The sequence below is a fragment of the Malus sylvestris genome, chromosome 7, assembly GCF_916048215.2.
Source record: "Malus sylvestris chromosome 7, drMalSylv7.2, whole genome shotgun sequence".
NCBI lineage: Eukaryota > Viridiplantae > Streptophyta > Magnoliopsida > Rosales > Rosaceae > Malus > Malus sylvestris.
Genome location: NC_062266.1, coordinates 11760109 through 11832197, shown reverse-complemented (window position 1 = coordinate 11832197; position 72089 = coordinate 11760109). Strand labels below are relative to the sequence as shown.

Below are 72089 nucleotides of genomic sequence, written 5' to 3'. Positions count from 1 at the left end.
CTTAATTATTGTTGCAGAGAGAATTCATATCAAGATTAACTACATTATTTGATTCGAATGGAATCCAAAAGCAGCATTAACAAGAAAGGTAAAAAGTTTAAGGAGAAATTAGGTTCTAGTCCTCATTTTATTACTCTATTGATTAAAACCTTATTTCTTTTTAATTTTTTATCGAGATTATTGGGTATTAATAACATTATTAATTATTTCAATAATAAAATATTTTTTGTTTTTAAATATATTCTGTGACAGCCCGTCCCGAAAAATTATGATTTTTATAATTGTATTACGTGGAATTTCGAAAAGGCCCTTTGAGGCATATGTCTTGATTTGTGTTAATCGCTTGTCATGACATGTAAGACTTGATTTCTTGGCATATTCTTGCAGTACTCGTCGCTACAGACGCGTGGGCGTAAGCGGTTCGTGATTTGGAGCTATAGCGAAGAAGTTATTAAAGTTTGAAATTTGATCAATTTATTAATTTCAGAAAATATGGATTCTTCCTTTATAAAATCTGGTGTGCTATTTGGATGGCCTAGATTTAAAGAAGAAGAAATGGATGGTGCGGATGGAAAGGAAAGAAGGAAAAAGAAGAGGAAGAAGAAGAGGTTGGGCAAGCTGCCCAACCAGAGGGAGAGATGCAGTAGCTCCGGGAGAGAAAGGAGGGAGCTAGCCGAATTGGGAGGAGAGAGAGAGAGAGAGATTGACCAATCGGAACAGGGAAGGGAGGAAAGGAGAGAGGGTGAGAAGCGGAGGAACGGAGGAGAAACGGGTTGAGGGAACTCGCAACCCGTGTTCAACCCGGTCGACACCCGTGTGCAATTTCAACGATTTTCACCCATTTTTCCGTCGAATTGCTGCAAGAAATTACTTAGGAACTTCTCCACGACCTTCCCTCTATCCATTTCATCTCAAATTTGGAGAGATTTGGTCTTGAAAATGGAGGAACCCGCGAGGAAGGGTGCAACGGTCTTAGTTTCGAATCACCCAATCCCGAAGCAATTTCTTTCAATTGCCACCACCCATGGCATCCTCTTGAGGCCTAGAACAAATCCCAAGAAATGGTTGGGATGGCGAAGTTGATTTGAGGACGGATTGAGCACACCCAAAACCTAGGGTTTTCGACGGGTTTTGTTGAAATTGGAGGCCTTTCCGACCGAATTGGCCTTGGCCACAGGTATGAAAGTTTCTCTACTCATTGATATCTTCATTTCTGTAAATTTTGGTAATTTTTTTAAATAGTTGAATTTTCCGGCGAGCCGGGGCGGCCGACCGCCACCCACGGCGGCGCATGCGGCGGCGCATGGCCAGTGGACCATCAATGTTATTTTTAGGCTATGTTTGATATCCTGAATTCAGTTTTGATAGTGGTTTGTCGTTGGTTGATCATTTGGACTTAAATTCGATACGATTCATGGTTAGGCCAAAAGGTGAATCGAAGATCCAACCGTCGGATCTTCACCAAACTTTGATATGTAGTAGTACATAATATTTGAAGAATGTGGGAACTTACGGATCGGGAATTCTATGGACGAATCTTCCCGAATTGGATTTGTAAGTTCATAAAATAAAAGGTTAACCGCCACTTAGTCTTGGAAATTGGCGGATATCCAACCGTCGGATCGTAACGAAATTTTAGTATATTGTTCTAGAAGTTTAATGTGTATGTTGGGGAGTGACGGATCGGAAATCTGAGTTGTGGATCTTTCAAATTGAGTTATGTGGGGTTATGACCCTACCGTCGAACTTAGTCGACGGTTGACCCTTGATCAAAGGGTCTCGCATTATTCTTGAATGCCCTTGTGGCTATGTGTTATGTGAATTTCATATTCTATGGATAAGAGTTCTGAGACGTGGTTTGATAACTGTTTTAGGAGCCGAGCGTTCGGGACGCCTTGGTTTTGATGTTAGGGAGTCGTAGCGCGGACCCTAGGTGAGTGGGCATTTGTTTTCTATATATATCTATATACTATTGATTTTCCCAGAAATCGAGTTAAATGAAATGCGTTATGAAATGAGTTTTGAAATGCCATACATAGAAATTATATGAATTATATGATTTGGTATATGATGCATATATGTGAAATGGTGCTGTGGACACACAGGTGAGTTTTTATATTATTCAGACGATTTATTTATGTGAATGGCATTGAAAGCTCATAACCTGCACCCTAGGTGATAGTGCTTATATTATTCACCACACCGCACGCTCGCCTTGGATCCAAGTAGGTGGATGTCGTACAGACCATTAGAGGTGGTTCCGACATGCCAGTCGTACAGACCATTAGAGGGGTTCCGACTGGTGGGTGACCTTAGATTATGCGCGCAGATGATTGATGAGAGAAGCACTAGAGCGTATTATTTCACCATCTTAGTCGTACAGACTACTATACGTAATTCCGACTTATGTGCAGTGTAGTGCCGTACAGGTCACAGTTGGTGACTTCGGCAGGGCCGTACAGGTCACAGTTGGTGACTCCGGCTGGATGGGATATTGAGCTATAGAATCAGCCGTACATGACCACTATAGGGTCTCCGGTTGATTTGTTATTTCACCTGATTTATATTGATGCATTCATAGTATATTTTGGCATATGGCATGACATGGCATATTCTTTCTGAAAAGCGTTGAAGGATTGTGATTTGAGCTTTTGATGATATATATATGTTTATATACGATTATATATTATTTTCTGGGAAAGTATACAGGTTTTTAAGAGAGGGGTTATAAATGTTGAATAAATGAGATGTTTTGAAAAGCTTTATTTTTGCCCACTCACGTTTTCTGTTTTGCGCCCCTCCAGGTTCTATTAGCAAAGTTCTTTATCGACGAGGATTCGTGGCATGTCCCTGTTAAGGTGGCTACTTTTGTGGGTACGGTTTCTACCTATATTGTTGTACTTGAATATGCTCTGACATCACGTGTGATTTGGGTTCATACCCATGCACAGTGCACTCTGTTATTAGGCACCTTTAGGTTTAAAATTATTCGCATTTTTCCTTATCACCACTTTATGGTTTCGTCACCTTCCAGGTGGCGGCCAACACAGCTCGATTCGGGGTCCTAGTGGACATTCCGGATCGGGGTGTGTCATATTCCTTGAGTGTTAAAAATGTTACAATTAGTATATTTATATAATCAATCAATGATAGAAAAATTAACATATGGTATATTTATGTTTTATTGCAAAACTTTGTATCATATATTTATATTTTTAGTTTGTTCCCACTTTTAATTTGCAACCTTTTTTTTAAATTTGTAGTATTTTCACTTTAGTTTTAATTTGTACCTATGTATTAATTTCATTTTGCGCCCATATTTTTTAAAATTTCATTTGTACTCATAATTTTTTAATCTTTTATTTGTACCCTAATTTATTTATAATGCACCTATTCTTCTTTATTAATGTACCACTTTGTTACATGTGAAATGTACCAATTTTTTTTTTTTGTAAAATGAACCAATTTTTTAACACTATGGATACATTCTTTTGCCATTTATTATTTCTTATTGTTACATAGTTTTTATCCATTTATTTAATCAAAATGTTTGAATTTTTTTATTGTAGCCGTTTCTAATAATATTATAATAAGAAATTTTAAATTTATAGGATTATAATTCTCATAATATATCAAACAATTAATGTCAAAATTATAAAATTATAAATATTAATAGTAATATAATGAGGTGTACAAAGTCAAGGGACTTTGATCAAACTTTGAATACCATTAAGGTTTTAGTCAAAAAGTGTTAGGGACTAGGGACCGCATCCAAAGTATCCCAAAAATTAATAGCAAAAGTCACATTTCAGCAGCAATTAATAGCAAAAATCAAACTTTAGTAGCAGAGACCAAAATAATTCAGTGAAAAGGAAACAATCCCAAACAAATAGAAAGAACTTGAGAAACAATTCCGAACAAATCTTTGGAAAGCAACCCCATCCCTCCCTCACCCTCTCTCTCTCTCTCTCCAATTCCAACGTATCCCTACATCTATCTCTCTCTATAATAGACGTGCAGTTTCATTAATCTTTGTTGCCGAAGCATGCAAGATGGTGAAAAGGCTATTTATCTAAGAAAAAAAGGGCACATTGTCCATCATAGAAAGCAAGCGTGGAGGGAGAAGAAAATTAATCATATTCCAGAAACCAAATATTCACGGAATCTTAGAAACAGTCACAGCAGCTGACCCCATAAAAAGTTGCTCTTTTGAAATTTACAATCAAAGAAACAAACCATCATCAGTTGTACCGTAACAAAGCAAGAGCACAAAAGGAAGTGATTGAGTTTAATAAACCCTAGTTTAGTTACACAAAAGCACGAAACATAAACGAATCCGAAACTACTGATTGCCAAAAATATCCCAATAAAAAATTAAGATAAAAAACCAATCTCCCTATAGACACCACAAAAAATGAAAACTAAGTTTACCCAAACGAAAACGGTTTCATGAATCTCACATCTCTCATTTTTTTCAGATGAGATACACACTGAATGCAAAACCATGGTAGAACATGTGCTCGAATCCAATATATTGACAGTCAAATAAACCTCTAAATTTCAACACAGCTTCAAAAATTAGACAAATATAGATTCCAATTTCATCACCGAGACATTATTTAAGTTGCACTGAATTGTACGCGAATGATATATTATAACTTAATGGAGATAGTATAATTGAACGATTCCCTTACCATTTCATCAACTAATATGCATTGCAAATCATCAAACTGATCATCAGATCCAATCAATTTGGGCCTCCAAATTCTGCATATCCGGACTCTAATCTTCTTGTTCGACTAAAAAGGTTCCAAACTGCAGATCGAAACTATACTCATTGGCCACTGACATCACTGGTAAGTAGAAAATTTAGCTTACAAAAAACAAATTGCTTTTGTTAACATTCTTAAGCTGGCATTAATTGCTTCTTAATGCAGGAAAAGTGCTTTTGCTTTTTAAGCATAATGGGCAAACTTAATGTTGATCTACGTAGTGTTTTTAGTTATGGTAAATTACATAAAAGTACCTTAACTATTGGATCATTAACAGTTTCATACCTCATCTTTAAAACGTTTCAATGTCATACATTATCTTCGAATTTGTTGCAGTCAGTTGTCTATCTATACCTCTATTAAATGATGACGTGACATGATACGGAGCCCACTTTCTATTAAAAATTAATAAAATATTAATTAAATATTAAAAAATTAAAAAAAACCAGATCCCATCACCCCACCCCTCCTCGAAACCCCATCCCCTTCATCATCTTCTCCATCCGTCGTCCCCTGCAACTCCTTCTTCGGTTCTTCCCCATCCACCCGTGTCTACCCCCAACCTTCCTTCAACACCCCGTCGCACCCCAGCTGCATCATCAGCGCCGTGTCCGCCGGCGTCGCCACTCCTCCCGCCGCAAACTGCACCACGGAAGCCTCCCCAGCTGCTTCGTCTGCATCACCAGATCGTACAGCGCCACGATCTTCTTCTACGAAATCCACCACCACAAAAAACCCAGACCCCGGAGGAACAAAACCCACCTTCCCATTGCAGCCATTGTTGTCGACAATGGTAAGCCTCGAATCGAAGATCCCCGTCTCGGACCTGACTTCCCACGACGAAGTTCTCATTGTTTTTGACAATGGTAAGCCTCGAGATTACCTTAGATTGAACCCTCATCTCGTGTAGATAGTATCTTGGGTGAGTGTTGCTGCAAATGGAAGCGACTAACGGCGTTCTCCTCCCCTCTTTGTCGACGGCGTCTGGGTGCGTCTGGGTCGGTCCATTTCTGGAAGAGGGGTGGGCGGCAGAGAAGGAGGAGGCAGGTCTGGGGAGGGGGGGGGGGGGAGATGTTGGCGTGGGTGGGGAAGGGGTCGGGGGTTGCAGGAAGGGGAAGGGATTTGGGTTTTGGGTTTTGGGTTTTGGATTTGGGTCGGGGAAAAAGGGTGTTTGGGGATTTTTTTTTTTTAAGGGTAAATTATTATTTTAATAATTTTTTAATAGAAAGTGGCCATGCTTTAAGCCACGTCAGCTTTTAACAAAGGAATTAACAGACAACTAACGGAAGGTATGACATTGTAACAAATTCAAAGATAAGGTATGATATTGAAACTTTTTAAAAATGAGATATGAAACTGTTAATGACCCAATAACTAAAGCAGTTTTATGTAATTTACCCTTTTAGTTAATAGAAATGAAAGTTTAAATTGGTTAGTTAAACTAATGACTAATTGTTTGATTGCATAGCCAGTTCGGGTGGAGAACGTGATTAATTTATATGTAGCCTAATTTGTTTTGCTGCATTTTTATAAGAATATACATTACTGGTAATTAGTTTAATTTCTTTATGGTCACTTATGTTGCATTTAGGATTAATTTCGGCTAGAGGGACCATGTTACTTATGATATGATAAGGGATAATGATTATCTGCTCTTCACTTCCGGTGTCCTTTCCGTGCCCTCCTGTTTGTGTGATCACGGTTAAGTCACGTCAACATTTTATACTACTATTCATTTTTGTCTTATTATATCTATAAAAAAAACAATATAAAATATTGATGTGGCTTAACCGTGACCACACAAAACAGGAGAACACGGAAAGAGTACCGGAAGTGGAGGGCAGACAATCCTTATCCTATGATAAGATGGTTAATGTGTTAATTAACATTTGTCAATAGTACTTGACACATGATTTTATGTAATAAGTACGCATAAACTATCATGTAATTTTTTATTGGATAAGTTACATTTTATCTTCTGAAATTTGCATGCAATTACAATCTCATCGAATATTTTTAAAACATTTCAATTTCATATATTTATTATCATTTCATTTCAATATCATATTTCCGTTAAATCATCTGTTAAGTAATGACGTGAAAAATAAAATAAAAATAAATTATAAAAAATAAGTACAAAAATAAATACAAAGGGGCCCACTCGTCTTCTCCGGCAAATCTTAAAGGGGGTGTGCTATCCATACACCCCAAATTACTTCTCACACATCCTTGTTAATTTTTGTCCGTTGAATTTCTTCAATTAATCCAATCCGACGGTCAAAAATTAGAAGATATGTGAGAAGTAAAATTGAGTATCTGGATATCACACCCCCCCCCCCCCCACATCTTAAAACAAGCATAGCAGCCGGGTACCACTCCTTCCACAATTTCTACGCCGCCGTCGAGGGTGGGCATCTGGAAACCCAAAAAAAAAAAAGATGTGCCGTTAAAACTTTTACCCAAAACTCCTGTGCAGATCGCCGGTTCTCGGGTCGAACTGGCGAGTTTAGCGTGCAGAGCGTTCGCGACGGAGGTGGAGTCGCCAACACCGCCAGAAGATGACGTGCAGAGCATTCGCTGGGATTCATCTTCCCACTTTTGGCCTTGTCGCAGTCGCCGCGACGTTTATTTCGACAGCCCGCTGGAGATTTCGGGGGGAAGGTTGCTGAGCCCAGCCGAAATCCATGCCGAGGTGGCAAGGTTCGCGAATTCAGAGATTCCGAGGAGCCACCAGTCGACGTAGGAGTCATAGGCGGAGATTCCACACCGAATATGATTTCTTGTCCTTGTGCAACAAATCTTCTCTAACAAATCTCGGGGTTCGAATTCGAAAAACAGGTTTTCCCAGCAGATTTGGATCTTCCTTCCATGAGAAGGGGAAAGCAAAACCTTCGGTACTGGTTTATGCAAGCAAAGGACCTTGCTTCTTTCTTCAATGTCAGGCAACAATTGACTATTGTTGGAATTTCTACCACTGTAATCTTACCTACTTAGTTTTCTGTAACATCATATCTTATCTTGCATATTAATCTAATTACACCAGATCCAACCAAACCCACCATGAAAACTTGTAAATAATTCAAATTTTCTCTAAAAACCCATTCTTTTGAATCACAATGCAAAATTGGAACTGATTAATCGAAGCAGAAATGCTGAAATATGAAAAATCTGCAAATTTACAGTACCAGCAAGGACCAAACGTCTCTTGGGCGGAGGAACGTCACTCGGGCTCTCAGTCGATGAACACCGTGCAGATGGATGCCTTGCTCGGTCGAGCCGTGTGGTCGGTTTTGGGTATTTTCTCAGGAATCGTGTGAAAATTTTCCAGGAAAATCTTCAACATGACGAATTTTAAAGGCAATGGAAAATAGAAGTTTTGTCCTCTTTGTGTTGGACGGTAGAGTGTTTAGAGAGTCGGAAAAAACCGGTTCCACACGCCCCCTCGACGGTGGCGAAGAACTTGATGAAGGAGGTGGCATCGGGCTGCTTGTTTTAAGATTTGGGGAAGAGTGGTGGGCCCCTTTTACTTTGTTTTAGGGATTTGGATCCTCTCCCGAGCCAAGGAGAGGATTCTCCTGACCAAGCATTGTGGGCTGTTGGATTTTCATCTAACGGCTATAATTAGAACTTTAAAAGGATTTCATGTTTGTAGCCATTAGATAAAAATCTAACGGCCCACAATACTTGGTCAGGAGGATCCTTTCCTTGGGCTCAGGAGAGGACGCAAATCCTTGTTTTAGTTTATTTTTGTATTTAAATTGATTTTTTTGTAATTTTATTTTTGCCTTGTCATCAGAATATATGGGCCATGTATTTGACACGTCATTACTTAAACATGTTACTTAACAGATTTTTTATATTAAAATGAAATAATAATAAATGTATAAAATCAAAATACTTTAAAGATAATGTACGAAGTTTCAATTGCACTTAAAGCCGAGAAGATAAAATGTAATTTATCCTATTTTATTTTTCTTACAATATTCTTCTCCATCAGTAGTTAATTAGAATATCCAAGGAAATTTAATTCACTGGCAAAAACCTAATGTGAGGTATTTATATATGCAGATAACACTTTGGGGTTCACTACTCATCCACCGGCGTACCTTAGCCCACAAGCATCAGGGAAGAACCTTCTGATTGGAGCCAACTTCGCTTCAGCTGCATCCGGTTACGATGAAAAAGAAAAAGCAGCAACCTTAAAAGTAAAATTCTTGTCTTATTTATAACAACACTCTAGATTCTGGGGAGGGGCTTTTGACACAATATCTTAGGTGCAGAGATAAACACTCTTATATATGTTAATGTCGTAATCTTTTTCAACAAATTACCTTTGTAAGGTATCAAAACAAGAACTTTTCTGCAGCAAATAAAATTCTTTCCTTTGCCATGGTAGTTTTGTTTAGATTAATCAATGTTATACCGAGATGCATTTCTTAGCTCAAATTTATATACTGCTGGAAAGTCAGTTTGTTATCCCACAGTAACGCGCAAGCATTACTATCTAGTTACTATAGTCTAAAGTTGTGAAGTCACTTGGTTGAAATATGTTTTACAAGACTTAAGTGTCAAACATAAACATCCAGTTAAGTTATATTCCGATAATCAAGCGACACTTCACATCGCTTCGAATTCGGTCTTTCTCGAAAGAACCAAGCACATGGAAATTGATTGCCACCTCGTACGAGAGAAGTTTCAAAGTGGGATGATTTGGACATCTCACATTTCAACCATGAAACAACCAACTGACACCTTCACAAAGTCACTGAGTTTATACCAGTTCACAACTTTGCTTTGCAAGTTAGGAATAATCAACATCCATTCCAACTTGAGGTGGAGTGTTGAGTAATGCAAAGCCTATCATCAATCCCTTGATTTAAGGAGTCCATCTCCTTGGTTACCGTACAGTCATCTCAGCTTACTTTCCATTCACATAGGAGTCTAATTCATGTAATTATTTGTATTGGCCTTAATTTTAAGATTTTGATTGATCCATGTATCTGTATAAGTCTCTTGTACCTATTAGTCTTTTTCTTAATGAAAACCATTCACAAAGAATAAAAGGTTTTACAAGATTAGATTGTTGGGGTCAAGTCAAGACTTGTTTCTTCTATGGTGCTGCTCATTTTTCTAACTTTTGATTTCACGTTGTTGGCCCTAAAAACTACCAAGCCTATGTGGTGCGCAGGTCGAGTAACTAACGAGCTAACTATGTCATTCGGTTATGTGCAGGGCGTGCCAACTTGGTGCCCGAGCTTGGCCGGGGAGTAGTTGCGTGGCATTGGGTGTGCTGCTGACTTCTTGATCTTGCGACTGCGGCTGAGGAAGGAACTCGTCTCGGCCTTCAGGTTCTATAGTCTGAAGACAAGGCTGCTAGTTCTGCGAAGTTCACAAATTGTCGGCGCCGGATTCGGTCATAGTGATTATATTCGTAAGAGTATAAGCACGACGAATCGACACCAGACTATATGGGCACAAGTACTCAAAGCAGATGTACGTCTTAATCGTAAATGTGGTTCGGTTGTCAGAATATCGAACTCTAAATCCTACTTGTGAGTATTCAATCATAAAACAACTCGGCGTTCAATGTGCCGAGCCTAATAATATGTAACACCTCACTTCGTCGAGAAGCCTAATGAGATGACCTCTGCCAACAAGAACTCAAAAATCCTTCTTGGCCGAGATTTGGATAGGTAATCAGTCGGCCTTGACGCAGTGTTGTTTATCCAAACTGAACGTGCTCCGCGGTCGGTTGATTCTACGGTAACAGTGATGTTTATCCAAACTGAAGGTGTGCCTCCACAGTGTTGTTTATCCAAACTGAAGATGTGTAGGCGGGAAAAGGAAAATCAAAATCTCAAGGTTATTAAAAGGTTTCGCGTAGAGCGAGAGTTTGCGCATGGCAGTTTGTGTGCTGAATTGGAGGGGGCTCAAATGATGCAGCGCACCTTGTATTTATAGTATTCATATTTTTTGTTTGGCAATGACTGATAATATTGTAGAGTCCAACATCAACTCAAACTTGCGGAGAAAAAATTGAATCGTGTTAGAGGCCTATCCTTCAGATTGATATTCGTGGCTTTTCAAACAAAGCAAAAACCTATCTAGGCTTCTAAGTTTATCACATCAGAACTCCCATCAATGCCTTGCTTTATCCCATTAAGACTCCCAATGCAACTATAAAGCTTTCTTTTTCTATGACATCTGTTCAGGTGCAACCACACATGCAATGTGAATTGCAATATGTCACTGTAATCTAACTCTTGCACGGCATTAGTCAAACACTTATTCAATCTTATCCATACCCCCTTGTTCTCTTATCTGACAAACATTTAATTTTGATGAAAATTGTTGTTTAACCAGACATAAAAGTTAACGAATATTCCTTTCGGACGACACTCTTCATCATCATTACTACTTCAAAACCATCTGATCAAATACCTTACCACAGGAGTCTTGAAGTTGGAGATATCGCCCCATTTATCTTGTACAAGAAAGTATCAAGATAATTCACCATCAAAGGATTATATCATGATTAAAACCACAATATATCCTTCAATAGTAATTGTCTTAAATATTATGCCATCCAACGGTTAAGAGCTATATTCATTAACGGCTTCGATCATTCGGGCCGATTGTGTAATTTTGGGTCCAAACGTTGCCCCCCAGTTTCCTTAAGCTTCGGCTCATAAGCCGAATGGTTAAGGAAATTAAGTCTCTCCAGCCAATCAGAAGTACTTTGACCGTCATCCCTTGCCACTGTTCACTTGATTCTTAGTAACTTGCCGATGGAACATGGTCACAGCTCCTTTTGACCAAAGAACAACCCATGGTCGAAGATAAGTGATAAATAATCATAAATCAAGGTCGAGAAGAATTGGGATTGGGGTCGAGGGTAAAATGGGCCGAGGTCGAGAAGAATACATTGCGGTCGAGGTCGAGAAAAGTCTTTCCAGGCAGTTCGGCCTGCCTATATATATATGTTAAACCCCAAACCAGCAATCATGACTTATTCGGCCAAATTTCCATTGTGAGGATTCCAGCCAACATCCCAAAAAAGTCACCACGGCTCACTAGCCTCTTCTTGATTAAGGGTGTGTTTACGTACCAGTAATGTCAAGCCCCGATTCCAACATCCGTCTAGGATCGACATGTGTCGACACCAATACCCGTATATATCATATACCCCGCCTCCAGGATATTACAAAGCACAACTCGAGAATCGAATCACATAGTAGTTTTTCGTATACTTTATGGCTGCATCTAACCTCCTCATTATACTGCCTACGTACCCTCATTAGGGATCAAGCCATCCGTAGTTCGTCATTTCACTACACTCAAATATTCATCAATTAAATCGCTATGTCTCAACACTATATCACAATGCATAACATGCAATATTACAAGGGACAAACGACGGAGCATAATCATATTCACTGGTCATAAAGTTCAATGAGTCTAATCATAATTACCATAACCATAACCAACATCATTCCATAATCACATCCATCAATAATGCCAACCATCACATCATCAATAACACATACAACACGTCGAAATGCGGGCTAGAGCGCCACAGTTCGGCCGAAGACTACATCTCTGAAAAAGGGAATTTTGGACCACCCAATGGAACCAAGGCACCAAAGGGGATTCGGAACCATCACTCAACGGAATCCAATTAGGATACGATTCCGGACCATCACTTAACGGAATTATGGAGTAGAAGGGATTCCGGACCGTCACTCAATGGAATCCAATCATGATACGATTTTGGACCATCACTTAACGGAATCGCGAAGTATAAGGGATTCCGGACCATCACTCAACGGAATCCAATCAGAACTCAGTTCCGGACTACTCAACAGAACTGAACAGAAGTCCAGGAATCATAACAACGGCTCGAAAGAACAAGACATGATTCAAGTTACTCAATTCACAAAGACTCAACGAAACGAAACAATATCGAGCAATAAATCCCCACCACAATGGGTTATCGGTCCATTACTAGACCTCACATCTCCCAAGCAATTCAATATGCATTTCAATCACATGTCACAACCATTTCCAATACACAAGTCAAATCACATTTCACTACATCATACCAATCACTATGCTTCCAACATTATATCTCAATCCATAACTTGTAACATATCAAGGAATTACGAAGCACAATATTAATATTTAATCACGTTAATCAATCAGTGAGATAGCATATCATTTCACGAATTTAATTAAAGAACTCTACATAATTCCATACTTGGGTTATGGATAATAATATGGTAATTCTAATTTGTATTCACAAGATCCATCATGGGTAATTCCCATTCACACGAATCTAGAATTCTAAGATAACCTTATGGAAATGAGCAAGAACAAGGATTCTGGACTACTTAACGGAATCAAAGTATCAAACGATTTCTCATAATTTACCCAGACCTGTCGCATGTGAAATAAGTGTCTACATCATGGAAATGGTGCTATCAAACCAACACACAACTTACCTCCTACCTCCACACTTATGATTTACAACATGAGCACATACACCATCCATTTCTGAATTTCCCATCTAGGTACCAAAGCATTGTTTCAAATTATTACTACAAGCATCCATCACCTCGATCAACTCTTATTCTCAAGTATATGCAATTACTAAATGCATCACTTCCGACTCTAGTCTTAATTAGATTACTTGGAACTACCAATTCACACTATGAGATCCAAGTCCTATTTTGGTTAACTTGAATTAACATGGTCAAAATAAATGTAACATTTGAATGAAAACAGTTAGAGAAAATAAGTGAAGATGCTACTTACAAATATAGATGAACCTGTATATAAAAGTCTTGGCAGTTGGTGCATATATATATATATCTGGGGATATAAGTAAGTTCCTTTGAATATGCATACATATATATATATGTATACGGTAGATAAGGAAACAAATTCATCCCTTCATTAATTTATACATACATATAAGGATTCGTTCAACTTTAGACATAAGCAGAAAGGTCTGATAATGCTAAACCAATGAGATGGAATCAATATGCTCATCAACAATGGCTATTCACTGTCATCACAAGGATAAAATCTGGACCACGTCTGACTAAATGTATACTAACAACTCGAGCAAAATTGTACCAAATATGAAGAGAAACAATTTCACATTATGGGGCAATATAATTGTCGATTCCCCATCATCAACATTACATTAATGCATTCACTAACTTTAAAGCAACAAATGCAACATGATAAATGGGTAATTTTCAAATAAGACTATACATACATAATGTTAACCATCAGCATTTCATAAATCAGATGTCACACACTGGGAAATTCGACTTTTTCCAAAAATTCTCAAATTTTATAGGAATAAAAATCTCAACAAGTAGAGTAAACTTTATACCTGTGGCCAAGTCCAATTTGGCCGGGAAGGCCCTCAGATTGGCTCCTCGCATCCGTCGAAAACCCTAAGGTGGGTGTTCTTCAATTCGGCTTCCTTGGTGTTCCAACGCCCCTACAACTGATTGGGTGTTGTTCTTGGGTCCAAGAGAAGTTGATCAAGGGTGATAGTGAATGGTGATACTCATCGGAATGACGAATCGCCATCGAGAACCCCCAGGTTTTCCGGTGGAGTTCTACCTAAATTTGGCCTTAAAAACCCTTCAATTTGAGCAAATAAGGTAGATGAGAGGTTGTGGAATAAGTTGCAGGTGGTAGAGGGTTGAGAATGACCTGAAAAAATGGTGGAGATTGGCCGATGATAGGAGCATATTTATGCGACTTAGTATGTTTGTTTTCGTGCATTTATGTTCTTAGTTCTTAGTTATGTTAGTAGTTTAAGCCATTTTCGTGTGTTTATAGGTTCTATGGGCCAAGGATGCAAGAAGATGCATTTTGGAGCATTTTGGAGCATTTTTGGGCCAAGATTGGATGGTGCAAACATGGAGACATGAGGATGGACGAATTTGATGATTCAAAGGGCTAGAAATCTGCATGTGTGTGTGCAAAGTGTTGGCCTACAACTTCAAACATCATAGCTGCCATGTGATGGTAGAAAATGTGTTTATTGCTAGCTAAATGGATGAAGAACATGTATGTGCAAGTATAAACACCACATGGGCAGCAAAAAGGAAAGAAAACAGCAACACACACACCACATGGGCAGCAAGGAATCAGAAATTAAAGCATGGAAGAGTGGGAAGTGATGAGGACAACACAAACACACACACACACATGCACACTCACGGCAAGAAGAATGGAATCAGCAAAGGGGAGTGAATGGACAGCAGAAAAAGCAAAGAAATTGGACCACTATGAAGTGGATTTCTTGTTGGTCTCCCACTTATAGCTTTGGGTGGCTTTGGCATGATTATTTCTAGGTGGAAAGAGCACAAAGACAGCTCACACACATGCAAAACAAAGCTGGCAGCATCCTTCCCTTCCCTTGCCGTGAGATTCTTGTGTCCATTACCTTGCAATTCTTTTCATTTCCAACCTCTATATAAGCACCATTCAGCCTTCAAGGAAGACACACAGAAATTCATACACATTTACATTAGTTCCAAGGCTTGCAAAGAAGGAGTAGTGCTTGGAGTTGTGCTAGCCATTCCATTGGAGTTGTTGGAGCATTCTAGGTGTATTCTACTTTGTTTTTCTATGTTTAATATCAATTGTTTTTGTTTAATTGCAAGTATGAGAAACTAAACCCCCTTAGTTGGGGGGTGATTCGAAACCATGTACATGCTTGCAATATGATTTGATTACATTCAGTTGTTATTTCATAAGTTGCGGATTCAATTCGTTCATCTACTTGATTGATAACTTATTTGTGTATGTTGATTGAGAGTGCACGCTTAGTTTTCATGCATGAATATGATGCTAGATTATGAGGGAGTTTCACCTAATAGTTACAATCTTATAATCACAAGTAGTGAAGGTCGCTTGAAAACGATCGCGTTGAATGAATTCTTGGCACTAGTTTCATGCTCATCATAGTAACGAATGTCTCGTCAACACTTATAGTTCTCATTATGCTTCATGATTCTTGATTGTATCTTTATTGTGCTCATCACGTAAGGAACCTTTGAGGAATGCTTTGAATTGTTGTATGCGCTTTTCCATCCAATTCATTAACTTAAGGAGAACTTGAAGGTTAATTTAAGCGTATCTAATTAACTTGGGGTGTTGAGTTTCATAATTTATTGAAAGAACAACTGAAAATCATTTTGTTTGCAAGTGTGTCATGTGTGGAGAAGAACCTCCTAACTAGCCTTTTATCCATCCTTTTCATCCAAAAATGTTTTACAATCTGTTTTGTTTTAAAGTTTCTGTTTTGTTTTCAAATTTCGTCCAAAACAAATCCCCCTTTATTTTGAAGTCTTAGATTAGTTAGAAAGTGTTTTGATTTGTGTTTCTAAGTGTTTTGATTCAAGTTTTCATCCAACTTCGTCCAAGTTCTTGTTAGGTTCTCAAAACTGCCCAGAAAGTGGTTTTTAGGCAGTTTTGAGTCATTAGGTTGCTGTTTTGAGTTTTATGTTTGTTTAAGTATTTTAAAGTATAGTTTTGCATTCTTTGAGTCTAGTTTAGTGTTTTAAATTTTTTTTTTATGTTTTTAAGTCAGTTTTCAAGTGTTTAGCAATCCCTCCTAATCCCCGGCCTAGAACGATCCCTACTTACATACTTTACTACATTTGATAAAAAGAGGGTTTAATTTTGTGTGTTCACTTATTTTTCACATCAAATTTTGGCGCCGTTGCCGGGGATTAGCAACTTTGCTAATCTCTTGGATTGTTTTCTTTCGAATTATTGTATTTTGTTTAAGTTTCTGTTTAAGTTGCTGATTTGTTTTGTTTTCTTTGTTTTTAGGTACTAGTTTATGACCCGTAGCTCACAACCTGTTCGTGAGCATATCTCCGACTTTGACTGTGATTTTGAGAGGACTTTGAAAAGGAAAAAGAAATTGCAAGAGTCTAATCCTCCTAGTCCCGAGCCTGAATTAGAAGAGCAAGAATTTGAGGTTGAAGAGAAGGCCACGGCACAAGTGGGTGGAGAAGAGCAAGGTATAGCCATGGACAACCGTACACTCAAGGAGCTTGCCGCCTCGGGTTTGGATAATGCCGCACCATTGTGTATCCAATATCCCATGGCTGCTCAAGGTAAAACCGAAGAGTTCGAATTAAAGTCAAGTTTGCTCCACCACATTCCAAAGTTCCATGGGCTGTCCATGGAGGATCCGAACAAACATTTGAAAGAATTTGAAGTGGTGTGCTCAAGTATGACTCCGGTTACCGTTGACGGAAGTATTTTAAAGATGAAGGCTTTTCCATTCTCTTTAATGGACAAAGCCAAGGATTGGTTATACGAGTTGGCTCCCGGTACAGTTACATCTTGGGAGAGTATGAAGAGGGCGTTTCTGGAGAAGTTTTTCCCAACTTCTCGCATCATTCTTCTTCGTAAAAAAATAAGTGGAATTCAGCAAAGCCAAGGTGAATCTTTCCCATCTTATTATGAACGATTTAAATCACTTGTTGCTTCTTGTCCACAGCATCAGATGAAGGAGGAGCTACTTCTTCAATACTTTTACGAAGGTCTTTTACCACTTGAACGGCAAATGTTGGATGCTTCCGCAGGATGAGCTCTAGTGGATAAGACACCTAGGGATGCCAAAACTCTCATTGCGAATCGAGCACTCAATGCACAACAATATGAAGGTGTTGGGCAAAGAGACACCCCACGGCCACATCATGTCAATGAGGTAAGTTCTATTTCTGAGTTACAATCCCAAATGGCTAACCTTACGTCTATGTTATCGCAGTTGGTTGAAGGCCCCAAAACGTAAGGAACTACAATCTGTGGTGTATGCTCCATTCAAGGACACCAATCTGATCAATGCCCTCAATTAATTGAGAATGGAGGATGGGAATCGGCCAATGCTGTGGGTTATGGGAATCAAAACCAACCAAGGAATGATCCTTTCTCCAATACATACAACCCGGGATGGCGTGACCACCCCAATTTCAGATGGAGAGATGCACCACAATATGGCCAACAAAGTGGATTCCGACAACCCCCGGGTTTCTTTCCAAGGCCAATGGAACCACAACCACCTCCTCAGGCACAATCTTCCCAAACTAACCCAGGTACGTCTATGAATGATGATAAAACATATCAGTTACTAACCACCATGGCGCAGGGAATGCAGAACCAAGCAAAGGAGGTTAATGAGCTGAAGAAGCAAATGGGCCAAATGGCCGAATTTTTGGGGTAATTCCGTGAAAATGGTAAGTTACCAAGCATTACGGTGGTCAATCCAAAGGGTGGCTTCGAATCTGTAAAGGCTATCACATTACGAAGTGGAAAAGAGGTGAGAAACAAGGAAGATAAGAAGATACAACTCGAAGAAGATGAGAACACCTACCCCACGGCAAGGGTACCATCACCCATGCCGCAGCCATCTAAGACATCCCATCCGTCCACCTCAGGTAAGAATGTTCCAAATGTTGTGATTTCGAACACTAATCTGCCCAATGTCCCATTTCCTAGCAGATTTTTGCAATCAAAGAACGAAGAGGAGGAAAAAGATGTTCTAGAGACATTTAGAAAGGTGCATGTCAACATTCCCCTCCTTGATGCCATAAAGAAAATCCCGAAGTATGCCAAGTGTTTAAAGAAGCTTTGTACAACAAAGAAACGTGTCCGGGAGAAAGAGGTGGTACATGTAAGTGAGAATGTCTCCGCCATCTTGCAACATAAACTACCCCCCAAATGCAAAGACCCGGGAAGTTTTACAATTCCATGTGTCATTGGTAATACCCGTTTCAAATCTGCCATGCTAGATTTAGGAGCATCTATTAATGTTATGTCATATTCTGTTTATGCATCTATGAATCTAGGAGCACTTAAACATGATGGTGTAATCATACAATTGGCCGATAGATCTAACGCTTATCCAAAGGGAGTTTTGGAAGACGTTTTAGTGCAGGTTGATCATTTAGTCTTCCCAGCGGATTTCTATGTCCTCGAAATGGATGAATCGGACCATGCCCCTTCATTGCCCATCCTCCTTGGAAGGCCATTCATGAAAACAGCTCAAACGAAGATTGACGTGGCCAAAGGATTAGTCACTATGGCATTTGGTGGCGACATGATTAGTTTTAAAATTTCTGAATCCATTGAGACTCCTAATATTGTTCATTCTTGTTGTGCCATTGGTAAAATTGAAAAGATAAGACCGGACCATTCAGCACCAAGCACGAAGGATGCATCAAGAACCATGCAAGACGAGGGAATTGGAGTGGAGTACAAGGACCATACGGCCACTGCCCTCAAAATGCTCAAAGTGGCCGAAAGCACCATGGGGAAGAATGTTCACATTGCTGCCACTTCATCACATCACATAGGTAAGCCACCTAATCCAAATCCAATGCCATTTAAAGTTGATAGGTGGTTCCCTTCTTTGGTGCAGGTACCCAAGCAAATCCCCGATGGTGGGCGTATGAACATGAACCTTAGGCAACACAACGCACCCATCAACAAACATCACTATCCATTTCCGTTCAAGGATGTAATCTACGAGAACTTTGTGGAGCATGTTGTGGAGGATATCCTACTGCATGCCGTGGGTTCCAAGGAGAAGTGAAGGTGTTCATCGTCCGGCTGGAAGACGTTAAAGCAAGCGCTTTAAGGGAGGCAACCCATTTATTCTGCTTGATTGTCAATTTTATTACTTGTTTAATTATTTTTGGTTATGATTTTCTATTTTGAAATATTAACAAATATGCAAGGGATTTTTGACATTAAACTTCATGAAATGAACAGGAATCTGGGAAATAAAGAAACATAGCATAATACAAGAGGGAGCCTTCACAAAGGCTGCTTGGGAGAGGTCGCAGTAGTCGGCAGAGTTGCAGTAGTCGGCGGAGCCACGGAAGGAGGAGGTATCAGAGGTTGATCAGTTGGAGCTTCACTACGCGGTGCCGCCCCAGAAGACGAAGGCAGATGCGGTTGGAACAAACCCACAAACCTCCGGTGATCAAGTAAAATCTGACCATCATTTTCCTGCAGCTGGTCAATTTTCCTCTTCATGTTTATGGCATAACTGTGTGCAAGCTTATGCAATTGTTTATTTTCATGCTTGAGTCCTCTAATCTCCTCTTTGAGACTCTGTATTTCAGCCACCAACGATTCAACGTGACGGGTTCGAGCAAATAGGCGTTGGGCCATGTTGGACACAGAACCCGCACACTGCACGCTAAGAGCCAGAGACTCCTTAACCGCCAATTCATCAGACCGTCTAGCGAGCAGTCTGTTATCTCTGGGGGTGACAAGGTTCCGGGCCACCACCGCAGCGGTCATGTCATTTTTCATCATCGAATCCCTAACGGTAAGAGGACCAGTAGGGGATATGAAGGACGGGCGCCATATGTTGTCTGGAGAAGGCGGGGCTGCACCTTCACCAAGGTTCAAATCAAAACGACGATCAGAAGGGCCAGACATTTTTAAGAGGTTTTGGAGAAAGAAGAGATCGGACAGATTAAGATTTCGGAAGTGCAAGAAGGGAGTGTTTACAGGAGGGAGCTCAAGTGTGTTGTGGAACAAAATTAATGCCTCTATAAAAAGAAGAAATCAAAGAGGCACTCCTCAGAAATCGAAGAAGCGTCCTCTCGCAAATCGAAGAGTCGAGGCTCATTTCTCAAAAGCCGGATTCTTTTCTCAAAAGAGGCGTTTCATTTCTCAAAAAATGGGCTTGCTCAGAAACCACGAGCCGAACCCCGGATTTCAAAAGATCAATTTGTCCAGACGTGTCGTCACTCGTCACATGCAACTTGCAGCTTTGCGGAAATTACGGGCAGCTTTGTCAGAAAACGCGTAATTTGTACTATTCATCCATCCACCGGCTGCCGACAATGAGTGAGAGAATAGTTCCGGTTGTGAAGAAAAGCCCTATAAGTATCTACCTTCGCCTTCCACAGCAAAGGCACACCCTCTCAGCACTTCTTCATCTCTATGAAATGGCTTTCCAACAAACCCTCTCGAGTCACTCTGTATTTCTCATCCCCTGGGATACCCTTGCAAACAACCCATCCAGAGCACAAGTATTTCATATCATACAGGTTGAAAGCACGAGTATCTCATATCATGCTTTCTCCCTGTCCTTTCTCCAGCCAGCACTTGCTCTCGAGTACTCATCATCTTGTGCTTTCTCTTTGTTTCTCACTTATAAGGGAAGTGAAGATGATACCTCGAAGCATGTGGAGACAACGTGTTGATTCATCCTCAACTAGGGACAAGGAGAAAGAAAGCAAGAGGTGGGCACTTGGAAAGATTGAAGAAAGAAACAGACCAACACCTTTCCCTCGTGCCTGCCCGTCGTGCAGAAGAAACAAGCAGAGAAGAATGCAGCTTGCACAATCATCCCAGCGGAAGGAGTCTGAGATGAAGAACTAGAGAAGCTGCCACATCTGCTTGGAGAACAAATAAGGAATTGCAACATCGCCAAAGAGAAAAGCTTCGTCGTACAATTCCAATCCAGTTCAAGATCAAAGCTGTGGAAAGTCAACAAGATCAACTATCTCCAAAACCAGATTTGCGTTCTTAAACTCTACTCTGTCTGGTTTTTACTTTGCCATATTTGTCATGTTTTTTTTATCGTTTATTATTTGCTTGTTTTTGGTGTGAGTATATGCTTGAAACATTGAGGACAATGTTTGATTTAAGTGTGGGGGGGGGGTAACTAGTGTTTTACATGAAATTCGTAGAAAATTATCACCCATTACTTCTAGTATTGTTCCTTGTTGTTTTAAGTATTTTTAAGCTGTTTTGGAGTGTTTCAGTGTGTTTTGACATAAAAATCCGAAAATTCATAAAAATTTGAAAAATTGTTTTTGGAAATCCAAAAAAGAGTTGTTTTTGTGCGCTTATTTGTGTCTTAGGGTACCTTCCAACACAATAATGAGGATTTGGTTTTTAATTGCATGACTGTTAAAGAAAGTTATAAACATGGATGGAAGTTTGATATGCTCTTGATTTATGCTTGGTTATAGTTATAGTTTACGAATTCACATGTAATCACGAAGAAAAAAAAATCAGTTTTTGTAACATGCTTGAAGGCAGGAACTCAAACTAACACTACAACCCTGAGAGACTTGAGCCTAATACGTTCTTTGGAGAGTTATTAATCTGTGCATTTTTGTTGTCTAAAGTCGTTGCATGATCTCATCATTCTTTGCTTGGTTGCTACTTAGAAGGCGTTTCATCATTTAGTTCCAAATACTAGAACTTATGCCCGTTCCATTCAAAGCATGACATTGATTTGCATAACACATATTCAAGATGAAAGTTGTGTAGTGAACTAGAGCCAAAAAGCCTATCTCGTGCATATTTGTTTAAGTTTAACTCCGTTGAGCCTTGTTTAGCCTATTTTCTTTATTAACCCACATTACCCTTACCTAGCCTAGATTAGGACTATCCATACCCTTGTTTTTAAAGCGTAATGAAGCATGACTTCAAATGAATTCCTTTTGATTGTCCTTATGCAGAAAACAAGTGTGGGGGAATAAGATTTTTGTGTGTTGAGTGCCAAAAGAAAGTAATAAGGCACGGGTTAGAAAAAGAAAAAGTGTTGAAAAGAAAAGAAAAAGAGTTTGAAATAAGTGAGGAAAGGCTCACAAGTGTTGTTTGTTGTAGAAAGGGTCCAAAAGTTGAAATCGGCCCTAAAAAGTTGAATGAATAACCCCATTGTGTTTAAAGTTAGTTGCTGCATTCAAAGGGAATTCTAAGCATCAATTTCATTACTTTGCTTATTATGCTTTAAAAACGTTTGTTTCCTTACCTTTCATTGTTAGCCAATCACCCCTAACCCCGTTACAACCCTTAACTTCAATCTTGAGTGTTATGTGTTTCAATATGTGGAGTTTGGGATTGGTATGAGCATATGGTGTCACTGGTTCTCGCATCTAAGTAGTAGCATTCCAGTCATGAGATCATATCTATACATGCTTAATAACTCCAGAAATTGCTTTCTTTGCTATAAACATATGTGAGTGTTCGTTTTCATGTTTACATCAATCTTCTCACATACATCTAGTGTAGGGTAAGTAGTCAGAAAATCAGAGTGAAAATAAGAGTGTATCTTGTAAGGAATTGAGCAAATTCTCTAAGGCATGTTACTACATTCAAAACATCGTTTTAATTGGTTATATGTGAACTAGTATGTGGTGACTATGATTAAGTATGTGCTCAAGGGTAGGGAAGGCAAAAATCTGTGGTTATGATGATCTTTTGCATGTCATGTTGCATTGAAAATCCCTAAGGTAAATGTTGGAAGGTTTAGGTTTTGTTTTGTTCTTATGTTTTGTTTCTTTGTTTTGCTCGAGGACTAGCAAAAGCTAAGTGTGGGGGAATTTGATAGGAGCATATTTATGCGACTTAGTATGTTTGTTTTCGTGCATTTATGTTCTTAGTTCTTAGTTATGTTAGTAGTTTAAGCCATTTTCGTGTGTTTATAGGTTCTATGGGCCAAGGATGCAAGAAGATGCATTTTGGAGCATTTTTGGGCCAAGATTGGATGGTGCAAACATGGAGACATGAGGATGGACGAATTTGATGATTCAAAGGGCTAGAAATCTGCATGTGTGTGTGCAAAGTGTTGGCCTACAACTTCAAACATCATAGCTGCCATGTGATGGCAGAAAATGTGTTTATTGCTAGCTAAATGGATGAAGAACATGTATGTGCAAGTATAAACACCACATGGGCAACAAGAAGGAAAGAAAACAGCAACACACACACCACATGGGCAGCAAGGAATCAGAAATTAAAGCATGGAAGAGTGGGAAGTGATGAGGACAACACAAACACACACACACATGCACACTCACGGCAAGAAGAATGGAATCAGCAAAGGGGAGTGAATGGACAGCAGAAAAAGCAAAGAAATTGGACCACTATGAAGTGGATTTCTTGTTGGTCTCCCACTTATAGCTTTGGGTGGCTTTGGCATGATTATTTCTAGGTGGAAAGAGCACAAAGACAGCTCACACACATGCAAAACAAAGCTGGCAGCATCCTTCCCTTCCCTTGCCGTGAGATTCTTGTGTCCATTACCTTGCAATTCTTTTCATTTCCAACCTCTATATAAGCACCATTCAGCCTTCAAGGAAGACACACAAAAATTCATACACATTTACATTAGTTCCAAGGCTTGCAAAGAAGGAGGAGTGCTTGGAGTTGTGCTAGCCATTCCATTGGAGTTGTTGGAGCATTCTAGGTGTATTCTACTTTGTTTTTCTATGTTTAATATCAATTGTTTTTGTTTAATTGCAAGTATGAGAAACTAAACCCCCTTATTTGGGGGGTGATTCGAAACCATGTACATGCTTGCAATATGATTTGATTACATTCAGTTGTTATTTCATAAGTTGCGGATTCAATTCGTTCATCTACTTGATTGATAACTTATTTGTGTATGTTGATTGAGAGTGCACGCTTAGTTTTCATGCATGAATATGATGCTAGATTATGAGGGAGTTTCACCTAATAGTTACAATCTTATAATCACAAGTAGTGAAGGTCGCTTGAAAACGATCGCGTTGAATGAATTCTTGGCACTAGTTTCATGCTCATCATAGTAACGAATGCCTCGTCAACACTTATAGTTCTCATTATGCTTCATGATTCTTGATTGTATCTTTATTGTGCTCATCACGTAAGGAACCTTTGAGGAATGCTTTGAATTGTTGTATGCGCTTTTCCATCCAATTCATTAACTTAAGGAGAACTTGAAGGTTAATTTAAGCGTATCTAATTAACTTGGGGTGTTGAGTTTCATAATTTATTGAAAGAACAACTGAAAATCATTTTGTTTGCAAGTGTGTCATGTGTGGAGAAGAACCTCCTAACTAGCCTTTTATCCATCCTTTTCATCCAAAAACGTTTTACAATCTGTTTTGTTTTAAAGTTTCTGTTTTGTTTTCAAATTTCGTCCAAAACAAATCCCCCTTTATTTTGAAGTCTTAGATTAGTTAGAAAGTGTTTTGATTTGTGTTTCTAAGTGTTTTGATTCAAGTTTTCATCCAACTTCGTCCAAGTTCTTGTTAGGTTCTCAAAACTGCCCAGAAAGTGGTTTTTAGGCAGTTTTGAGTCATTAGGTTGCTGTTTTGAGTTTTATGTTTGTTTAAGTATTTTAAAGTATAGTTTTGCATTCTTTGAGTCTAGTTTAGTGTTTTAAATTTTGTTTTTATGTTTTTAAGTCAGTTTTCAAGTGTTTAGCAATCCCTCCTAATCCCCGGCCTAGAACGATCCCTACTTACATACTTTACTACATTTGATAAAAAGAGGGTTTAATTTTGTGTGTTAACTTATTTTTCACATCAGCCGAAATTCAATCGGGTTGAAGTCGGGGTTTGTGGGTGCACGGGATGACGAAAATGGAATGGGAAAAATCCCCCTTTTTTTTATTCTTCCCTTATTGGTCCTTTTTCCCCTTCTAAAAATCTGATTTGGTCGTCTTTTAAACTAACTTAACCTTTAACCCACATGTGGGAATTAAATAATTCCCACAATCTATAGTTCACAACTTCAAACGTCCATAACTTTACCGTTATAACTCGGACTCGCAAACGGTTGTGTTCGTGGGTTCAAGATCTATTTAAAAACACTAGTTAAAACTTGAAAAAGTCAACGAAAGATAAAGATTGATTTTGAAAATTCAAACCCGATAACTATTCAATTTAATTCCCAAAATTTACGGAATTAAAATTAAGTAATAAAAATAACGTAAACGTGAAATACGAACTTAAATTACGAGATACATAATGAATAGTGAAATTCCGGGGACGGGATTTCACACGTAATCGGAATGAAAATAAGGAATCCGATTCTGATTACGAATAACTCTTGTGTTTACTACAATTTAGAAAAATCAACGGTGTGTGGGACCCACACGAAAAATGGAATTCAATTCTTGAAATTGGAGGAATTGGACTCCCTCCATGGGTGAGGTATTCGGATTCCGGGATGATGAAGGAATCGGGAATTCATTTCTTCTTTCCTATTATGCCCTCTTATCAAGAGGCTTCGCAGATGCTTCGACAGACGTAGCACCACCAAGTGTTGGAACTGGGAAGATGAATTTGAACTAGCAATCGTGACTATGGTCTTCCACCGAGTGTTGGATCCTTCTACATCTTACACAACCCAGCAACCCTTTCCGGCTCTCTCCCACCCCAACCTCCCATGCTACAAATTCTTCCTCTTCGAGTTGAATACAGTCCCAATTCAAAGGACCTACAAAAATATCACTGAACATACAACAAAAATTAAAGATTCTAAGATAAGAAATACAAAATAAACAAGGAATTTAATTGGGGTGGGCTGAGGTTGAAGAAGATTGAAAAGATGCAGGTGTGGCGGTGGTGAGTGCTTCCAAGTGAAGGAGAAAGAGAAGAGTTGAGCTGGGAAAGAGAGAGAGAAAGAGGTGAAAATAATTTGGCCGTTGGATCTGAGTCCATTTTAAAGTAACTAATGAAAATGTGATTAAAAATAAATGTAGATGAAATAAAAAAATAAAAAATAAAGAACTAAAGGGCATTTTAGTAAATATATTGATTTCTATTCTGATTCAGGTGAATTAGTAAACAACTGATATGAATTTCATTTCATTTTTACTCCGATTCCAGAACATTTAAATAAACAGCTTCAACTGGAATCCAATTCCGACTCTTCCTCAATCCAATTCCTCCTCAATTCAATTCCTCCTCAATCCAATTCCTCTATTTTGATTACGGTTATGTAAACGCGCCATAAGTGTTTTGGAACTTGTACCCACATCTTGACCATAACATGTGACCATCAACAACAGCGAAGTTGTTGATGAACATAGCTCTCAACCGTTGGATGGCAGAATAGTTAAGATAATTATTATTGAATGATATATTGTGGTTTTAATCATGATATAATCCCTTGATGTTGAATTATCTTGATACTTTCTTGTACAAGATAAATGGGGCGATATCTCCAACTTCGAGACTCATGCAGCAAGGAATTTGATCAGATGGTTTTGAAGTAGTAAGGATGATGAAGAGTGTCGTCCGAAAGAAATATTCGTTAACTTTTCTCTCTGGTCAAACAACAATTTTCATCAAAATTAAATGTTTGTTAGATAAGAGAACAAGGGGGTATGAATGAGATTGAATAGGTGTTTGACTAATGTCGTGCAAGAGTTGGATTACAGTGACATATTGCAATTCACATTGCATGTGTGGTTGCACCTAAACAGATGTCATGGAAAAAGAAAGCTTTATAGTTGCATTGGGAGTCTTAATGGGATAAAGCAAGGCATTGATGGGAGTTCTGATGTGATAAGCCTAGAGGCCTAGATAGGTTTTTGCTTTGTTTGAAAAGCCATGAATAGCAATCTGAAGGACAGGCCTCTGATACAAAGCAATTTTTACTCCACGAGTTTGAGTTGCAATTGGACTCTGCAATATTATCAGTCATTACCAAGCAGAAAATATGAATACTATAAATACAAGGTGCGCTGCATCATTTGAGCCCCCTCCAATTCAACACACAAACTGTCATGCGCAAACACTCGCTCTACGCGAAACCTCTCAACAACCTTGAGATTTTTATTTTCGTTTTCTTGCCGATACATCTTCAGTTTGGATAAACAGCACTGTGGAGGCAATCGGCGAACACGTTCAGTTTGGATAAATAGCACTGTTGCTGTAGAATGAGCCGACCGTAGAGCACCTTCAATTTGGATAAACAGCATTGCGTCGAGGCCAACTAGTTACCTATCCAAGTCTCGGCCAAGAAGGATTTTCGAGTTCTTATTGGTAGAGGTCATCTCATTAGCCTTCTTGGCGAAGTGAGGTGTTACAGATTATTGGGCTCGACACATTGAACGCCGAGTTGTTTTATAATTGGATACTCATAAGTAGGATTTAGAGTTCGGCATTCTGACGACCGAACCACATTTACGATTAAGATGTACATCTACTTTGAGTACTTGTGCCCATATAGTCTGGTGTCGATTCGTCGTGCTTATACTCTTACGAATATAATCACTATGACCGAATTCGGCACCGATGATTTGTAAACTTCGCAGAACTAGTAGACTTGTCTTCAGACACTATAACCCGAAGGTCGAGACGAGTTCCTTCCTCGGCCGCAGTCGCAAGATCAAAAAGTCATCAGTACGTCCAACGCCACGCAACACACTCTACGCCCCGGCCGAGCTCGACTGCCCAGTTGGCACGCCCCGCACATAATTGAATGACATAGTTAGCTCATTAGTTACTCAGCCTGCGCGCCATGTAAGCTTGGTAGTTTTTAGGGTCAACATTTAGGCACGCCCAGTGGGACCAAGTGCTAAAACTACGAAGTTCACATGATATATCAAGATCACAGTGTTGAGCAAAAATTGTACATAATATGTAAACAAATAATTCACTCGACACAATTTCACCCTCGTTCATTTTTCCGAAGAGGGTTTTATTAATTCGAGTTCGACCCATTCTAGGCTACGCGCCTATTAATTACAGCCTTTCTTTTGGGAAAGGAATACCCTTTGATTCTAATTTGAATAAAAATGTAACTTGAGGATTTTGGTGTTTGTTTGATTTTGTGACTGTACCTAGATTGAATCCTAGATTGCCTACGTACCCTCTTAAGGGATCAAGTCACTCGTAGTTCATGTATTTGTTGAGGGTTGATGCCTTGTGCAGTTTCAGCTCGTGCAGGCAAGGAGCATAATGTGGCTTCGTGCTATTTAAGTCTTGTTACGGCTTCGTGCCCTTTTGATACTTGATACAGCTTCATGCCATTGAAATTTGTTGTGGCTTCATGCCTTTTGATACTTGATACGGCTTTGTGCCTTTGAGATTTGTTGTAGCTTCGTGCCCTTTGAAACTTTTCTTCGGCTTCATGCCATTTTGGTATTTAGTAGTAGGAGTGAATTTAGTTTATATAAACCAGGGATTCGTTTCTGTTTCACGGTTGCGTCTAAAACTTGATATCAGACTGCCTACGTATCCTTGACGGAATCAAACCGGCGTAGTTCATAGACTTGATTTCATGGTTGCGTCTGAAAAATTGATATCAGACTGCCTACGTATCCTTAACGGAATCAAACCAGCGTAGTTCATAATTTTTGAGACTCATCGCGACTTTGTGCCATTTGGTACTTGATATGGCTTCGAGCCATTTGAAGTTTGACGAGGCTTTGTGGCATTTGTGTCTTGTAAATATTTGTGATGAAACCACTTTTATTTTGCAACAAGTACCAGAAAAATGACTAGTCATAATCATGACTAATGTTTGAAAGCCACGTGATTGGTTATGGTTTTGGCAGTAGGCATTGGAGACCTCTTTTTGTCGCCCACTTGCTCCAATATAAATTCATATGCCTAGCAAAACCAATTTGCTTTCAGTGCCCGGCATAAGCAAAGAAAATAAAGAAAACTTTTCTTTAAAAATTGTCATTCCTGCCAGTAGAAATGATATGTGGATGGTGGACCACGAAGTGTTAACCATGATGGTTCTCTGTCACTGTGCGGACCTTGGTTTAGTTAGAGCTTTAGGTCATCTTCCCATTATTTCTTTAGGCCCTTTCTTGATGTCACTTTTCCTTTCTTTATTATATATATATTTGTAGTGTTTGGATCAAACAGGCTCATAAGATGGAAAAAGACATATGGCAGCCCATTTCATTTTTATTATATATATTCTTCTTTTGATTTTTTCGATCTCATTCAGTATGGGTCTCTGAACCCATTTGTCCCACCAAACTCCTGACAACAAACTTTACTTTCTCTCTTTTTTCTTTTTATATGTGACTCTTCCAAGTCCAAAAACTTCTCTTCTTTTTCTACGTGACCAAGCTCCCACGTGAGGTGCAGCTTTTGTTCACCCTTTTCCTTCACCTTGCGAGATGGTTTTTCCAATCTCTTTTTTCCAATTCTAACACACGGTGCTCTTCCATCAGAAACCAAAGGTAGTTCCGCAATATTTGGGCTCCCGTGAAGTTCGCCATGTTTTTGAAATTCCTTTTGGGTTTGTCAACTGTTGATTTTCAAACGAAGATGGGTAAGATTTAGTGGAACTCAAACTCTTTTGAATTGTTCTGATTTATCTTCTTTTCCCCTTAAACCGTAGAGTCCTTTTTATGCAGGCCACGGGCTCTCTTTTCTTTCTACTGTACTACTTTGCTTCTGTACTTCCTTTGTGGATCAGAGACTTGAAAACGAAGAGGGGGAGAAATCAAGCAGGTTGCCCATTTTCGTTTTCTTTATGTTCTGGGTTTGTTTTATGTATTTGAGGTGGAATGAAACTCTAACTGTAATGAACTTTATCAATTCTTTCATGCAGGAGTCCCAGGAAACGACGTCTCTTCGTTTTGGTTGTTGGACCAACTATTTTGTAGTACCGAGTTTGTTGAAGACAATTGTTGATTCATGGCTCCAAAGGTGAGATTTTGCCTTCAGAAATTTGTAGTAACGTGCTCATAGTATCTGCTATACTTTTGAATGGGTTTTGATGTATTATCACTCTCTGGCATTTCTGTTTCTGCATAGAGGATTATTTGACTAGTCTTGACAGTGGGTATTTCGACACCCTTTTTGTGTTCCCATTTATGTTTTGTCTTCGATGCTTGCCATTTTTTTCTCAACTTGAGACAACCTGAACCTTTTTTTTAATCCAACTTTTCCGTGGTAGAGAAGCAAATTTCTTTTAGCTATCTATTTAAAGATTGGGAAATTTCCTTTCTTTCCTTGTCTTTATCAATGGTTGAATTGGGGACTTTCTTCTATGGACTTTAGACCAAACATGAGTCGGTCAAGGGGAGTTTAGGCTTTCTTTTCCTTTGCAAACCATCTTTTCCATTTTTTCCTTTTTCTTGGACTCTATCCCCAATAAGTTTTCATAGGATTTTTAGCCAAAGGCATGCTCCATATCTTGTACCCGTGAGCAGCAAAGAAAACACCATGTACCCGTGAGCAGCAAACAAAACACCAAACACGATAATTTCTTTCCTCTCGAGTTTCATCTTGGTATATGTTGCTTCCTTGCTACTTTTCTTCATAGAGACCAAATATGAGTTAGTCAAGGGGAGCAAAAGTTGCATTTTGCTTCTTTTCCCTTGTTTATTTGTCCACAAATGCATCTGTTTTCTCGTTGGACCGCAAAGAATGAGTTTCTTCTGGCTTTATGCAACACGGCATTTGCCAAACCCATCTACTTCAAGTCGCATAATGTACGAACGGCAAGTATGGGTTACTTAGACTTTGATTGGAACTTCACGGGGTGGTCTAGGCCACCCCAAAGAAATTCATGGGATTTTTGGAGATCATTTCTGCTGCAGTTAGTGGTTCAGAATCTCCACCTCCATTTGTTTGGTGCAAAAAAAATACCAAACAACGAAACAAAGGAAACAAAAAAAACACTAAAAGAAATATTAGAAAATTTGATTTGTCCTTCTCTGTTTTTTTCCTTTTTTCCCTTGCGTTGTGGACCATTGCCAAGCAAAGGGGAATGTCATGGACCCTTGCCTGGTGGTCTTCGGCTGCCATTTTTTCCGTTGCTTCTTCCTTCGTGTCCTTCTCTGTTTCTTGTATATATATACAACATAACAAAAATCAAGAGAAAAATAATTTTAACAGGGCTTTGTTTTATACCTGGTGATGAATATTCTCCCTTGGTTCTTGACTTTGAAAGCACGAATAATTGAATTCCTTCTCTTTTCTGGCAGCACTTCGTCGCTCTTGGTATTTTCTCTCAATGTTTCTCTATTTTTTTTTGTAGAGTATCCCCTCTTTTTTCTGTCTGTGCCCCCTTTACTTGCTGCAGGTGATGCTTATTTATAGGCATCCTAGGAAAGCTCTGGAATTTGCTACGTGGGGGAAGTTGGAGGCCATGATCTCCTGCCACTTTTACTTAACCTCTCCCACTAACTTGTGCAGTTTTTTTCACACCCTGCAGAGAAGGAGGTTTCTGTGTTGCACATTTTCTTCCCCCTTTTGTAGGAAGAAATTCATATATTATTTTTTTATTTGTTTATTTCTGGATGTTGTTTTGTATGTAATGCCCATCCTCATCTTTTGTATGTAAGGCCCATCATCATCTTTTGTATGTAAGGCCCATCCTCATCTTTTGGGCTGGATTGCATTTTGTTTTTTTTTTTCGGCCTTGTAGTTTGGCCTAATTTACATGGACTCTATTTTTTATATGTCATGTATTTTTATTGTTCAACAGATTGCCCCCTCAAGCCTTATGCGTGAAATTTCTTTGAGCGTACAAGGCTTGATGTGATTGCATCATATAATGAGGTTTTGACCAATGGTGCATTAAATATTTCAGGGAATGAATGCAGATGGCCAAATTTGTATTGAGCAAGCTGTTGACAAGGCCAGGAAAGAGTTTGCCAAAAGTCGAGCGTACAGGCGTTCTTCTTCATTTGCTCAATTTTCATTTTGGCTGCTTCTTTGCTCCTCCGTGTTTAACTTTAGAATGCTTGTCATTACTTTTATATAGAAGAGGAAACCACATTTAGCTATCCGTTTATTTTTGATATGACAAAAGCTCCTTTTGTATCGTTTGGCTTGAGCTCCCTTCTTGAGTTTTAGACTCATTTTTCTCCTCTTATTAGCAAATAAACAATCTTGGAAGTTTGGAACAAAGGATAGTTACTGCTTCTTGATGGGCTAGAGGTGGCGCCCTGTACTTCTTTTTGTTGACAGCAACGGTGTTGCAACGATGACAATGCTCATTTAGGCCTTCGGGGATTTCTTTTGTTGGCGGAATTCTAGTAAATGTCAAGGTTGCTACTGTCAGTACACATGAGCAAATACAGTTTGATATTGGAAGGTTTTACACGGCAAGTTTCTTCAATCATGGATGTTCCATTCTTCAAACATAGCTACCACCTTTGACTTTTTAGTCAAATATAGCTACTGTGCAGCACCTTTGGTGGCTTGAGTGGCTTTTGCCTTGATAAATATTGAGAACGTTAGCAATTCAAACAAATGCTCATTCCATTGGGGGAAAAATATAATTTTTGATGAGTTATGGTTGCATCTAATTTTGGGGTTTAGATTGCCTACGTACCCTATGAAGGGATCAAGCCAAACGTAGTTCATCCCTTGATTTCGGGAAAGTGATTTTTACGGCTGTATCTAGTAATAAAGCTAGACTACCTACGTATCTCATGAAGGGATCAAGCCGAACGTAGTTCATCCCTTGATTTTGGGAAAATGATTTTTACGGTTGTATCTAGTAATAAAGCTAGACTACCTACGTACCCTATGAAGGGATCAAGCCGAATGTAGTTCACCCCTTAATTTTCGGGATTTGATTTTGATTTTGATTTTGATTTTTTTATGACTGCACCTAGCTTTTTAATGCTAGGCTGCCTACGTACCCTTTTTAAGGGATCAAGTCATACGTAGTTCAGAGGAAAGGATTTTTCCCTTGCTTACTTCCCTCTCGGAGTTCGTTAGGCACTGTTTTATGTGTAGAACTTCTTCATGAGTTTTCCATTAACGCACGGGTATATGCATTTCCCATTGGCGTTAGAGAGTTCGTAGGCACCTTTGGTGAAGACTTTGGTGACGACATACGGTCCTTCCCATTTGGCTTCAAATTTTCCTTGCATCTTTCTGGTGATGACGACGGGTCTTCGGATGGTTAAGACTAAATCTCCAACAGAGAACGATCTAAACTTAACCTTTTTGTTGAATGCACCTGCCACTTGAGCTTGATAGACTTCAAGTCTTTGTTGCACTGCAAGTCGTTTTTCATCAAGTGCTTCAAGTTCCGCTAGCCTGATTTTTACATTTTCTTCGGGATTTGTCAGTTGTGTGGCTACTCTTAAGGAAGGTAGTTGAATTTCCAAGGGTAGCACAGCTTCTGATCCATACACTAGACTATATGGAGTACATTGGGTGGATGTACGGACGGTGGTCCTATAGGCCCATAATGCTTCGGGAAGGCATTCATGCCAGTCTCTTTTGTTCTTTGCCACCATCTTTTTTAAGATATTGCACAATACTTTGTTGAAAGCCTCTGCTTGACCGTTGGCAGTTGGGTTGTAACTTGCGGAGAAGGCCTGTTGAATGTTGTACTTTTTGCAAAGATTGACCATGGCCCTACACTTGAATTAGAGAGCGTTGTCCGAGATTATTTTTGATGGGACTCCGCAACGATAGATTATGTTTTTCTTTATGAAATTTGCAACATCTTCTGCTTTCACTTCTTTCAATGGTATTGCCTCAGCCCACTTTGAGAAATAATCCGTGCCTGCTAGGATGTACTGATGTTGGAGAGACGATTTTGGGCTTATCATGCCTATCATATCTAAACCTCATGCATTGAATGGCCAAGACAAGATGGTCGGATGGAGGGGCAATGGATTTTGGTGCTTGAAGTCTCCATGTAGTTGACATGCCCGACATGACTTCACATGTTTCATTGCGTCTTGAACCATTGTAGGCCAGTAATACCCAAGTCTTTTTAATTGAGATGCGAGCTTAGGTCCAGATTGATGGGCTCCACAAATACCGGCATGAGTTTCGGAGAGAGCATAGACTGCTTCTTCTTTTGATAAACACCTTAACAATATTCTGTCAAAAGACCTTTTGTATAGTATGTCATTCAGATACACAAATCGGTTAGCCCTTCTTCGTACATCAACTCTTCATCTGGGATCAGTTGGTAGTTTTGCATATTGAAGATAGTCAATCAAAGATTGCCGCCAATCAGAACATTCATCTACTTCCAGGACTGTAACCGCGTTGACTTCACGGTTTTCTTCATTCTGCTCTAGTGTTGAAGGAAGTAAATGTCGTTCTCCCACTGTAATTTTAACTTCTCGTTCCTCAGGGAGAGTTAAAGATGCCGCTAGCTTTGCCAATGCATCGGCTTTGTTATTTTCAGACCTTGGAATATGAGCAATGTTGATTTCTTGGAATTGTGATACCAAGTGTTTTTCTCTTTCATGATACAAGGTTAGATTTTCATTTTTCACGGCATATTGACCATTCATTTGCTTGATGATTAGTTGTGAATCACCATAAGCTTGAAGGCAATCAACATGTAGCTCGAGTGCAATTTCAAGTCCAATGATGAGTGCCTCGTATTCTGCCACATTGTTTGAACATAACTCTATGAGCGAAAATAAATACGGGATTAGGCCTCCACATGGTGTGATGAACACAATACCTGCCCCCGCACCTTTTTTCCTTACTGCTCCGTCAAAATAAAGTTGCCATTGAGAAACGTATGTTGAGAATACTTCTTCATCCGGCAAATCGCTTGGTAACTCCATATTGTCGGGAACAGGATGAGATGCTAAGAAATCAGCTAGTGCTTGTCCCTTTATAGCTTTTTGAGAGACATACTTGATTTCAAATTCCGATAGTAGCAAAAACCATTTTGCAAGACGACCGGATGGCACTGGTTTTGACATTAAGTATCTAAGCGGGTCTGCTTTAGATATCAAAGTAATGCTATGTGATAGCAAGTAATGTCGTAATTTTTGCACAGCGAAAACTAAGGCTAAGCAAACCTTCTCAATAGGGGTGTAATTTTGCTCTGCCCCTACAAGCGTTCGACTTAAATAGTAGAGCACATTTTCTTTTCCCTCTTCAGTGTTTTGTGCAAGCATTGCCCCCAGTGAGCATTCAAGTGCTGCGATATACAAAATTAAAGGTTTCCCTTTTTTTGGAGCCATCAACACCGGGGGTTTCAAAAGATATTCTTTAATGCTGCTGAGAGCGTTTTGACATGCGTCATCCCATATGAAAGGCACATCCTTTTTCATCAGCCTTGTGAATGGTTGACATCTCCCAAATAAGTTTGAGATGAATCTTCTTATGTACGCCAATCTTCCTTGTAGTCCTCATAGTTCTCGCAGGTTTCGAGGAGGAGGCATTTCCATGATTGCCTTGATTTTTTAAGGGTCGACTTCAATTCCTCAGTACCTTACCACAAAGCCAAGAAATTTTCCAGATGTCACTCCAAATGCGCATTTTAAAAGATTCATCTTTAATTGATGTTTTCGGAGTCTGTCAAAAACTTTCTTTAAGTCATTCAAATGACGTTCCCTTTTTCTTGTTTTGATGACAAGATCGTCCACATAACATTCGATGGTGCTATGTAACATATCACTGAAAATAACTATCATGGCTCTTTGGTATGTGGCTTCTGCATTTTTAAGTCCAAACGGCATTACTGTGTAGCAGTAGATTCCTTTCGGAGTGCGGAATGCTGTAAGTTCTTCATCTTCAGGTGCCATTTTAATTTGATTGTACCCTGAGAATCCATCCATGAAAGATAGAGCCTCAAAACCGGTTGTGGCGTCTACCAATAATTCAGTTATTGGGAGCGGAAACTCGTCTTTTGGACATGTGTCATTAAGATTTCTAAAATCTATGCAGACACGAATTTGTCCATTTTTCTTCTTTACCGGTACAATACTGGCGAGCCATGTAGGGTACTGCACTTCCCTGATAAACCCAACGTCTATCAGTTTGTCAATTTTAGCCTTAATTTGTACTTCAAGCTCAGGTCGAAAACGTCGTGGTGCCTGTTTAACATAACGTCTTTCTTTTGATACAACTAATCTATGAACTGCTACCTTAGTGTCTAGACCAGGCATATCTTGATAGCCCCATGCAAACACATCTCGGTAATCTTGGAGAAGACTTTTATAATCTTCTAATTCTTCCAGTGTTAGTAGGGCACTTACAAATATAGGCTTTGGCTCGTCATCTATTCCGAGATTGATTTCTTAGAGTTCATCCACAGTGGCTTGGCCCCCGTCTTCTATTTGGGGTGGTGCCGGTTGAGCGTTATCAATAAACTCGACTGAGTTATCACCATTCTCATCTTTTTCATCTTCAATGGTGACACAGTTTACTTGAGCAACGTTACGAACCTCTTTTTCTGTGCTTGATTCCTCATCCATTTCATAAGCTTCATTTAGAAGTGGCGGTGCATTGTTGTAGGTTCTGAAGCTTGCGCAAACACGACTTTGCCCATTTTTCTTTTTGACAGGAAAACAGGTGGGGAATTTCCTAACAGGCTCAATTGGCTCGTTATTAGACTCCTTACTTCTTTCTTTGCTACCGATCATGCTAACTTGAACAACATCTTGTTCCTCTTCTCGTGCATCTTTATTTTTGACTTGGTTTATCTTCACCTTTTGGCTTTTGACTCTCCATTGCTTTTATGAGATTTCTTAGGCTGAGAGTTGGTGATTTTACCAAGTCGTTGGAAAACAGAAACTCGAGGTGGCTTACTGCTAAATTCTCCTTCAACCAGCATTGTTTTCTCGAGATCAGTAAAGACTTCAAACTCATGATTCTCGGTATTTGAGACAAATGCTTTAAGCATATCATTTTCTTGGTGTACTGTGACGTTGATGGCACTCCTTTTAGCCTTCCACCTCTTCGCTTTTATCTTTAATGGAACTTTTGATGAAGACTCATTTCTTTTGAACAAAACAATGCGACCATGTCAACCATTATTCCTTTGCAAATTTGTTGAGACTACCAAATTGCCCCCAGGAATTGATTGGTTGATTTTGCGTAGAGGCTTTGTGTAGCAGGTCATGAGTGCTTCAAATGCATTTTGGATTTACTCCATTGCTTTCTTTTCAGGTTCTCCTTGATCTTTTAATGAACGGTTGAGAACCACTTTTCGGGACTTTGGAGTTTTAAAACTCATAATTTTGACCAACCTTGACGGCTTTACCTTTTCCATATCTGGTAATTATGATTCCTTCTGCACTACTTCATCTTTTGTCGGTTGTGAAAAAGTGACTTTTGACTGTTTGTAGAATTTTGCATCTGCATAATTCACTTCTTCACCCCTAAATGGGTCGATGTCCGCTAGTACTATCTTAACTTCGCCATTTATCAAAAACTTGAAGCACTGATGAAGTGTAGAAGGAATAACACCATATGTATGAAGCCACGAACGCCCCAATAAAACATTATAAGATGTGTCAACATCGATTACATGGAAAAGGGCGTCGGAGTACAACTCCCCTATCTCCATTTGTAATGCTATCGATCCCATTGCTTTCTGTCCGACTTGATTGAAGCCTTGAATAGTTAACATTAATGGTGTCAGTTGACGAACATTCATCCCCAGAGCTCGAAGTGTTCGAAGAGGAAGTAGGTTTACTGCTGATCCACAATCAAGCAAGATTCGATTTATTGATGTATCTCCCACTAGTCCACTGACGTACAAGGGCCGATTATGATACTCGTCTCCAAGTATAAGGTCATTTTCATCAAATGTGATACTTGCAAGGCAGCAGACGCAATACTTTGGTGATGTTGTATCCACTTCTGCAAATGTGAAGTTTGTTTCAAATGCTTCAGGACTTGTCGAAGCCATGATAAGTGCTTCTTTAAGCTCCTTTGACATTTTCAGAGCATCGTACACACTGAGAAGAGATGGAATGCGCTTAAGATGGTCGACGATGTCGTATTTACCATCTTGGGACTGTGTTACATCTTTTGCATGTCTCTTAGAAGTACTTGTTTTTGTGGTTGAGACCAAAATTTCTACTGCAGGCTTTGCAGTGGTAATGACTGGGACTTGTCTTGCACTTGGTTTATCGGAATGATTGACTGAATCAACCATTTCATTTCTTTCTTTCTTGTCCGCAGACGGGATCCTTTGGCCAGAGCGTAAAGTTATTTCATCTACCTCATCATCGTTGTGGATTTCACATGAGGTCGTGCGACGATTTCCAATTTCTTCCTCACTTCCCTTACTCTTAAAAAGTTTTGGAGGGAGGTAGTCTCCAAGGGTTATTGGTGCTCTGAAAGGCTGCTTGTACTCATCATCTTGAAAGACTCTAGGCCTTCTCTGAGTACTTTTCTTCTTTTTCTTTCCATCTTTTGAGGATGGTCCATTCCATAATTTTCCTTTTGATCGTTTTGTGGAAGAAAGATGTTTAGCAATCTTTTTCACCTTCTTTTCACTGACGATTTGCCATTCGTCTTCGGATTCAAGTGATGACGAATCTTCCCAAACATCAAAACTTGGTGCCGTCATGAGCTCGTACAGAGTTGGAATTTTTGGATTTCCAGAACGAGGCATGCCAGGATAAGCATGGACAACTGTGGTTTCATTGTCAACATGGAATCCTACAGGGATTGTTCCTTTTGGTAATGGAGCAGAGGGTGTTGATTTTCCTTCGATCATATTGGACGTTGTCGTCTGATGTTTCGAGGACGAATCCACCTCGATCTCATGCTTGTTGATCTTCTCTTGAATTATATCCTTAAGCATATAACAATCCTCTATCGTATGGATGATGAGTCGATGATACCGACAATACTTTCAATCATCGGTCTTATTTACTTCAGCGGGACACTTTGGTTCAGGAAGCGTGATCATCTTTGCTGCAAGGAGTTCGTCGAAGATAGTTCCAACATCTTCATCATCGAAACTATATTTAACTTCTTTTCTTTCCTTAAGCGAAAGCCTCCTCGTCCCCTTGGTTTCTTCTTTTCTTTCTACATTGTCACTTTTCTTGTCTACTTTGACAAATGTTGCCATAGAATCTCCCTTCTTTGGCGTTCTTTTGTTATCTCCCTTCTTGATGTCAGACTTCTTTTCTAAGTCTTGGATCATTTTTCCAATCACATTTTTTTGAGACATTTGCTTCTCCACGTTACTTGCTTTAGATACCAACTCGTCGAAAGTTCGAGGCTCCGCAATTCCTACAAATGTTGCAATCTCAAGGATGAGGTTATTGTAACATATTTGCACTGCCGAAAATTCAAAAATCTTTTCCATGCATTGTAGGTTAAGGCTTCTCCATCTTGTGATGAATTCGCTCGCGCTTTCTCCGAACCTTTGTGTCGTTTGCGCCAAATCCATTAATGTGACTTTTTTCTTTGAACTGACAAATTGAGCTAGAAAAGCTATTTGCATATCATCCCACGTTAGAATAGATCCTGGCTCTAACTGAGTATACCATGTGAAGGTAGACCCTTTGAGTGATTGAACAAACTGTCGAACCAATAAGGGATCTGACTGCGATGTTTCCCCACAAGCTGAGTAAAAATGAGCTAAGTGTTCTTGAGGAGAACCACTTAAACCATCAAATTTATCAAAGCTCGGTTTTGATACCCTTAGGGAAATGACACCGTGTCATAGTGAGCAGGATAAGGTTTCCGGTATCTGAGAATTGGTGTCGTTAAAGACATTTGAAATTCACGAATCTTTTCAGCGAAAATTGCATTGATATCTTGATGCGTGAGTTGGGTACCGGAACTTTCTCCTTCTGTTTCTTTCCTTCCTCTTTCTCCAGCATTATTTATGCTAGCTTGAGCGGCTAACTGAGCTGCTAAAGTTGCAATCTCAGCTTCCTTATCAGCTACCAAATCCGCCATTTCTGCTTCTTTTTCTGCTAGTTTTCGTTGCATTTCTAGCAATTGTTCTTCTGTATTTGATGCGCCAATCATCAGAACTTGCATGTTCTCAAATTCGACATCTTCATTTATCTCCAACCTTTGGAATTGAGTCATTATTCTAGGAACTTCTTCTTGGGAAAAAGATTTGTTTCCTCCAGAGGTATCTCTAAAGGAAGATGAACTCTCGGGAGAGTGGTTTGCCAATGCTCGGGCCCTTGCACGTGTGATAGGCCCCTCGAATTGAATGTTGTTACCTTTCTTGACAACTTCATAGGCCTTGGCCTTTTGTTGAACATTTCCAGACACTATTGGCAAGATTTCTTCATTTTCCTCAACATAGGTCATCATGACCGACTCCATTGTAGGTAAAGTGATTGGGATTGTTCCGATCATGATTTTGAGTAATGACGGGAACCTTGGTAAGTGGTGATGATGTCACTTTGACAATCTTGCGTCAAGGCACCTTGGTGTCCTTATATGAAATAGCTCCAAGAAGCTCCCTTGAGATGATTTCGATATCATCAAGTACGCGCTGCTTAGCGATCTTCTTCCTAAGAGCTCGTGCTGCTCTCTTCCTTGCATTCCTCAGGGCGTTCTTGGACGGGCATTTCTTTGGTCCAACTTTGATGACTTTGATAGCCACCTTGCTTGTTTTTGTCGCTACCTTGGTCTTCACAATGCTGCAATTAGTTGGTGCTTGATCAATGGTGAATGAGATTCGGTGACTAGCATGTTTTCCATGTCCAAGTTTGGATTCAACAGCAGGGAGTTCGTGGAAGTAAACAGTAACTTGTGGCGCCATGTTTCCTGTTACAAAAACAAAAAACATAGCACATTAATTATCTTCAAAATTAGAGATGAAAGGGAAAATGGGTCCCACTGGGCGTGCCAAAAATTATGTTGAGCAAAAATTGTACATAATATGTAAACAAATAATTCACTCCACACAATTTCACCCTTGTTCATTTTTCCGAAGAGAGTTTTATTAATTCGAGTTCAACCCATTCTAGGCTATGTGCCTATTAATTACAGCCTTCCTTTTGGGAAAGGAATACCCTTTGATTCTAATTTGAATAAAAATGTAACTTGAGGATTTTGGTGTTTGTTTGATTTTGTGACCGTACCTAGGTTGAATCCTAGATTGCCTACGTACCCTCTTAAGGGATCAAGTCACTCGTAGTTCATATATTTGTTGAGGTTTGATGCCTTGTGCAGTTTCAGCTCGTGCAGGCAAGGAGCATAATGTGGCTTCGTGCTATTTAAGTCTTGTTACGGCTTCGTGCCCTTTTGATACTTGATACAGCTTCAAGCCATTGAAATTTGTTGTGGCTTCATGCCTTTTGATACTTGATATGGCTTCGTGCCTTTGAGATTTGTTGCGGCTTCGTGCCCTTTGAAACTTTTCTTCGGCTTCATGCCATTTTGGTATTTGGTAGTAGGAGTGAATTTAGTTTATTTAAACCAGGGATTCGTTTCTGTTTCACGGTTGCGTCTAAAACTTGATATCAGACTGCCTATGTGTCCTTGACGGAATCAAACCGGCGTAGTTCATAGACTTGATTTCATGGTTGCGTCTGAAAAATTGATATCAGACTGCCTACGTATCCTTAACAGAATCAAACCAGCGTAGTTCATAATTTTTGAGACTCATCGCGACTTTGTGCCATTTGGTACTTGATATGGCTTCGTGCCATTTGAAGTTTGACGAGGCTTTGTGGCATTTGTGTCTTGTAAATATTTATGATGAAACCACTTTTATTTTGCAACAAGTACCAGAAAAATGACTAGTCATAATCATGACTAATGTCTGAAAGCCACGTGATTGGCTATGGTTCTGGCAGTAGGCATTGGAGACCTCTTTTTGTCGCCCACTTGCTCCAATATAAATTCATATGCCTTGCAAAACCAATTTGCTTTCAGTGCCCGGCATAAGCAAAGAAAATAAAGAAAACTTTGCTTTAAAAATTGTCATTCCTGCCAGTAGAAATGATATGTGGATGGTGGACCACGAAGTGTTAACCATGATGGTTCTCTATCACTGTGCGGACCTTGGTTTAGTCAGAGCTTTAGGTCATCTTCCCATTATTTCTTTAGGCCCTCTCTTGATGTCACTTTTCCTTTCTTTATTATATATATATTTGTAGTGTTTGGATCAAACAGGCTCATAAGATGGAAAAAGACATATGGCAGCCCATTTCATTTTTATTATATATATTCTTCTTTTGATTTTTTCGATCTCATTCAGTATGGGTCTCTGAACCCATTTGTCCCACCAAACTCCTGACAACAAACTTTACTTTCTCTCTTTTTTCTTTTTATATGTGACTCTTCCAAGTCCAAAAACTTCTCTTCTTTTTCTACGTGACCAAGCTCCCACGTGAGGTGCAGCTTTTGTTCACCCTTTTCCTTCACCTTGCGAGATGGTTTTTCCAATCTCTTTTTTCCAATTCTAACACACGGTGCTCTTCCATCAGAAACCAAATGTAGTTCCGCAATATTTGGGCTCCCGTGAAGTTTGCCATGTTTTTGAAATTCCTTTTGGGTTTGTCAACCGTTGATTTTCAAACGAAGATGGGTAAGATTTAGTGGAACTCAAACTCTTTTGAATTGTTCTGATTTATCTTCTTTTCCCCTTAAACCGTAGAGACCTTTTTATGCAGGCCACGGGCTCTCTTTTCTTTATGCTGTACTACTTTGCTTGTGTACTTCCTTTGTGGATCAGAGACTTGAAAATGAAGAGGGGGAGAAATCAAGCAGGTTGCCCATTTTCGTTTTCTTTATGTTCTGGGTTTGTTTTATGTATTTGAGGTGGAATGAAACTCTAACTGTAATGAACTTTATCAATTCTTTCATGCAGGAGTCCCAGGAAACGACGTCTCTTCGTTTTGGTTGTTGGACCAACTATTTTGTAGTACCGAGTTTGTTGAAGACAATTGTTGATTCATGGCTCCAAAGGTGAGATTTTGCCTTCAGAAATTTGTAGTAACGTGCTCATAGTATCTGCTATACTTTTGAATGGGTTTTGATGTATTATCACTCTCTGGCATTTCTGTTTCTGCATAGAGGATTATTTGACTAGTCTTGACAGTGGGCATTTCGACACCCTTTTTGTGTTCCCATTTATGTTTTGTCTTCGATGCTTGCCATTTTTTTCTCAACTTGAGACAACCTGAACCTTTTTTTTAATCCAACTTTTCCGTGGTAGAGAAGCAAATTTCTTTTAGCTATCTATTTAAAGATTGGGAAATTTCCTTTCTTTCCTTGTCTTTATCAATGGTTGAATTGGGGACTTTCTTTTGTGGACTTTAGACCAAACATGAGTCGGTCAAGGGGAGTTTAGGCTTTCTTTTCCTTTGCAAACCATCTTTTCCATTTTTTCCTTTTTCTTGGACTCTATCCCCAATAAGTTGTCATAGGATTTTTAGCCAAAGGCATGCTCCATATCTTGTACCCGTGAGCAGCAAAGAAAACACCATGTACCCGTGAGCAGCAAACAAAACACCAAACACGATAATTTCTTTCCTCTCGAGTTTCATCTTGGTATATGTTGCTTCCTTGCTACTTTTCTTCATAGAGACCAAATATGAGTTAGTCTAGGGGAGCAAAAGTTGCATTTTGCTTCTTTTCCCTTGTTTATTTGTCCACAAATGCATCTGTTTTCTCATTGGACAGTAAAGAATGAGTTTCTTCTAGCTTTATGCAACACGGCATTTGCCAAACCCATCTACTTCAAGTCGCATAATGTACGGACGGCAGGTATGGGTTACTTAGACTTTGATTGGAACTTCACGGGGTGGTCTAGGCCACCCCGAAGAAATTCATGGGATTTTTGGAGATCATTTCTGCTGCAGTTAGTGGTTCAGAATCTCCACCTCCATCTGTTTGGTGCAGAAAAAATACCAAACAACGAAACAAAGGAAACAAAAAAAAAAAACTAAAAGAAATATTAGAAAAATTGATTTGTCCTTCTCTGTTTTTTTCCTTTTTTCCCTTGCGTTGTGGACCATTGCCAAGCAAAGGGGAATGTCATGGACCCTTGCCTGGTGGTCTTCGGCTACCATTTTTTCCGTTGCTTCTTCCTTCGTGTCCTTCTCTGTTTCTTGTATATATATACAACATAACAAAAATCAAGAGAAAAATAATTTTAACAGGGCTTTGTTTTATACCTGGTGATGAATATTCTCCCTTGGTTCTTGACTTTGAAAGCACGAATAATTGAATTCCTTCTCTTTTCTGGCAGCACTTCGTCGCTCTTGGTATTTTCTCTCAATGTTTTTCTATTTTTTTGCAGAGTATCCCCTCTTTTTTCTGTCTGTTCCCCCTTTACTTGCTGCAAGTGATGCTTATTTATAGGCATCCTAGGAAAGCTCTGGAATTTGCTACGTGGGGGAAGTTGGAGGCCATGATCTCCTGCCACTTTTACTTAACCTCTCCCACTAACTTGTGCAGTTTTTTTCACACCCTGCAGAGAAGGAGGTTTCTGTGTTGCACGTTTTCTTCCCCCTTTTGTAGGAAGAAATTCATATTTTATTTTTTTATTTGTTTATTTCTGGATGTTGTTTTGTATGTAATGCCCATCCTCATCTTTTGTATGTAAGGCCCATCCTCATCTTTTGGGCTGGATTGCATTTTGTTTTTTTTTTTTCGGCCTTGTAGTTTGGCCCAATTTACATGGACTCTATTTTTTATATGTCATGTATTTTTATTGTTCAACACACAGTCAGGATGAGATTCGACGCCTATTCCAGGAAATTGTCGAGCAACAAAAACTCCTTGACCAGATCCTTAAAGCAGATGAAGAAAGGCAAAAATCTTTCTGTCAAATGATAAAGGTGAAGGTTCATCACAGCTTACAAGATCAATGGTTAAATGAAGATAGAACTCGATTTTATGAGTGGCTTGATAAAAAAACGTCATTTGGGTTCAAATCAATTTCATTTGAAGAATGGTTGGATAAAGGCTGGGGGGTAATTTTTCGTTTCGGCCACAACCAACATTAGGCCTAAGAAGATTGTCAAGACGGCCGAAGAAGAACCTAGGCCACCTGTTTTTTTCGTCGAGACTAAAATGGTGGTAGGCCTAGAAGCAAAAGTTCAAGTTTCTAAGCCACAAATCGACTTAGAAAATGATTTGTCAGAAGAGTGTTCCAATGATGAACAAGGCCGATACACAGCTTCGGACGGAAAAGCCACATCAATTGATATGGTAATTGGAGACATGGTCTTAGACGCCGAAACTACACCAATTGACATGGTTATTGGTGATAAAGCCGATATAGAGAAATCTCATTCAGCTAAGTTGTTCGAGTTAAGAGCCGAAATTGGCGAAGTTATTATGCCCGGGAGGGGGCATAATAATTGTTTAACACATTCGGTACCCGAAAATAAAAAAAAATTCACCACGTCAAAAGTATTTGGAGATTATTCTTTATTCGGCCTAAAGCGAAATCAAATTGAAAATTTTAATATGAAAAGATCTCAACTAGGAATAAAACATCGTTGGCCTCCTCCTTCTCATGGATCGGCCACTTTATTCCCAACATATTAGATTTTAGTTTTCTTTTTATGATTTCTTATCCATCTGGCTGTTTGAGCCGATGATGCATAAGAAAATAGGGGGGCAACAAGCATCCTGACCTCGTAACTCGTACTAAAAAAACAAAAAAAACAAAAACAAAAGTTTCGGCTGTCTAGGCCGAGGGTAAGCAAGCAAGGCGGTGGGTTTCAAAGGCCGAGAATCAAGTAGTTGCTATGGTCTAGTGATGTTTTTTGCAATTCGGCTGGAATCCCCACTTCTAGATTGGTCGAATAAAAGATTGGCAGATTGAGGTCAGCTTTGGAGTCCATACTCTTAAAATATTGTCTTGGTGGTGGAAACTTGGTAGTTCAGCTGTCAAATCGAAAAATCAAGGTATTTAACTAAAGATAGGCTCCGGTGGAATATATAAAAAAAAAGGCCTTGGTTTTAACATTTGTTGGCATTTGTTTGAAATTTCAAGTCAAACAATGTCATTTCAAGCCTTGGTTTTAACAAGGCCTTCACGTGGCTCTATTAATATATATATATATATACACACAACAGTATCACATCAGGTAGTCAGGCTACCTATATATATATATATATATATATATATATATATATATATATATATATATTTATAGCAGAACCGCATCAGGCAACTTTGTTACCAAATTTAAATTGCCAAGGAATGGATGGTTGAATGACTTATCGAACGGTTGTCCTTGTTCTCACTGCAAGTTCTGAGTACCATGAGAACCGAAGGGCTAAAGTCCTGGATAAGGATTGTCTGCCCTCCACTTCCGATGCCCTTCCCGTGCCCTCCTGTTTTGTGTAGTCACGGTTAAGCCACATCAACATTTTATATTACTATTCATTTTTGTCTTACTATATCTATAAAAAAAAACAATATAAAATGTTGACGTGGCTTAACCGTGACCACACAAACAGGAAGGCACGGGAAGGGCACCGGAAGTGGAGGGCAGACAATCCTTGTTCGAGAGTCCCCGAGCCTTTGACCCCATTTGGTTTGTCTCGGCTCAGATTTTCTCGGTGTCATTTGCAAGTTCTGAGTCTTTCGACCATGTGAGTTGGATAGTCGAAGTGTTTACAAGGTTATTTATTAAAGTTGCCAAGCCTTGTTCAGAATTTTGGTATCCGAGGAAAACCATAGTGTTGGCGAAACAGAGATGTTATTGCCGAGGAACAAAGTCTCTTTTCCTTCGGGCCGATTGTGTAATTTTGGGTCCAAACACACATCATTTCAAAAGTTGAAGACTTAGACTTCAAAAATTAACTCGTATTAGTCAAGAGTATCTTTTACGCATGTAGAAGATATGTGATACACTTGTACCCGTTACACCCGTCTCTATCACTTTTAGAAATTATATTGCTGAAATTTTTTATATCGATGACAATCTATAAATACTTGTGTCACTTCATACTTCCATACACAGCTAAGAGTAGGGGTGGGCAAACGGGTAGGGGAACCGCGGGTTGGGAAGGGTACGGACCAGTTCCTTTTTTTTTGGAATAAATGGGCGGGCCGGGCTGGGCCAGGCCATTGTTATTTACGGGGCGGGCCGGGTCCATACACTTAGAAAAAACGAAGCCCCGAACTGACCCGTTTCTAATTATAATGAACGGCCGAGATTGAATGATAACCTATCATCCAATCTCAACCGTTGGTTTCCAAAATCAGTCTCACACTCACTCCACCTCCCCACCATCCGTTGACTCCCTCAACTCCCTCGACTCCTTTGACTCTAACTTCTCCTCCTCGACGGCAGTGCTTAGCAAACCAGCCATCCTATCATCCAGTACCGCCATCACGACCAACCGGCACCACCCATCCAGCCATCCTCCTCGACGACATCCCAGAGAATCCAGGTTCCAGAACCACAACGGCTTGATTGTCTCATCTTCGACAACACCACCGCTATCGAGGACACTGCTACCACCAACATCCCTCTAAAATTTAGGTAATTTTGAATTAGGGTTTTGATATTAATGTGAATTTCTGGTGTAGGGGTTTTAGGGTTTTTAAATTAGAATTTGTAGATTGATGAATTTCTGGTGTAGGGATTTTAGGGTTTTTAAGTCTTGACTCTTAAATTAGAATCTGTTGCTATCTGTGAATTTTTGGTGTAGCAGTGGATAATGAAATAATCTGGTTTTATTTTGAATCTCTGATGCCATTTGGGGTAGCACCAACTCGTGAAGAAATCAAATGTATGAACCCGAATTATACAGAATTCAAATTCCCACAAATCAAGGCTCACCCATGGCACAAAGTGAGTTTCTAGCTTCCTTTCTGAAAGAATTTTGCATTTCTTCTGTGATAATTTTGCATGCTATTTTCGTTCTTATGCTCTTCTTTGCATGTAGATATTCCATAAGCGCATGCCTCCAGAAACAGTAGATCTTATGTCAAGACTGCGTCAATATTCTCCAAGCCTAAGATTCACTGCTGTAAGTACTAGTAGCCATTTTCTTTCAAAGTCGTTATGCTCAAACTGTAAAAGGATGAGGAGTGAGGATTTGTTGGAATATAAGTGTGTGTGCTGTGTTTTTCTTAATGTTTCTAAGTTTAAATGTGAGCCATTGGATTATAGACCAATTGGACAGCTGAGATGTAATCTTAGCTTTAGTTTTATATATTGCCACTTGTATCTATCTTATAGGGTAGATTACATGAAGGGTTGTGATTGAATTGTGAATTCTCTTCTCTTCGGGTATATCTTTGCACATGTCTTGTGTGCAGATTATGAATGAAGAAAAGCTTTGTTAGTTCTGGTTTTCTTTTGAACGTTCTAGCTGCATTCATCTGTGTAGGAAGAAATCATTCATTTTCTTCTTGATTCCATTTCTACAAAACAGGGTCATATTCCTAAATGCTAACATGGCCTCCGAGCCAGGTTCAATCGTTTAATCTGGGAGATTGAATCTGTGAAGAGATCTGTGTCTAACATGGCAGGATCTGGATGAGGTGAGCTGAGAACGCCGATCTTCACCGGCGAGAATTATGAATTCTGGAGTATAAGGATGAAAACCATTTTTAAGTCTTATGGACTATGGGAATTTGTGGAAAAAGGAATCGAGAGCTCAGATTCGAAGGGAGCTAATTCAGATCTGAAGATGAAGGAGAAAGAGGGATCGAGTGACGCTACATTTCTCACGGAGAAGCTCATGAAAGATGCCAAGGCGCTTGGGCTGATTCAGGGAGCAGTCTCGGATGAAATTTTTCCTCGGATCTCACACGAAGAAACTTCTAAGGGAGCCTGGGATATTCTGATGCAAGAATTTCATGGAGACAAACAGGTTAGAAGTGTTAAACTACAAGGTCTTCGTAGAGAATTTGAGTATACCAGAATGAGAGATGATGAATCAATTTCTGTTTATCTTACAAAATTATTCGATCTGATAAATCAAATGAGAAGTTATGGAGAAGAGTTATCTAGAGAGAGGATTGTGCAAAAATTATTAATTAGCTTACCTTCTGCGTATGATTCTATATGCTCTGTGATTGAACACTCAAGGGATATAGATGTGATTGAGGTTCAAGAGGTAGTTGCCTCACTGAAAAGTTTTGCACAGAGGTTGGAGAGACATAATGAGAACAAGACTGAGAGGGCATTTGCGAGTCTAAGTGTGAATCCCAAGTCTGTCAATTCTCCTGGAAATCAAGGAAATAGATACCAAAAGAATTGGAAGCCAAAATACAAAAATTGGAATCAAAAGCCTATCTACCAATCTGGAAAGCAATTTGTAGCTGCAGAAGGGGGAAGAAATCCTTGCAAGCACTGTGATAAGTACCATTATGGAGAGTGTTTTCTTAAAGGCAAGCCTAAGTGTCACTGTTGTGGAAAAATTGGTCACATTGCAAGGGATTGTAATACTAAGAAAAATGCTCAAGGTGTTCAGCAACTTAACTTTGCAGCTCAGGTTCCTTCTACAACTACTATGTTTTATGTAAGTAATGAGGTTGACAAGAAGACTATTGAAGATGTATGGTATGTGGATAGTGGTTGTAGTAACCACATGACTGGTAGAGAAGATGTATTGATTGACATTGACAGAAGCATAACTGCCAAGGTAGAAATGGGAACTGGACAGTTGGTTGATGTTATAGGAAAAGGAAGTTTGGTAGTGGATACAAAGATGGGAAGGAGATATATACATGAAGTAATGCTTGTCTCAGGTCTCAAAGAGAATCTACTAAGTGTAGGGCAGATGATGGAGCACTGGTATTTCCTTATTTTTGGAGATAACAAAGCAGAAATTTATGATGATTGTTCTCTTTCAAATTTGGTGGCTAAGGTTCCAATGAGAGGAAACCGAAGTTTTCCTTTGAAATTCCAAACAGATTTGCATCTTGCATTAAAAGCAAGTGTAAATGAGTCAACACTGATCTGGCATAGAAGAATGGGGCATCTAAATGTTAACAGTCTGAAGCTACTACAGGAGAAAGAAATGGCACTTGGATTGCCAGAAATCAAGACCACTAATAATGTGTGTGAGGGGTGTACTCTTGGGAAACATTGCAGAGACTCTTCTCAAAGGGAGACAACAAGTAGAGCTACTGTTCCATTTGAGTTGGTACACACAGATGTGTGTGGACCAATGCAAACCATTACCAAAGCTGGAAATCGGTATTTTCTTACCTTCATAAATGATTGTACTCGGATGTGTTGGGTCTATTTTTTGAGATATAAATCAGATGTATTCAATGTGTTTAAGAAGTTCAAGGCCACTGTTGAATTGCAAAGTGGATATAAGTTGAAAAAGCTGAGAAGTGATCGAGGGGGTGAATGCACATCTATTGAGTTTAATAGATTCTGTGAAGAAGTGGGAATGGAAAGGCAACTCACTGTGGCATACTCACCACAGCAGAATGGAGTAGCTGAAAGGAAGAATAGAACTGTTGTAGAGATGGCTAGATGTATGATGGTTGAAAAGAATATACCACTGGAGTTTTGGGCTGAGGCAGTCAACACTGCAGTGTATGTTCTAAATAGGTGTCCAACTAAGGCATTAGATAAGAAAACTCTATTTGAGGCTTATAGTGGAAGAAAGCCAGGAATCAAACATCTAAAAGTGTTTGGTTCTCTGTGCTATGCACATATTCCAGAGCAGCAGAGACAAAAGCTTGATTTAACTAGTACAAAATGTGTGTTTCTGGGATATGGAAGTTGTGAGAAAGGCTACAAGCTTTACAATATTGACTCTGGAAAAGTCATTATTTCCAGAGATGTGGTGTTCAATGAGGAAGCTTGTTGGGACTGGAATACACAAAAGGAGTGTAGTCTTAAAATACCAATTACTGACTCTTTCACTGAGAAAGGACATGAAACTGAAGGAACAAGGTTGAGTCAAGCTGAGATCTCTGAAAATAATGTTGAAATACCAGAAGAGAGTGAAGAAATACATGTTAGATCCGATTCAGGTCCACAGGATATTGATCACACACCTCTGAAATATAAAAGTATTGCAGAAGTGTATGAAAGATGTAATCTGTGTATACTTGAACCTGAAACATTTGAAGAAGCTGTCAAGGATGAAGCATGGCAGAAAGCAATGGAGAGTGAAATTGCAATGATAGAAAAGAATAATACCTGGGAGCTAGTTGATAGACCATCTGATAAACCAGTAATTGGTGTCAAATGGGTTTATAAACTTAAGCTGAATCTTGATGGCTCGGTTCAGAAAAACAAAGCAAGACTTGTTGCAAAGGGATACTCTCAAAAGCCTGGTATAGACTTCAATGAGACTTTTGCACCGGTTGCTAGGCTTGATACAATAAGGACTTTGGTTGCTTTGGCTGCACAGAAAGGGTGGAAAATTTATCAGTTAGATGTGAAGTCAGCATTTTTAAATGGAGTCTTGCAGGAAGAGGTTTATGTTGATCAACCCCTTGGGTTTGTGATTAAAAACAAGGAAGATGGGGTGTACAAACTCAAGAAGGCACTTTATGGTCTTAAGCAAGCTCCAAGAGCTTGGTATGAAGAAATCAATTCCTATTTCACCAAGGCAGGTTTTCAAAGAAGTCCTAGTGAAGCAACTTTATATGTGAAGATTACTAAAGGTGGAATACTTATTGTTTCACTGTATGTGGATGATATAATCTACACTGGGAATTCTCAAGAATTGTTGATGGAGTTCAAAACTGCAATGATGAGACAATATGAAATGACTGACCTTGGTTTGTTGCATCATTTCTTGGGTCTTGGTGTGATACAATCTGATAATTGCATTTTCTTGCATCAGAAGAAATATGCAAAGACATTGTTAGACAAGTTTGGTTTCAAAGATTGTAAATCTGTGGCTACTCCTCTGGCTGTGAATGATAAACTGTCTAAAATGGACGGTAGTGAACAAGCTGATGAGAGTCTATATAGGCAGATTGTTGGAAGCCTATTATATTTGACTGCAACAAGGCCAAATATCATGTTTGCAGCAAGCTTGTTGGCAAGATTCATGCATGGTCCTACTAGAAAACATATGGGAACAGCTAAGAGGGTGCTGAGATACATTCAAGGCACGCTTGATTATGGTATAGCATATGAGAAAGGAAATGAAGCAATGCTTATTGGCTACTGTGACAATGATTGGTCAGGTAGTGAGGATGACATGAAGAGCACATCTGGATATGCATTTAATCTTGGTTCAGGAGTGTTTTCGTGGGCATCAGTCAAGCAAAGTAGTGTTGCATTATCTACTGCAGAAGCTGAATATGTTAGTGCAGCAGAGGCCACAGCACAAGCAATTTGGTTGAGATTTGTTCTTTCGGATTTTGGTGAAGAACAAGTTGAGCCAACTACAATTTTTTTTGTGACAATACATCTGCTATTGCCATAACCAAAAATCCTGTGCATCATCATAAGACAAGACATATAAACAGGAGGTTTCATTTCATTCGTGATGCACTGCAAGATGGAGAAATTGACTTACTGTACTGCAAGACAGAGGAACAGGTTGCAGATATTTTCACTAAGGCTTTGTCCAGAGATTGGTTTGAATTTCTGAGACAGAAGCTTGGAGTAATTTCAGCACAACACTTAGAAGGGAGTGTTGGAATATAAGTGTGTGTGCTGTGTTTTTCTTAATGTTTCTAAGTTTAAATGTGAGCCATTGGATTATAAACCAATTGAACAGCTGAGATGTAATCTTAGCTTTAGTTTTATATATTGCCACTTGTATCTATCTTATAGGGTAGATTACATGAAGGGTTGTGATTGAATTGTGAATTCTCTTCTCTTCGGGTATATCTTTGCACATGTCTTGTGTGCAGATTATGAATGAAGAAAAGCTTTGTTAGTTCTGGTTTTCTTTTGAACATTCTAGCTGCATTCATCTGTGTAGGAAGAAATCATTCATTTTCTTCTTGATTCCATTTCTACAAAACAGGGTCATATTCCTAAATGCTAACAGGATTTAGTTCTTCACATATCTTCTCTCTCCCTTCACCCCATCCTATCTGAAATGATATTGAGTGTTCAATTTTTTGTTCCCTTGAACTTCAATTTTTTTGGGTCTGTAATATAGTAACTTCAGAGAATCATAATCAAGAAAGTTATGGTGGACCTCCATTTCTATTTATAAGAAATGCAAATCACGTTGTCTCTGTGTAATGAACTATTTTATGTTTGTTTTAAATATCAAAGTATCAACTGTAATTGTTTATTTTGGCAGCTCGAGTCTCCTGTCTACCCATTTTTTTTCCAACTCCGTGATCCTAATACTCGTCTTCTTAATGGACGCCCTTTGCCTCCACTCTTCAACTTCGAGCCCCAAGGTTTGTTCTTCGTTTCTGTGATTCCATATGCTTGTCCATGTACATAACATGATATTGCATGCTTCAAAATGATGATTGATTATGCAGAGCTGAAAGGAGCAACTCTTGAGCTTCTGTCCAAACTGGTACCCGAGCATGCCCGAAAGCAATGTGCCTTTCTAGGTACCTTTTTCATTCATCTCTTTCACGTCTACGATTATACCAGATGCACTGCTGTATTCTTTTCTCTTCTTACTGTTGTAGTTTTTACTATGAGAAGATTCATGGCTAGCGATTTACGGTTTACTTCTCTTTCCGTCTCTCCGATTTGTTTCCTCAACCTATCTCATTTCCCAATTTCTCACAAGTTGGTTTTTTGAAACTTACATAAGGCCTTCTCTGCTGCTGATTCAGAGTATGTAGTTTTTGTGATAGGAGAGGCAAGCCTTTACATTATACCAATATGTTAAGGTCAAGGGGCCTCTTTGTAGTAGGTGCAACCGTGCAATGAGTCTTGACTCTTGAGGTATTTGGATGCGGGTCAAGGGGCCTCTTTGATGTTGCTGCTATATATCAGAAGTCAGAACCTACATTCATAGTTAGGGGCCTTGCAAATCAATATGCACCTTTAGATTGCAGGCCAAGTTGCAGTCTCAATTGTCACTACTTCGGATCAAGGCCCTTTTGACATTGTTCTACATAAGGCTCTCTGGCAGCTGTCTGAAAAGAGTGGAGTCGAGGGAGTGAATTTGTGCAATGTGAATCTGTGCAGGGATTGGATTTTGTAATGTTTGGATTTTGTGCAGAGTGAACTGTGAATTTGTGCAAAACAGAAAATTTTAGGTTTTTTTTTTCTTTTTCACAAAAAAATAAAAATAAAAATGACCTGTGGACTCGGCCCGTTTCAACTGGGCCAGGTTAGGTCCAGTTCCTATATTGAAATCTGTTACCCTGGCCTAGCCCGTGCCCACCCCTAGCTAAGGAGAAAAACTTGTGTAGGGCTTGGTTTGCCACTGGATTTCGCTGAGTTACACTACAATCCACTCAAAACTTGTCACGTGACAAGTCTTAAATATAATATTATATATATTAATGTTATGTTTCTTTTTTTATTTTTTTCCCTCCTATTTTTTTTCTTCCCAACCCCCCCCCCAAACAAAACTTTGTTTTGCCGTAGGTTTTGGGTTTCAGTACTCCCTCCCCTTTGTTTTGCCGTAGGTCTTTGGTTTTAGTACTCCCTCCCCTTTGTTTTGCCGTAGGTCTTGGGTTTTAGTACTCCCTCCCTTTTCTTTCTTTCCCAGTTTCGTTTCTTTCTTTCTTTAAAAATAAAATAGTTCTCCACCCACTCCAATTTTATCATGGAAAGCAACCAATAATCTGTAAGTTTCTTTTCTTTCTTTATACAATAGTTGCTTTGATCAAATTAAGAACTATAGATAATACTATTTGAAATAAAACTTTGATCAAAACATAAGCTGTTAAAAAACTTGATATCCAAGGTGAATCTAAGGGTTATTTTGACTAATTGTCAAGCAGCCAGACTATATAAATAAAAAGAAAAAAAAATCCCACATCGTCTCTTCAATTCATCCATCTTCAATCCATGAGCTCTATGTTTCCAGCATCTACGCATTTTTCTAAGAATTCTTGAAGTTGAAGAGCTAAAGTTGTGTTATCCAAGATGTCTACTGCCAAAATGTTAGAATGATAACACAAATTATGACTTATAACCCCAAATATAAGTTTCAATACAAACCTGATTATAAAAGTCATGAAACGATGGATATGAGGTTGTCATATTTGATGGAGCATTGATAGTCTCTTGATTATGTTGCTCTGCAAGTGTACATATATTCATTACATAATAATATAGTATATTCACAATAAAAAGTATAAAGTACCTTATTGAATGAGTATTACCAGAAACTATAGTATTAGGTGGTGACATTTGCAAGGTGTATCTAACTTTTGCCACTTTCTTCGATTTTTCCAAAGCACTCTTCAATCTCTTGTTGGTTACCCCTTTAGCTCTCACGGTTGGAGGATCCAATATATGTTGATCATCATCTTGAACACCGGAACTAGAGAGGCTATTTTTCTTTTTAACCTTATCCGAGGCTTTATTTGCTTTTATGTCTTTTTCAAACAACTTCATTGCCTCTGATAATTTTTCACTAACAACGTGAGCACCCCAATCACTCATTGACACTAAGCTGAAAAGACTATTTCCTTTATGCATCAATTGACTGAGACGTAATGATTGAGCAGACTTCAGATTTCCTTGTGGTGATGAATCATCTAAATCACTACTCAAACGCATCACTTCTTTGATCGTTTTGGTCCATCTCTTTAATACATATTGGGTTGGTATACTAGTAAGATATTTCGAATCAAACACCCTTAAAATATGACGGCACAATATGCCCTTAGCTTCATACATTTTACATGAGCAAGAAACCATAGAACTATGAGAGATAAACTCAATTGTGTTCACTCTTTTATGACCTTCTTCGGTTGCTTCATAGATAGTAACTCCTTCTTCATTTCTAACATCTCTTAACCTTACTTTCAAACAGCTCATGTACTCAATGTCAAAGAAATTGAATATTTTATTGGTGTACGCCTCAGCTGCATGACATAAAATTCCACTAACTACTTTGAGACGAGGCATACCTTGTTTGCAACGAAACAACTCTGTCAAACGCATGTCTTCTAGCTTTTTCTCATAGTGAAGCATAAACTCAATAATACTTGTTGTCTTTGTACACATTTGATGGAAAACATTATTTGTACTCTCAACTCTTTGAGTGGATTTCATCTTTGTAGAGAAAGTATTTAAGCTAAAAGCAGGACACCACTTATTACGAAGGTTATATAGCTTATTACGCAAACCCGAACCCAAAAGCCCCCAATTAAAAGAAAAGAAAATAACCCTAATACAGCTATATATGTGGGTTATTCATGTCACATGATCAAAGCAACTATTGTATAAAGAAAGAAAAGAAACTTACAGATTCTTGGTTGCTTTCCATGATAAATTGAAGTGGGTACATAACTTCTTTTTTTTTTTTTTTTTAAGGAAAGAAAGAAACGAAATTGGGAAAGAAAGAAAGGGGAGGGAGTACTGAAACCCAAGACCTACGGCAAAACAAAGTGGGGGGGGGGAGGATTTGGGAAGAAAAAAAATAGGGGGAAATAAATAAAAAAAAAGAAACATAACATTAATATATATAATATATTAATTAGTTAAAAATTTAATTATAAAAAATTTAAATATAAAAGAATGATAAAAGATTATATTTAAGACTTGCCACATGGTGAGTTTTGAGTGGATTGTAGTGCCACTTAGCGAAGTCCAGTAGCAAGCCAAGTCCCACACAAGTTTTTCTCCTAGCTAAGAGTGCAAAAAAAATATTTCAAAAGAGTGTTGTTAGGCAATTTCTAACTTTTGGGTTAAAATTTAAAATTGTTAATCTATAAAATTTAAGTTTTAGCTCCGAAACAGTTTTCTGCTTCAATTCTTCTGAGTTAAATTTTTGGCACAAAATTATTAAAAAATGAATTTAAGATAATTGTTTTCTTCTTAAAATAGCTTTAAAAAATGGGAACTTTAACGAAAAGCTCCTGATATTGTTCACTTTAACGAAAAATCACATTTTTACACTAAAAAATCAATCATAGTACCATTCACTTTACCCTTTATTTTGTCCTTATGGTTAAAACTCAAAGTTTTCAAGCCTTTTTTTATTAGTTTTCCTTTAAAAAAATTATGTCTTGTTAGTTTTCCTTTAAAAAAAATATGTCTACTTTAATTTTATGAATAATTTAACCTAAAAATAAATAAATTTCAATAAATGTTGAAAAATCACTAAACCGATACCATGAAATTGGTGGAACACTATGAAAGAATATGAAACACATTGAAATAATTTTTTTTAAATTATTTTAGCTGTTGGAATTAAATTTGAACAGTTAGATTTTTTTTTATTGTTGGATTTGATCATATTAGATCTTAGCCGTAGATTCAACGAATTTATAATGATAAATTACATAAAACTACCTCAAGTATGAGTCAAACCATAATCTCATACCCAAGGAAGAAAATATCGGTAATATCGGAAATATCGGTAGTCCGAAAACACGGAAATATCGATGGAAATATTGGTAAAATATCGATATCGATAAAAATTACATGGAAACCACAGAAATTGTAAGAAAAACTTGGAAATTTTTATTGAAACTTTGTAGGATGTTTATTTAGTCAATTATCTATTAGTTTATCACAAAACATTGGAAGGAAATGCATTGCATGATGGATTTAACATTATCAAGTTGATTATATAGCGATCTGACAAACATTGTGAGTGTAGAAAATATGTAGTAATTAATGAAAAGTGATGCTATTATTCGTTGTCCATTGTCTGCAATTGTAAAAAGTGATTGAAAAATTCATGAGGTGAGTCAGATGGGGTCACTCAACCACAGAGGCACACACACACACAGACATGCCATCACACACGCACACATATCTCACACGTATACGGCTCTCTCTCTCTCTCTCTCTCTCTCATTCTCGATCCTTCTCTCTTCTTCTCTGAGTCTGAGGCGCCGGACCTCTCTTCTCCCCCTTCTCCATTCGACCCACACACACACAGATCTCCCCCTTCTCGATCATTCTCTCTTCTTCTCTGAGGCCCTCGATCCTTCTCTCTTCTTCTCTGAGGCCTGACCTCTCTTCTCCCCCTTCTCCATTCGACCCACACACACACAAATCTCCCCCTTCTCCCACTCTCTCGATCCTTCGCCCACTCTCTCGATCCTTCGCTGCCGTTGATCGTGGCTCTGGCGAAGTCGGACTTGGCTTAGTCATCTCTGGTGGTGCGCCGCTGAGCAAGGAGTTGGCCCAGTCATCGATTTTTCAGGTGAGATTCCATTGAAACCCTAAGCCCTAAACCGACATCACATATGTTGAATCGTTGATGCATGCGTGAAATTTGAAGCTTATATGTGAAACTGAAGTTAAAAATCATGTTTTTGCAAGGTTTTTGGGACGAAATCGGCTCGGAAATAGGCACACCATCTCCGGCGTTCTTCTCCGGCGTTCGATATCGGAGTCCGATTGCACCGTTCAACAAAATATCTCGATATTTCCAAAATATCGCGATATTATCGATATTATCGATAATATCGCGATATTTTGACGAAAACCACACGGATACCTATTTAAATATCCATTCCTCGAAAAATCGATATTATCGGCGATATTTCGCCGATAATATCGATATTTAAATCCATGCTCATACCTCAGGTTTTAAACAATGCAATGTCATACCTTATCTTACAAATTTATTACAATATCAGATATCCGTTAAATTTTCTGTTAAGTTTGATTGTTAGATGATGAAGTGGAAAGCGGGGAACCCATATATCCTGACCCAACTAAATTAAAAAATTAATATTTAAAATTAATTAAATATTGTGGGACCCACCCCACACCCACCTTCCACGCAGCTTTTTCCATCTTTCTGTTCCGAAAAATCCACTTCTCAATTTTGTGGGGCCATACCAAAGAGTTGGACTATTGGAGAGACTCCATTTTTCAATATCTATCAATGGAAAACCGAATCGTTGATGGTCTTTTCGTGCAAAGTTTTGCAAAGATGAAATTTATTACGAATTAGTGTGTTGTTGCATGTCGTTATTGATTAAGACTTCTTGACTTGACTTTAGAAGGCAGAATTAGGGGTGGTTCGGTATGGGATCCCATACCGAAACCCTTGTCCCGATTCCCATACCGAAATTTTCGGGAATCCCAATTTCAATACCGATCCCAAACCAAATTTTCGAGAATCCCGAAATAGTTTCGGGATTTCGGGACAAATCGGGAATCCCGAAATAATTTTGGGCTTTTGGGCTTTTGGGCTTTTGGGCTTTTGGGCTTTTGGCAAGCGGCCCAGCCTCAAACTTGATTTATACGGCCGGCACGATGATCAACAAGACCGGCCAGCAGCTCGGGCACCACACCAACCTGTACAATAAATGTTCAGAATTATACGTAGGTTGAGAGTGGTAATGAACAAAATTAATCAACTGCCTAGAAATGTATTTTCAGCCAAAGATCTTTCTTTTCTTTACCTGTTCCTTTCATGAAAAGAAAGAAGGGAAGTTCACAAATTTGACTCCTTGGTCGGTGGGGAAGGAAGAAAACACAATTCTCTTCATCAACCATCGCATTTGAACCATGTGCTTGAACCTGTAAGAAGATGAGTTTCAAACAAGAATGCTTCATAAGAAAATGAATAATCCGGTTCATGCTCAAAAACTTCACCAATCCATACTTGCCAGTATCCCGATGTTGACAAAGTGCAATGGAAAAATGATCAAATGCACAAAAAACAGGTTTAGCCTGTGTACTAATACTAGAACTGAGAATAACTATCCTTTTCTGCCTATAGCAGCATATGGCACACGGACAAGGCGGGAGGTAGCTTTTTGACTCAAAACAGAAACAAGTGTTGATGATTCCAAACTAAAATCTTACAAATTAAAATGTAGGAAAATGCAGTCTTCAAATATCAACTCAGCTTTCCCAGGAGTTGGTGCAATAAGTGTTAATACAGTTGAACTTCCGAAATAAGCATTCACTCAATGATTTTAGAGTGAGACTATTTTAGACACTCATGCTTTCGAACTCAGCATTTACTCAATATTAAGTTCAGAAACTAAGAGTAACTCGCACTACTTAAAAAAATTCAACAAAACGTCATAAGAGAAGAGGTGATATACAAACATGTATAAAATTATACCGATAGTGATGTGAAATTGCACCCATACAGATTGCAAAAACTTCACCATTGCAAAAGAAAAAAAATGCAGAGCAACAATCAAAATCATTCCTTGTCCTTACCACATAAATCTCTCGCTTAAACTCTGTGGCAAGACACTCAATTGCAATGTCATCTCCGAAAGCTGCAGCATGACCTTCTCTGACCCAAACTCACGCAATACTTCAACTAATAACCCTTGAATCAATGCTCCCTAGAAAACCACAACAGACCTGCCTAAATTCTGTGAAGAGACAAAATCGCAAAAGAAAAGAGAAAGAGCGAGAGGTGTGTGTGTGACAGTGAGATAAAGAGATTTCAGAAAACTAAATTAATTACCTAATTTCAGAAAACCAAGTGAGACCGTGAGAGAGATCCCCAGTTCTGTCCGTGAGAGAGAACCCTCAAATCAATGCAGTTCTGTGACCATGAGAGAGAGAGATCGCGAGAGAGAGTGGTGGTTGTGTGGTGAAGGAAGGCTGGAGAGTCAGAGACGAGAGTATGGTGTGGTGGTGGGCCGGTGGCTGGTCGGAATTCGACAGTCTGGTGAGGGACGGACGACGTTGGTGAGGGCCGGAGGCTAAGGGTTAGGGCTGCACTTCGAAACAAATGAACGGAGGAACTGAAATGTTCAAATGTGATCTGACCTAAAAAAGAAATCAACGACACAGATTAAATCCAAAACAATCAACGGTTGAAATAATTCTCTTATAATTAAAAAATTATATATATATATATATATATATATTTTTTTTTTCGGTTCGGTATGGGAATACCGAAAAAATGAAATGCAATACCGAATCCCATACCGAAACTTTCGGTTTGGTTTGGGATTACATCCCGAAAATTTCGGGAATTTTGGTTTGGGATTTTTTTGGTTTGGGATCGGGATTTTTTTGGTTTGGTTTGGGATTTTTGAGATTTTTTTCCAGCCCTAACCAAGACCAAGACCAGTATCCACTCCCCCAATCGAATTAAAACCTAATTATTATTAATGGTCAGTATCCACTCCCGCAGTCGAATTAAAACCTAATTATTATTAATGGTTCTTTCTTTGCAAGTTGCAAAAACATAACATGACAACAATGATTGATTGATATTTGGTTCAATTCATTATTTGTTCATAAGAATACTTTAGATTAGTTTATTATATTATGTAAGAAAATTGAATTTTGAAGGAAGGAGTTATAAGAACATTTTATCGTATAGTATTTTACAAGTGATGGATTAACTTGATAGATAATTTTTTATTGTGTTATGTGCCACAAACCTGGATTAACTCTTTTTTTTTAAATATTTGTTGTCAGTTTTATTATTATTATTATTATTTTATCTTTCTTTGTGCCCGCACTCTGCAGGAGACTCTGCATTCAAAATTTCTTATAATATTTTATTGTGTTCTGTGCCACAAACCGTGTTCCGTGCCACCTACTGCAGGAGACTCCGCGTGGAAGACAAAAGGCCGAGCAAAATCAAAAAATAAAATAATCAAAAGGCAAAGGAATGGAGACAGGTGGGTTTCTCACAATTTTTAATAATTATTTTGTCCATGCATTCAATTTTTTTATAATTGTTTATTGTGTTCTGTGCCACAAACCGTGTTTCATGCCACCTACTGCAGGAGACTCGGTGTGGAAGACAAAAGGTGGAAGACAAAAGGACCGAGCAAAATAAAAAAATAAAATAATCAAAAGACAAAGGAATGGAGACAGGTGAGTTTTTCACAATTTTTAATAATTATTTTGTCCATGCATTCAATTTTTTTATAATTTTTTATTGTGTTGTGCGCCACTAACTATGTGGCCTTATTTAAGTCATATTTTTTAAATAATTATTTGTCAGTTTTTTAATTAATTATTTTATCTTTGTGCCACAACTCGACGATCATAAACACGCAACCTGGGAGGATAAATGATGATTAACACTTAGCAATCATAGGCAATACAGGTATTTTACTGTGTGAAGAAGGCAGCAAAACGACAATGGAACGAAAAAATCAGCGGCATTTCCGTCCTTTTACTATTGTTGAACAGTGCTAAAACTCAACTGAGTTTTTTAGTATATATAATTTGCGGAAGAATTTTATACTGGTGCCAGTCTATAAATAGTTGTGTCACTTTGCACACCATACATAGCTAAGAATGCAAAACAAAACAAAAACGAAACAAAAATCAAAAGATTGTTATTATGGGGTTACTTGATATCTCCATCATTCGCATGGTTTCAAAACTAGTACTAGTTTTGTTGCTGTTTCATCATGTGGTTATTGCTAACTCTTCCTACTCTTCGCAGAAGCAGTATCCATCTTGCCCTGATGAGGAGAAGTCCGCCCTGCTGCAATTCAGAGACAGCTTTACTATTGACAAATCTGCTTCTAGATCTCCCGATGCTTATCCAAAGGTTTCATCATGGAAACCAGCTGAAGGAGGAAATAGCACCTGCTGCTCATGGGAAGGTGTCAAGTGTGATGAGAAGACGGGTCATGTGATTGGCCTAGATCTTGGTAGCAGCTGTCTCCACGGCTCTATCAACAGCAACAGCAGCCTCTTCCGCCTTGTTCATCTTCAAAGGTTAAACCTCTCTGACAATAACTTCAATTACTCTCAAATTCCTACTAGCATTAGGAATTTTCCAAGCCTTACTCATCTTGACCTCTCTACCTCTGTCTTTTCTGGTCAAGTCCCTTCTGAACTTTCACTGTTATCCAAGTTGACATACCTTAATCTAGCTCTCAATCTCGATAGATTGTCAGAAGATAAGGATCATCAGTCGTCAGAAGAGGAGAATTATCCCTTGTTGAAACTTGAAGCATCAGATCTTGGAAGCCTAGTTCAAAACTTAACCAGTCTCGAAGTACTTTCTCTCAGTTTTGTAAATGTATCTTCGGCAATTCCTCATTCCATGGCTAATTTATCATCTTTGACAACCCTCTACCTCAGGGACTGTCACCTGTTTGGTGAATTTCCGGTGAGAATTTTCCAACTGCCAAACCTAGAATCTCTTAGTGTGAGATACAACCAAGATCTGACTGGATATTTTCCTGAATTTAATCAAAGCAGTCCTCTCATCTTACTGAAAGTCGGCTTTACTGGCTTTTTTGGAACAATACCCTCTTCAATTCAAAACCTTCATTCACTGCAAAACTTCGATGTGGCTGAATGCAATTTTTCGGAAGGGTTGGTTCCATCTTTTTTTGGGAATCTTAGGCAGCTCACTTATCTAGACATTTCAAACAACAGATTTGGAGGTCCAATTCCTGATTCCTTGGCAAACCTTACCCAACTGGCTACTTTTAGGATTAGTAGTGGTTCAAGTCGATTAACTGGTCCAATCCCATCTTGGCTAGGCAGATTTAGCAAACTAGAGTACCTAGATTTTGCTTATAATAGATTAAATGGTTCAATTCCTGCATCATTTTCAAATCTCACAAACCTTCAGATCCTTTATCTACATTACAATAGTCTGAGTGGTGTAGTTGAGTTTCAAATGTTTCAAAATCTACACTTTCTTTACCAACTCCAATTAAATTGGAACGGTTTAGAATTTGTCACTGAATCCAAAATTTTGAATACAACAGTTCAACAGTTCACCATTCTTGGATTGAGTAATTGCAGCCTAACAGAATTTCCATCCTTCTTACAATATCAGAAGGGTTTGCAGCGTTTGGACCTTTCTGGAAACAAAATCCGAGGCCTAGTACCAAAATGGATGTGGAACACAAGCATAGAAACTTTGGTCTTTTTAGACATTTCTCAAAACTCCATTTCAGACCAACCTCCACTTTTCCTTCCTTGGGTGAAACTGATATGCTTAAGGTTTACGTCCAACATGTTTCATGGATCATTACCGATTCCTCCACCAACCATGAAAGAATATGCAGCTAGAGACAACAACTTTACTGGAGATATCTCACCGTTGCTTTGCAACATGAAAAATCTTCAGTATCTTGACTTGTCGAAAAATAACTTGAGTGGCATGCTTCCTCAATGTCTCGGAAACTTTAGTGATGATCTGATTCTTTTACTTCTTGGAAATAACTCTTTTCACGGAATTATTCCTCAGACATACAACAAAGGAAGCAATTTGAGAATGATTGATGTGAGTTATAACAAGTTGCAGGGGCAGTTGCCGAGGTCATTGGTCAATTGTATGATGCTTGAGTATCTTGTTTTGTCAAACAATCGATTCAATGATGTTTTCCCCATTTGGTTGGGGACTCTTCAAGAGCTAAAACTTTTGGCAATGCGCCATAATGGATTCTATGGTGTGATTGGAAAGTCTAGAAAGAATGTCGATTTCCACAAGTTACGCATTCTTGATTTGGCTTACAATGATTTTACTGGTGCGGTTCCATCTGTGTTTCCAGATATTACTGTAAACAAGTCAGCATATATGTACACACACGTAGTTATTGACGTCAATGGATTCACGATTGTTAAAGATGTTGATTACCAACTCAAGATAGCAACAAAAGGTTTGGAGCAATACTACCCAAAGATTCGAGAAGAATTTGCATCCTTCGATATCTCATGCAACAAATTTGAAGGGAAAATTCCAGAATTCATTGGGAATCTTACGGAGCTTCGTTCGCTGAATCTATCCCACAACATTCTCACTGGTTCTATCCCATCATCCTTTGGAAACTTGATGAAGCTTGAATCGTTGGACCTTTCACAAAACAAGCTCTCAGGACGTATCCCCCAACAGCTGGTGCAACTTAATTTTCTTTCCAGTTTCAATGTGTCTCACAACAATCTCACAGGTCCTATACCACAAGGAACCCAGCTTACTTCCTTGAATGTCACTTCATATGAGGGAAACCTAGGGTTGTGTGGAGATCCATTGCCAAAGAAATGTGGAAATCCTAAGGCCCCTGAACTTCCACCTTCAACCGTCGACGAGGATGATTCTAGCTCAGAAGGCATATTTGAATTTGATTGGAAAATTGTTTCAGCCGGATGTGGAAGTGGGTTGGTAGTGGGAGTAGTTCTTGCAGATGTTGTGATCACAAGGAGGCCCGACTTGTTTCTTAAGATTGTAGGAATGATCAGGCAAATGATAAGGAAAATTTAGAGTACTAGTGGGGGAAGTAGAAATTCAGTTTGTTACCGTTACGCATTTCTTGTTGTCGTTTGTTTTCTCTTATGTGGTTTCTTTCTCTTCCTATATGTTTAGTTATAAGTTTGTATCAGGTTATGTAAGTGTATGTCCTTCCTATTTTCTTGTACCTTCGGTTTCTTTTCTTTCTTCTTTCTTTATTTTGAGTGATAAGGTTTATGTCTCCCCTAACTAGGTGTAACTTTTATTTTTTATTCAATAAATTTTCCATCGTACCATCTTGGTTTCTTTAAAATAAAAAAAAAACAAGATAGAATGTATTGGTGCTTTTTAGCTTTTAGTTGATCGTGTTGTTCAAGTTCAAGACTCTACCCTATATATCATATTGTTTTTAAGTTATATCAGTTTGCTTGTATTGTCGAGTTTCTTTAACAATTAAATGGAGATAGAAAGTAATGTAAATAAAGATAGTAGAGTGCTGCATGTTTTCATGGATTTGGATTTTCTGAAATTAGAATGAAAGCAGCTATGTTCATTTGAAAGGATTCTTATTCATTCGATTAATTGGAGACAATCTTTTCAATCAAATGAAATCGAAACTTTCCTATGCCTTAGTAACTAAGAATACTTATTTAAGAGTAATGTTTATAGCAAGAATTGTCTAAAATTCTAAAACCAGAGCTACGAAATTTGTACAACATTTTGTTCCAATCATCGGAGGGAATGAATGAGAATCGTGAATTACAAGGGAACCGGTTTTGTAGGAACAACTTGTAAACTGAATACATCAGTTGTGCAATAGGGCCATGGGCAACAAATGCAAAAGGGCTGGTGGACTTGAAGTGCAGAAACAGAAAACATCAATGTCGTTAGCCCTAAAACTTGTGTTTTATCATTGATGAAATAATAATGTTATCATTAATATAAATATCTATCTTATAAATTCTCCTCAATAGTTTTCATGCTCATTGTGACTTAATTTCTTTTTTGTTGTGACTTAATTTCTCTTTTGTCGTGCAAGGACAATACATCTTTTATTCTTGCCAAAAACATTTTCACATGAAGATATTATAACTTTATAAGAGTACTTTTATGTACCATTTTTCAAAATTATTGACATATTTTAACAAGAAAATTAATGGGAAAAAACAAGTCATTGGTACATGTGAAGAGGTGAAGGAGAAAGTCCCACATTGGAGAATAACAAAACCTTTCATATTATTGACATATTTTAACAAGAAAATTAATGGGAAATAACAAAACCTTTTTGTGTTTTTGTGTGATGAATTCATATTTATGAATAGAGAAACAAGACTGTTAAAGCAGAAATGACAGATAAGGTTTCCAATCCAAATCCCTAATCGGAAAAATATATCATACAAAAACACAGCTGTGATCCAAATTTTAATCAGCAGAAAGACCAACTATAGTTGTGGATCCAAATTCTAATCCAGCAGAAAGACTAACCTTTTGGAATCCAGGAATCAAGGTGGGTTGTCGAGACTCGAAACGGCGAGAGGAAGCTTATGGGCCGCGAGGGGTGAGTGCGAGGTGGGCGAGTGGTCGACGTCGAAGAAGGACTGAGTGAGGCTGAGATGAGGCACGAGTCAGGCTTAAACAGTATTGGATATATATGCCCAGGTGTATTGAATATGTGCCAGGTCATTAAAACTGCCATATCAACAGTAGCTTAGGATATAAGCCATTGTATGTTGAACCGACTATATAGAATATTATTTTCCTTGTATTAGATAAGCCATTGTAATAACTGTTTGGATATTCTCAGAAATACTTCTTTCTTCCCTCTAAGCTTCTCTGTGTTCTTCAATTTTGTGATTCTTTCATGGAGGTTAAGATGGTATCATGAGCTTAGAAGTGCTTGCGCTCTTGATGCTGGGTTAATTTTCCGCTGCTTAATTGAATTTTGAAGGTGATTTCGTCTCTTTTCCTCTGTTCTTGGGTGTGATAGAGATGTACAGTTTGTAGTTCTTGATGTTTGTGAAATTTTTTTTTCTTGCCATAAATCATTACTATTTTGTTGATTGTTGAGAAGTTCCAAGGCCGATGCCACGAACGAAGAGTTGTTATGATTTTCTTGATTCTTTGATGAAGGCCGATGCCATGTACTTTGATTCTTGAATAATTACAGATTGTTATAGTTTGGAATTGATCTGTTGGTGTTGTTTGGAAGAAATTTGGTTACTTCTTCATCTGGGTTTTTCTTGCTGTGGTGCAATTTTATTTGGGTATAATTTGATATCTTGCTTCGATCTTTTGGGATAATCTTACTATTAGTAATCATGTCGACTTATGTAAAGATTGAGAGTTTATTGGGAATGCTCACTATTAAGCTCAATGATGAGAACTTTATCAAGTGGAGTTTTCAATTTTGTTCTGTGCTTCGTGGATACGATCTTCTTGATCATTTCACTGGTGAATCAGTTTGTCCTCCCAAGTTTGTTCTTACTCCTGATCTTGGTGTTACAAATGAAATTAGTACTGCTTATAAAGAATGGGTTAAGATAGATATGGCATTGCTTAGTCTTTTAATTGCTACACTAAGTGATGATGCAATTGAGCATGTAGTGGGATGTAAGACTTCATCCGAAGCCTGGAATACTTTGCAAGACCGATATATGTCTGTTTCTAAAGCCAGTGTGAATCATTTGAAAGCTGAGTTATACACTATGCAGAATGGTGGTGATTCTATTGATAAATACTTGCTGAGATTAAAGGGTATTAAGGATCAACTACAAGCAGCTGGTGAAAAGGTTTATGACAATGATCTTATAATTGCTGCTCTTACTGGTTTACCTTCTGACTATGATATGATTCAAGATTCCAGTCCATGTTTTTCCAACAGTGATGAACTTAGGTGTTATTTCTCCAGCTTCTGCTTTTTTGAGACATGCAGTGAAATCGTCTTTATGGCATCAGAGATTGGGCCATCTATCTAATGACATTTTAGCTACTATGCTTAAGTGTTCTAATATTCCTTGTAATACTGATGACAATGCTAGAATCTGTTCACATTGTCTAAGTGGGAAAATGAGCAGATTACCTTTCTTAGAAAAGACTGATACAGTTGATATTCCATTTTACAAAGTTCATGGTGATGTATGGGGACCTTCTCCTACTATTTCTCTGGAAGGCTATAGATACTATGTGTCTTTTATAGATGAGGCTACTAGGTTTGTATGGATATTCCTATTAATAAATAAAGCTGAAGTTTTTGGTACATTTCTCAAATTTTGTGCTTATGTTGAGAATCAGTTTCATGCTAGAATTAAAGTCTTGCAAACTGATGGTGGTGGTGAGTTTATGAGTACTGTGTTTAAGAATTATTTGGAAAATAATGGAATATTACATCATATATCCTATCTTTATACACCTCAACAGAACGGATTGGCCGAAAGGAAACATCGACATCTCATTGAAACTGCAATTACTCTTTTATTTGTTGCTAAGCTTCCACAAAAGTTTTGGTTTTATGCGGTTGCACATGCTGTATTTCTCATCAATCGAATGCCATGTAAAATACTCAAGATGGAGTCTCCTTTTAGTAAGTTGTTTGGTCAGCAACCTAAGTTGGGATCATTGAGAATCTTTGGTTCTGCCATTTATCCTTACTTACGGCCCTATAATATTCATAAGTTACAACCTAGGTCCACACAATGTGCATTTCTAGGTTATTCTTCAGGTTATAAGGGTGCTCTTTGTTACAATATAGTGACTGGAAAGGTGATTATATCCAAGCATGTATTATACGATGAAACTTGTTTTCCTTATAAGGATTTGGAATCTGTCAAGAGTTCTATTCAATCTTAGTCTTCTGATACACTAAGTTCAAGGCCCATAGTTGTTACACTAACTTCTCCAGCAGTTATATCTCGGACTGAATGTTCAAATCAGTTCAGTAATCCTGGAATGCATCTTTCAACTACATCAACATCAGATACTGATGGTTCTCACAGATCATTGTCATCATCTCAGGACTTACATTTGTTGCATATATTGTTGATGTTTCAGAACCTACAACATTTAAACAAGCTTCTCAGATTCCTCAATGGCAGGTTGCCATGCAAGAAGAATTTGATGCACTACAAACTCAAGGTACTTGGGTTCTTGTTCCTTCCTCTTCTGAAAAAAAATGTTATAGGCAGTAAGTGAGTCTATAAAATTAAAAGGAATTCTGATGGTACAATATCTAGATACAAGGCTAGGCTTGTTGCTCAGGGCTTTAGTCAACATAAAGGTTTGGACTACACAGAGACTTTTAGTCCTGTGGTTAGACACACAACTGTGCGATTGATCTTAGCTTTAGCTGCAACACATAAGTGGGATCTTAGGCAGCTAGATGTCAAAAATGCATTTCTTCATGGTGACTTGCAAGAGGAGGTTTATATGAAACAACCTAGAGGTTTTGTGCACCCTGATTACCCTACACATGTTTGTAAGTTAGTAAAGTCTTTATATGGGCTTAAACAAGTCCCCCCGGGCTTGGAATGATAAATTCACCAGTTACTTGCAAGTAGTGGGGTTTCAAGCATCACTTTCAGATTCCAGTTTATTTGTAAAGAAGAGTGGTGATATGTGGTTATTCTTTTGTTATATGTTGATGATATAATCATCACAGGATCTAGTTCTACATTGGTTCAATATGTGATAAACAATTTAGGTGCAGTTTTCGATCTCAAAGACATGGGAAAATTGGCCTATTTTTTGGGGTTTCAAGTGGAATATAAGTCCAATGGTGATATATTTGTTAATCAAGCTAAGTATGTTAAGGATCTTATACATAAGGCTGGGATGGATGACTGCAAGCCTTGTTCAACACCTTGCAAACCTCACAATCAAGTTTTTACCACTGAAGTTACTCTTCTTCCTGATCCAACACACTATAGAAGTTTGGTTGGAGCATTGCAATATCTAACCTTCACTAGGCCCGAAATTGCATTTGCTGTAAACACTGTTTGTCAATACATGAATTCACCAACAGATGTTCACTTTAGTATGGTTAAACGTACATTATGATTTCTTCAAGGGACTCTCAATTGTGGTCTTACATATACATCAGGAACTCCCATGGCCTTGTCTGCATTCAGTGAGATTGGGCTGCCGATCTCAACACTAGACGGTCTATCACAAGATATGTTGTTTATTTGGGGGACAATCCTATATCTTGGCAATCAAAGAAGCAAGCTTCTGTTTCAAGGAGTTCTACCGAGGCAGAGTATAGGGCTCTTGCACATACTGCTGTTGATATAGCATGGATCAGGTTGATTCTTCGCGATGTCCATCAGTTCCTAGTTTCACCTCCTTTAATTCATTGTGATAATCAATCTGCAATAGCACTTAGCTTGAATCTAGTTCAGCATTCTCGGATCAAACATTTGGAAATTGACTTCCATTTTGTTCGAGAGAGGGTACAAAAAGGAGACTTGGTAATTCAATATGTTTCAACAAAAGACCAGGTTGCTGATGTTCTCACAAAAGGTCTTCATGGTCCAGCTTTTCTTCACCATTGTTTCACAATCTTAAGCTGGCCTATCCCAACTAAGATTGAGGGGGAGTATTGGATATATATGCCCAGGTGTATTGAATATGTGCCAGGTCATTAAAACTGCCATATCAGCAATAGCTTAGGATATAAGCCATTGTATGTTGAACCGACTATATAGAATATTATTTTCCTTGTATTAGATAAGCCATTGTAATAACTGTTTGGATATTCTCAGAAATACTTCTTTCTTCCCTCTAAGCTTCTCTGTGTTCTTCAATTTTGCGATTCTTTCATGGAGGTTAAGAAACAGCTGCTGAGTCGTGAGTGAGTCTTACAGACTATGAAAGTGAGATAGCACGGGGGAGAAAATACGAAGAATGAAAGGAATGAAGGGGAAGGCTGCCAAAACGAAGAAGGGAAGGAAGTAGGACGTCGCGCACAACTTAGGGGTAAAAAGGATGTTTTCTCTATGTTGGTCTCATTCTCCCATCTTCTTTTTCTCATTGCTTCTGAAGAAACCAAATCGCAGATTTCTTTTCAATTTCTTATTTACATGTTTTAAGTTATCTCTGTAAATTTAGGTATTTTTTATCCTTTTTTTTTAACCTTTCATTTTGAAAAAAAAAAAGATGAGGTTTTACTATAAAACTAATTGGCAATATGAAAAATAACATAACTTCTTATAAGTTCATGCAAGGTCCATCCTCCCATCGACGTGGAACTCATTCTCAACACACCCTCTCACGTGTGGTGAATTTTCAAGCCTAACACGTAAACAACCCAACGGGTTGACGTGAAACGTGTGTGGCCATTTGGCTTCACATGTGGGACGACATGCTCTGTATCATGAAAAAAGTTGAGATTCCACCATAAAACCAATTGTTGTAAATTTAGGTGTTTCGTCTCTCAGTTGGTTCTTCTTATGCAAATATTGATACGCTTAAAAGCCTGCTGCATATGTGCAATGGAGCACCACAAATTTCTATGTATTATGGTTGTTTGGACAATAGATTAGGGTGCACAATACATTACCTGCTTCCTCATGAAGAATGGTTGTTTCTTATCAATCATTATTTGAAGGAAAAGACCCATTAGAAGCTTTTTAGTTGCTTGGTATCCATTCACACATCCTCAATTCCTATTTATCTCTTTTATACATGGTCCATATTAGCTTATGATGATCTTCCCCATTCAGGTTCATTT

The 72089-nt window shown here is 38.6% G+C and overlaps 3 protein-coding genes and 2 long non-coding RNA genes across 7 annotated transcripts in view; 3 read left to right on the top strand and 2 right to left on the bottom strand.

Moving 5' to 3' along the window:
• Positions 1–16826: 16826 nt before the first annotated feature.
• LOC126630589 (uncharacterized) lies at positions 16827–18364 on the top strand. Its single transcript, XM_050300720.1, has 2 exons — positions 16827–17257; positions 17360–18364. Exons 1-2 carry the CDS (start codon positions 16840–16842, stop codon positions 17404–17406), a joined length of 465 nt encoding a protein of 154 aa, XP_050156677.1. The 5' UTR covers positions 16827–16839; the 3' UTR covers positions 17407–18364.
• Positions 18365–29658: 11294 nt separating this feature from the next.
• On the top strand, positions 29659–44898 carry LOC126630591 (uncharacterized). 3 transcript variants are annotated; one of them, XR_007626047.1, is made up of 4 exons: positions 29659–29861; positions 29947–30043; positions 43068–43165; positions 44502–44898. It is a non-coding gene; the product is annotated as an uncharacterized LOC126630591 (long non-coding RNA). The 3 variants fall into 3 exon arrangements; XR_007626046.1 differs by lacking the exon at positions 43068–43165 and adding an exon at positions 30144–30241; XR_007626048.1 differs by lacking the exons at positions 29659–29861; positions 29947–30043 and adding exons at positions 42597–42785; positions 42871–42967.
• Positions 44899–55218: 10320 nt separating this feature from the next.
• On the bottom strand, positions 55219–56319 carry LOC126630091 (protein FAR-RED IMPAIRED RESPONSE 1-like). Its single transcript, XM_050300246.1, has 2 exons — positions 55422–56319; positions 55219–55337 (listed from the first exon to the last, which is right to left on the bottom strand). Exons 1-2 carry the CDS (start codon positions 56317–56319, stop codon positions 55219–55221), a joined length of 1017 nt encoding a protein of 338 aa, XP_050156203.1.
• Positions 56320–59569: 3250 nt separating this feature from the next.
• Positions 59570–60911, bottom strand: LOC126630593 (uncharacterized). The gene is made up of 3 exons (XR_007626050.1): positions 60665–60911; positions 60409–60539; positions 59570–59754 (listed from the first exon to the last, which is right to left on the bottom strand). It is a non-coding gene; the product is annotated as an uncharacterized LOC126630593 (long non-coding RNA).
• Positions 60912–62459: 1548 nt separating this feature from the next.
• Positions 62460–72089, top strand: part of LOC126630090 (receptor-like protein 7) — a 12781-nt gene continuing 3151 nt past the window's right edge. Inside the window, exon 1 of the mRNA XM_050300245.1 lies at positions 62460–64458. Within this exon, the coding sequence (XP_050156202.1) occupies positions 62513–64458 (1946 nt within the window). The 5' untranslated portion in view covers positions 62460–62512. The remainder of the gene's footprint in view (positions 64459–72089) is intronic.

Excerpts from the sequence above, each read along its gene's own strand:
- LOC126630589 (XM_050300720.1), top strand. The coding sequence starts at position 16,840 with ATGGACAACCGTACACTCAAGGAGCTTGCCGCCTCGGGTTTGGATAAT. Across the intron at positions 17,258-17,359 it reads TGGAATTCAGCAAAGCCAAG|GTCTTTTACCACTTGAACGG; the intron begins GTGAATCTTTCC and ends ACTTTTACGAAG.
- LOC126630091 (XM_050300246.1), bottom strand. The coding sequence starts at position 56,319 with ATGAAATCCACTCAAAGAGTTGAGAGTACAAATAATGTTTTCCATCAA. Across the intron at positions 55,338-55,421 it reads ACCTAATACTATAGTTTCTG|AGCAACATAATCAAGAGACT; the intron begins GTAATACTCATT and ends GTACACTTGCAG.